This window comes from Bidens hawaiensis, unplaced genomic scaffold (assembly GCF_021521415.1).
Source record: "Bidens hawaiensis isolate Kalapana, Puna unplaced genomic scaffold, B.hawaiensis_p1.1 tig00005976_1, whole genome shotgun sequence".
NCBI classification, from domain to species: domain Eukaryota; kingdom Viridiplantae; phylum Streptophyta; class Magnoliopsida; order Asterales; family Asteraceae; genus Bidens; species Bidens hawaiensis.
The window spans coordinates 829,390-901,478 of record NW_027491395.1 but is presented as its reverse complement, the minus strand read 5'-3'; the positions used below and the strand labels follow the sequence as shown (position 1 = coordinate 901,478).

Sequence of the window (72,089 nt, the reverse complement as noted above, 5' to 3'; positions counted from 1 at the left end):
TATGTCACACCCCCATCTAAGGCCTAGGAGTGAGACCAACAAGTTGGTATCGTGTTTGTAAATAATTCAGAGTTGCGCAATTGTGCGGAAGACTTATAAAACTTTAAAGATCGAAAGTGTAATTTATATATATATTCAAAAGACGGGAATTATAAAATACCCGTTTAGAGTTGTTAACAAAAGATTACTTGTTTATGTTTACAAACCACCATATTAAACTTATACAAAAGAAATCCGAGCCATCGGATATTAGTACTTCGTCATTTCCAAGCTCTAACTTTGTTCACCTGCAAAATGTAATAAAATACGTCAGCAACGAATGCTGGTGAACACGCTGACGCAAAAATATTTCTTTTACTTTATTACCCCTCGAGACTACGCCTGCCTCGGCCCAACGTGGCTTAGGAATAACAAAGTCAAATAACACATTATAAATATGAGCCTCTACGCAAGGTCACCTCAGCAAATACCGCAGCGTTCGACTTAGTTAAGTACCCGTAAATATACACAACGGTCGTACTCCCTGCAAGAAAGCATCCTACGACCAAGGGTGGTGCGATCATGCCCATACATCTCATAGTACCACCTATGTAAGGATCCAGACATACATATACCACAGCCTGAGGGCTAGGTTTATACCCTTATTTATAACGGTTTTAGGAACACATAGTTCCTTGTAAACAATTTCACAAAACAAGTTGACTCATTTTAAAATAAGTAAAAGTTTGGGGGCGTATTCACCTTCTCGCTTTAGGATCGGCTTCACTCACCGTCCAAGGGTCTTTCCCTTTCTTTATCTCGCACCTATAGTATGAGTATAAATATTTGTTAGTCGGATACACGATCCGGCTTAAGACCTTTAGTCTTATATCTCAATCCTCGATGAACCTTTAGTTCATTTTCTTTTACTTGAAAACCTTTAGTTTAAAAGTAAATTATAAACCTTTAGTTTATATTCAAAACCTGACGTTTCTTCTTTTCCAAGAAACGTAATCATTTTCTTTTATTATTTAAGAATACTCTTTATTCATTGAATAATATTTTCATAACAAATAATATATACATATATACTTACACAAATATATATTATCACAATATTCAATATTCATTCTTTTATTCATTTCTTTGTTATGTTATCTTTCTTTTCTTTTATCGAGGTATCGAGTATATCCTCGACTTAAGGCTTAAGCCTTTAATATAATATTGAATTATATTGAATTCATTATTACGCCTAACCTTAGTGGCGTATAGAAACCCTAGGGACTCGAGCAGCACTCCAACGCCGCTTCTTTCTCGAACAAATCAACGAACGCCAATCTTCAACACACAATGGCACGCTTATCGAGACTCATCGCCATAACGACAAACACCTCCTTGGTATGTGGGTGGAGGGTGGCACAAACTTCAAGGAAAATTCGTTCACAAATGAAGGTTCGGGACACGCTTTACGAGGGAATATGGCATGTTAATCGAGGTGGATCGAGTATACGATTGTCGGGATGTAGTGAGATGTTAGAGAGAGGAATGAGAGCTGAGTTTTGGTGTGCAAAATGTGAAACCCGGACCTTGCTATTTATGGACTTGAAATTGGTCCCCATCGCGATACGCGATGGGTCCCTGGGCAGACCTATCGCGTATCGCGATATAGGTCTGCTGACTCACTGCGTAGACCTGCCACGTGTCGACACGTGGCAGGCACCACTTCACGTGGCAGCAGTGTTGCCACGTGGTGATAACTAGTGCCACCGTGTGCCACGTGGCACACGTGTCAATATGTGTCAGGTACCCCATCGCGGTACGCGATGAGGCTCTCCTCTGACTCATCGCGTAGCGCGATGGGTCAGGAAATCAGAATTTTCAATTTAAACCCTGGGGTTTGGAATTTGGAAGTTTTAGTCCCTAGAATTTGGAAAGTGGATACTTTGAACTCGAAATTTTCACGTTGTTACATCCTCCCCACCTTGAAACCAATCTCGTCCTCGAGATTGCTTTACTAGAACATGTGGGGGTATTTCTTTCTCATTTCCGATTCGATTTCCTAAGTATATTCGGGCCCTCTACGCGAGTCCCATTTTACTTTCACTATTTTCAATGTTCTTTTCTTTAACTTCTTTGTTTTCGAATCCTCAATTTGAATTGGACGTTCTACGAATTTTAAGTTCTCATTTATTTCAACGTCTTTTAATGGCATAGCCAACGATTCATCGGTCAAACACTTACACAGATTTGAAACATGGAATACATCGTGTATCCCTTGCATTTCCTCAGGCAGTCGCAACCGGTATACAACAGTGCCGATTCGTTCGAGTACCTCAAAAGGTCCAACGAATCAAGGACTCAATTTTCCTTTCTTACCGAAGCGAACAACGCCTTTCCAAGGCGAGACTTTCAATAACACTTTGTCGCCGACATTGAACTCTAATGGCTTACGACGGACATCGGCCTAACTCTTTTGGCGATCACATGCCGTCTTAAGTCGTTCTCGGATTTGAATAACTTTGTCGGTAGTTTCTTGGACTATCTCGGGTCCAGATAACTGATTGTCTCCAGTTTCAGACTAACACACGGGCGTTCTACACTTTCTTCCATATAATGCCTCAAATGGTGCGGTTTGAATACTTGCGTGATAGCTATTATTGTACGAAAATTCCATTAAGGGCAAGTGGTCATCCCAACTTCCACCTAGCACACAAGCGCGGAGCGTATCTTCCAACGTTTGAATCGTCTTTCGCTTTGCCCATCGGTTTTTGGATGATAGGCGGTGCTAAGGTTCAACTTTGTACCAAGAGCTTGTTGGAAGCTTTTCCAGAAATGAGACGTAAAATGACTGTCTCGATCTGATATTATAGACAGATTGATTTGTTCGAAAAGGTCAATTTGAAGTTCAAGACGTAGCGCTCGAACTCTTTTTGGTTTTACGTGCTCTTTACGACTTAAGGCATCGACCACAACGTTGGTCTTGCCTTCATGATAGACAATCTCGCAATCATAGTCATTGAGCGTTTCCATCCATCGCTGTTGGCGCATGTTGAGCTCTTTTTGATCGAAAATATATTTAAACTTTTATGATCAGTGTACACAGTAAATCTTACTCCGTAGAGATAGTGCCTCCAAATCTTAAGTGCAAAGATTATGGCGCCTAACTCTAGATCGTGGGTCGTGTAGTTCTTTTCGTGTACTTTCAGTTGACGAGAGGCGTAAGCAATTACCTTCTTGCGTTGCATTAGTACACATCCCAAACCCGAATGGGACGCGTCACTAAAGACTACAAAATCCTCAGTACCTTCTGGCAAAGCCAAGATAGGTGCTTGGGTGAGTTTTTGTTTGAGTATATCGAACGCCTCTTGTTGCTTCGTTCCCCATTCATACTTGATATTCTTTCGAGTTAAGGAAGTTAAGGGAACGGCGATACGAGAGAAGTTTTCGATGAACCTACGGTAGTAACCGGCCAAACCTAAGAAACTTCGGATCTCAGTTGGCGACTTCGGAATCTCCCACTTAGAGATAACTTCAATCTTTGCGGGGTCCACTTGACATTAATGATATGACCAAGAAATTGCACCTCGTGCAACCAGAAACTCGCATTTCGAGAACTTGGCGTACAACTTCTCGGCTCTAAGAATTTCAAGCAAAGTACGAAGGTGGAATTCATGATCGGCCTTTGACTTAGAATAAATAAGTATGTCGTCAATGAATACGATAACAAATTTATCTAAGTAAGGTTTGCAAATACGGTTCATCATATCCATAAATGCGGCCGGAGCATTAGTAAGTCCAAACGGCATAACCGTGAACTCATAATGTCCATACCTTGTTCGGAAAGCAGTCTTTGGAATATCTTCGGATTGGACCTTGAGTTGGTGATAGCCGGAACGAAGATCTATTTTTGAAAAGAAGCTAGCACCTTGAAGTTGATCGAAAAGGTCATCAATACGAGGGGGTGGATATCGGTTTTTGATTGTGACTTTGTTCAACGCACGATAATCGATACGCATTCGCATGGAGCCATCTTTCTTCTTGACGAATAGAATTGGTGCTCCCCAAGGCGACGAACTCGGCCGAATGAAACCTTTTTCAAGAAGCTCATCGAGTTGTTTCTTTAACTCCTTCATCTCGGTTGGCGCTAAGCGGTACGGAGCTTTGGCGATCGGAGTAGTACCGGGAACCAGATCGATCCGAAACTCTACTTCTCGATCGGGAGGAATACCAGGGAGTTCAACAGGAAAAACGTCAGAAAAGTTGGAAACGATAGGAACGTATTTGATTTCTTTTGGCTTAGACTCTTCAGTGACATAGGCCATGAATGCGAGGCATCCTTGATTCAAACATTTGTTAGCCCTAATCATTGAGATTATGCTAACTTGGCCAGCGTCTTTGTCACCTTCAATTTGAATCGTTCGTTTATCGGGGGCTTGAAGTTCAACAGTTTTGCTATTGCAGATGATACGGGCATGATTATCGGATAACCAATCCATACCAAGTACAATATCAAAACCAGCCAGACTCATGGGTAACAAACAAATAAGTAATAAATAACCGGCTAAAAGGATTTTTCCGTTTTCAAGGGCTTCGGAGATCTTAACGATTTCACCGCTAGCAGTCTCGACGCTTAGAGTTTTATCTAATTTTGTTAATGGTTCGTTTAATAGACTACAGAAACTATAATCTATAAAACTCAAATTGGCACCTGAATCAAATAAAACTCTCGCATAGGTGTCGTTGACTAGAAACGTACCGGTGATGGTTTCTGGCACGTCAGCGGCCCTTTTTGTGTCGAGTACAAAGACTCGAGCGTTTCCCTTTTTATCCTTGCCACTACCATCCACACCACCAGCAGCAGGTTTGTTCTTTGGGCACTCGAAACTCAGATGGCCCATCTCCTTGCAATTGTAGCAAGTCATCTTTTTCTTCCAACAATCAACAGCATCGTGACCTGTTCGATTGCATGATTCACAAACTTTAGAAGGCGGGGCGAAATTGCATCGTCCCTTGTGATACTTCCTACTAATCTTGCATTGCGTGGAGTTTGAATTAAATCGGCTTTGGTTCACGCCCTTACCTTTGAATCGATTGTTTCCTCCGCTCGTCCTTCCTTGAGTTGTAGTTGTCGTAACCTTCTTGTCTTCTTCTTTGTTACAAACCATGCCGCCCATCAGATAACCGGCCAACTCCATTGCAGAGTCAGCGGTTTGGGGTAAGTGTGACCTTACCATATCGCGGATTTCCCGCGGAAGTCCCCAAATATCGAGTGACTTTGCTGGACTCAGGGTTAACCAGCTGGGGAACAAGGCGACAATACTCATGGAATTTGGTATTGTATTCTCGGAGGTTTGTCCCAACGACCTTGAGATTCAGAAATTTCGTTTGAATCTGGTCAGTCTCGTGCATGGGACAGAACTTGGCCATCAACAAAGCTTTAAACTCTTCCCAACTCAAACCATACATCACATCTCTCCCTTTGCTCATCAACAGAGTGTTCCACCACTCCAACACTTCTCCTTTGAACATTAAAGCGGAGTACTGAATCTTATCTACATCGGAACATTTACTTGTAATCACAATTGTTTCCATCTCCTCAAGCCATCTCATGGTTGAAATGGTACCTTTGTCACCATGGAACTCTTTTGGTCCATAGTACTTGAAGTCTTTAAAAGAACATCCACTGATTTTTAATTTCTGGAACTCATTTCTAACCCTACCATCGGCGTTAGACTCGTGCACACTCTCTTCGACTCGAGAGGGATTAGGACGGGATTTAATGGGTTTAGAAGGATTAACAGATTGAGAATTTCTAGATTGTCTAGAGTGAGATCTATTCATATATTCTTCCCTCACAGCATCTTTTATCATCTTTTGAATTTTGTTCATGTATTTTTCAGGAATTTCTTCCTCTCGCTCGTTCTCGGGGCCTTTCCCCTTGTCTTTCATTTCTTTTTCTTTACGAGCATTCTCGTTATTATTGCTTTGTTCAGACATTTTCTTTTATCTTTTTCAATTTAGTCTGAAAATTTTAACAACGTTTCTTTTATTAAACACACATTTTATTTATTACACATTCATATATATATATATATATATATATATATATATATATATATATATATATATATCCCAAGGATATATATATATTTTACAATACATATACATATATATATCGTTCCCACGGTATATATATAGCTGGTCCTATCATTACATAAGAACGTTTCAAACGTTCTTTATTTATTCACATAGCATACAAAACTATTTTACACACATCACATCACCACCGTCTTTAGTCTTTCATAAACTTCTTCACAACTTTCGTGAGTTTGTTGCATTTATGAAGAAGTTTCTCTCCCATGCTTTTTTTCTTCTTCTTTTCCTCATCTACCTTTCTTCTCCAGTCGCCGGTCTCATGCAATGCACGATCCAGATGTTCCTCATACGACTGCGGGACTATGTTGGGGTATCCGTAATGCGGAGGTGGGTCGCGATAACCCAGTGTTACCATCTCGTAATGGTTTCTCGGCTCAGGATACGGAACATAAGTCTGGTCAGATGCAAGGTAGAGGTATGTCTTGGCGGCTTGATTTTGCTCGCGAATTTCATTGGCTTGTTCTTGAATTGAAGGAATTCTCCCTTGGAATGGCGGGAAGATTGACGAAGCTTGGTTCCTTAGTTGTTCCAAATATTGAACATACGGATCGACGGAACCGTAGCTTGGATTTCGGGAAGTGAGTGATCCATTCATTGAGCTTGACATCTCGTTAGAGTTCTCAGGATGCTATTCTTCCATTTCTTCCTCGGACTCCTCCACAGGGTCCTCATCTTCTTTGGGATCTTCTTTTTCATCGAGATCCTCCTCTTCATTGGGTTCTTCTTCCTCTGGTTCATCTTCATCTTACTCCATTGGTTGTGCAGTTTCGTTCTCTATTGGGGGCATCTTGAAACTTTCGTAGAGCATCATTACCCTCATTTTGGGCTTGCGGGACGACCCTTCATTATTCTTTGGTTGGGAGCTAACATCATTGAAAGTAGAGCTTCCGGTAAACCATCGGCATGGGTCGGAATGGCACTTCATCCAATCGGAGGATGGGCTTTGTGGTTCTTCCTTTATGGGTCGGTTTGATAGGAAAGTATAGGATGGGTGTGCATTTGGGAAATATCCAGTGGGATAGTTTTGTGGTTCTTGTGATGGTTGATACATCGGTATGGTTGGTGGATGATAGCTGGAGTGTCTTGGTGGTTCAACACTTGGCTTTGGTGGACTATCGGGTACGTCTATCGGGTAATGCCTATTTCCGGGGTAGTATAAGGGTTTGGACAAATCTCGTTCCACGTCTTGATCAAAGAACGCTTCATAATATCCATCGCTCATGTTATCCTCGGGGTAAGGTTCGGCTATACCGGCTTCCTTGGCCTTGCGAATAAAATTCTCCATAAGAGCTTTGAATAACATCTAACAATTTGGGTGGTTTTAGAATGTAGAGAGGGATAGAGAGGTTACTAGCCTATCTTATCTTTAAAACAAATAATCAAATAATTTCCTATACTTGGATCGAAGCTTGGGTATTGTTTTATGATCCCCAATTCTCTAAGACCGATGTCTCTGATACTAACCTGTCACACCCCCATCTAAGGCCTAGGAGTGCGAGCAACAAGTTGGTATCGTGTTTGTCAATAATTCAGAGTTGCGTAATTTTGCAGAAGACTTATAAAACTTTAAGGATCGAAAGTGTAATTTATATATATATATTCAAAAGACGGGAATTATAAAATACCCGTTTAGAGTTGTTAACAAAAGATTACTTGTTTATGTTTACAAACCACCATATTAAACTTATACAAAAGAAATCCGAGCCATCGGATATTAGTACTTCGTCATTTCCAAGCTCTAACTTTGTTCACCTGTAAAATGTAATAAAATACGTCAGCAACGAATGCTGGTGAACACGCTGACGCAAAAATATATTTTTTACTTTATTACCCATCAAGACTACGCCTGCCTCGGCCCAACGTGGCTTAGGAATAACAAAGTCAACTAACACATTATAAATATGAGCCTCTACGCTAGGTCACTTCAGCAAACTCCGCAGCGTTCGACTTAGTTAAGTACCCGTAAATATACACAACGGTCGTACTCCCTGCAGGAGAGCATCCTACGACCAAGGGTGGTGCGATCATGCCCATACATCGCATAGTACCACCTATGTAAGGATCTAGACATACGTATACCACAGCCTGAGGGCTAGGTTTATACCCTTATTTATAACGGTTTTAGAAACACATAGTTCCTTGTAAACAATTTCACAAAACAAGTTGATTCATTTTAAAATAAGTAAAAGTTTGGGGGCGTATTCACCTTCTCGCTTTAGGATCGGCTTCACTCACCGTCCAAGGTTCTTTCCCTTTCTTTATCTCGCACCTATAGTACGAGTATAAATATTTGTTAGTCGGATACACGATCCGGCTTAAGACCTTTAGTCTTATATCTCAATCCTCGATGATCCTTTAGTTCATTTTCTTTTATTTGAAAACCTTTAGTTTAAAAGTAAATTATAAACCTTTAGTTTATATTCAAAACCCGACGTTTCTTCTTCTCCAAGTAATGTAATAATTTTCTTTTATTATTTAAGAATACTCTTTATTCATTAAATAATATTTTCATAACAAAGAATATATACATATATACTTACACACATATATATTATCACAATATTCAATATTCATTCTTTTATTCATTTCTTTGTTATGTTATCTTTCTTTTCTTTAATCGAGGTATCGAGTATATCCTTGACTTAAGGCTTAAGCCTTTAATATAATATTGAATTATATTGAATTCATTATTACGCCTAACCTTAGTGGCGTATAGAAACCCTAGGGACTCGAGCAGCACTCCAACGCCGCTTCTTTCTCGAACAAATCAACGAACGCCAATCTTCAACACACAATGGCACGCTTATCGAGACTCATCGCCATAACGACAAACACCTCCTTGGTATGTGGGTGGAGGGTGGCACAAACTTCAAGGAAACGTCGGTACACAAATAAAGGTTCGGGACACGTTTTACGAGGGAATATGGCACGTTAATCGAGGTGGATCGAGTATACGATTGTCGGGATGTGGTGAGATGTTAGAGAGAGAGAGAGGAATGAGAGCTGAGTTTTGGTGTGCAAAATGTGAAACCCGGACCTTGCTATTAATAGACTTGAAATTGGTCCCCATCGCGATACGCGATGGGTCCCTGGGCAGACCTATCGCGTATCGCGATATAGTTATGCTGACTCATTGCGTATACCTACCACATGTCGACACGTGGCAGGCACCGCTCCACGTGGCAACACGTGACAGCAGTGTTGCCACGTGGTGACACGTGGCGATAACCAGTGCCACCGTGTGCCACGTGGCACACGTGTCAATATGTGTCAGGTACCCCATCACGGTACACGATGGGGCTCTCCTCTGACTCATCGCGTAGCGCGATGGGTCAGGAAATCAAAATTTTCAATTTAAACCCTCGGGTTTGGAATTTGGCAATTTTAGTCCCTACACTTTGGAAAGTTGATACTTTGAACTCGAAATTTTCACGTTGTTACCCGATAATTTATAAGATAAGCAATTACTTGTGGTTCTTACCTTGTGGAGCTTAATATTTTTATGTGTGGACCTTGAATGGTGTTCAAGTGTTCGTTCGATTGGTGTGGTAAGGAATTCATTGGTTTGCTATCATGCAAAACGGTTTGATAAGGTGATCCACAATATCATACGATATCAAAATGTTTTTATGGTGTTATACAGTGTTGCAATGTGTTATACGATGTGGTAAAAAGTCGCACGATTTCCAAACATGTAGGAAACCTTAGCTCATTAACTTAAGAAGTTGGCTTATCAAATGAGTTTCTAGACCCCTTTCTATGTTTGTGTTTTTGGGTGGTTTGCACACATGAAATGTTTTAAATAGAAGTAATAGTTTTGGGCTTCTAGAATATGTTTCAAAGAATTAATTTGTAAGCATTAATGAATGGTAATGTTTTATGATAAGTGAAAGATAAAGTGATTAAGTAAATGTATGTAACGATTATGGAATTAGTATGTAGAAATATGTGTGAATATAGGGAAGGCCGACAAACCTTGTACGTGTAACATAGGTGTAACACCCCGGCTTTAAGCGGAATACTCCCGGGTGTAACGTACAGATCACTCATAGCTCGTAACACTATTTAAAGCGGCAATAATTATATCATTTCATTTTGTAACGTAACAAGTACACAATTATTCATAATTAAAAATAAAAAAAAAACACTTCATTAAAACAATAAATAAGTTCTTTATTCAAATATCCTAAGGTATACTAATGATCTTCATCCTTAGCATGCCATTGATTCAACCTGTAGCACGCTGAAAATAATATATTTTGTCAACAATTAAGTTGATGAGTTTTCATAAGTTTTTTTGAGTATACATATATAAAAAAACCACGATTCAACATTCGTAATGTAATAAATATTCAAGCGTAAAGTAAATGAAATCAATTAATGTCGTCCTCCCGTTCCTTTAGCCGAGGCCGTAGTAATAGGGGAAATGAGAACCACCTTACGAACAACCGAAGTCATAACGTTAGACGGCGTGGGTACGTCCCGTCGGACCCTCCCACCATAAGAATAGTAAACACGTTGCAAGCAAGTTCACGTATAATCATAAACAATATGCAAGAATAATATTAACATGTACGCTAATTGTGAATCGGTTTATAAATAAGCACATAACTAATGAATAAAACTTGTGACATGCTACACCCCAAAAATGTTAAAAGCGTTAAAACGGGGTTATGAAGAACTCACTTGGAATAGGGAATGTGGTAACGAGGAGATGGTAACGGTTAAAGCATCTAGGTGGTTTCACGAGAAGTCCCAATAATTTGTCCTAGTTATATAATATAAACAAAATAAATATCTAAAGTGGAAAGAATGAACTAAACATGAACACATAACAAAATAGGTTTATAATAGATTTGGGGATCGTTAGTTTGTTACGTATATTTAAAACGGGTTTTCAAAAGTGTAATTAAAACTTTTATTAGTTTATGTATTCTTATAAATCGTGTTGGAATATTAAACGAAACTATAAGTTTAACCATTTAAAATATATATTCCGAATTATATATATCTATATATCTATATATATATACGAAAACATTAAATAAACTTTATTTTAAAGGTTCAATGGGGTTCGGTTTAGTTAAACGAGTGTAAATAATATTTATTTTAATATAGTAAAGTATTTTAATAATTAAAAGGTTTAAAAACAATTAATATTAAAAATATTAACAAAAACCGGGCCTGGGGGACTTGAACCCACGGCCCAGGCCGGTTCAAGGTTTTTATCCACCATGCACTGGCCATCTGGACCAGCCTTTAGTTTGTTTAGAACATAAGAACCAGTAATAAAATATGACAGTTCTGGTTATTCCCCAAATTCATGATAAACCCAAATCGAATTGATCTCAATTGAGGATTATATACCCTCTGTAGATTAAGATTGACAGAGGGGTTTTATTAGATGCTTAAATCCGAACCCAACCCATATATTAATTACCTAATATGATGAAGGATTGAAGGAGAACCAAAAGCTAGGGTTTTGGCTTGAAGATGGATTCAAACGAGGTCAAGAACTGTTATTGGCTGCAATTATCTTTAGGGTTTTGTTTCGTGCTTGCGAGATGATGGTGTGGAGCAATTTAATTGAGTTTTGGACTCGTATTTATAGGCTAACGAGGTCGATTTCAGCCCGCGTTCATTATTAACAAAAACGATCCGTAATTGATTCATTCCAGCTGTTAATTACGCGTTTAACTATAATAGGAAGGAGCGTGTATGATAATAATCATTCTAATTAATCCAAAACCCGTGATTTATGGGTCAAACGAAATCAAAAACGGAAAGGGGGAGGGGGCTGCTGTCGGTGACGGGAAAGGAAAAGGGAATGAGAGGGTTTGAATAATATTTGCAAACTAGTCCCTTGGGTATTGCTTGGTGATCACAAGTTGCTAAAATACACATATTTTACATTAAACGAATAGGTTACGAGCCACGTGTAATTACGATAAAGATAAAACCGAAAACATAGTTAATAATTCAACGCTTTTTATTAAATAGAAAGATCCGATTACAAACGGGTCATAAAACGAGTACAAATACTAGTTTGAATTTGACGAATGTCACAATAGGGAAGGCCAACGAACCTTGCACGTACATGTGGGTATAGGGAAGGTCGACGAGCCTTGTACATACTGTAAGGATGGGTATAGGGAAAGCCGACGAGCCTTGTATGTGTTCATCATTATTGTGAGTATAGGAATGACTGACGAGCCATCCACGTGCTCACAAGAATGACAAGAGTGTCATGATCCTGTGAACATTATATGTGTCGCATGGTTATGGGATGCTATGTTTTGTTACACTTGGTGTTATGCCAAGTTACATTAAGATGAGCTACGTTAAAGTACGTGTTATGATGATCTTATGTTTAATGATAAACTAGAACTCACTCAACGTAGCAAACTTTTAGTACGCATTCAAGTACTTGCATGCTAGGAAGGAGAGCATTGGTAGGCTATCGAGACTAGAAGCAGACATTCCTGTTATGTTATTTATGTTCATGTTGTAAGGACAATAATTAGCTATATATGTTTTATGTAAGAGTTGAATGTTTAAATTGCATTTTGAATGAAATGAAATCTGTGGTTTGAGAACTCTGTTGATTCAACCATTGTGAGGTTCCCGGACTTGGGGCCTTAGATTGAGTTAAATTGGGATGAGTAAGCTTTCCAGCTAGGAAGGCATCATATATGGCTGCTAAGGAAAGCTATTAACAAGGCAAAGTGTTGTTCTAAGATCTTGAAATTCTAACATGTCAGAATTGTTGAGTGAGCTGTTAAAGTAGGTTGTTAAGTTGGGGCTACAATGCAATGTTCACTTTGATAGTAAGTAAGTTACTATCAGGCATGCATTGATATGATGCTAGTGACTATACAACTATGAAATGGTATGCACTTCATGTTACTCCATGATGCTAGTGTCTGTTTAACGAACTAACATCGTTTGCCATTCATTTAAGGTAATTGTGTACATGCCCTTAGTTTTTTTATATGGATGTACCACAACGCTTTCAGTAGCTTTTTGTTCACTTGTCCACTCTCCTTCTCAACTCCACTACATCTTTTTTTCATCGATTTACACTTAGCAGATTGTGATTCAATTGCTCCACCAGATTGACATCATCAAACGTAAAGATCCTATTTGACACACTTCCTTGTTTTGTTGTCACACCCCCATCTTAGGCCTAGGCGTGTGACTCAATAGTTGGTACCACATTTGTAAATATATCAGTGTTACGATTGTTAGCGGAAGACTTTATAAAATATAAGGATTAAAGTTGTAAAATATTTACATTACAAAAGTCGAGACAAAAGTCCCGATTGGATTTACTTGTTTATAAGTTTTAACAAAAACATCATATTATAGATTTAAACAAAATTTATCCGAGCCATCGGATTCTTGAGCCTTCGTCCTTTAGCTCTAATCTTGGTTACCTGCAAAATATTATAAAAATACGTCAGCAACGAATGCTGGTGAATATGCTGACGCGCAAACATTTTCTTTTACTTTGTTACCCCTCGACGGTTACGCATGCCTCGGCCCATCTTGGCTTAGGAATAACAAAGTTAAAACAGTATCATTATAAACTCGAGCCTCTACCTAGGTCACCCCAGCAAGACACCGCAGCGTCCCGACATACTTAGGTACCATAAATATACACAAGGTCATTCTCACTCGAACATACTTTGGTTCGGCCCATCGTGGCTGGAGGTCGTGACCAGGCGTGGTGCGATGTGCCCACCGCATTTTACCACATATGTAAGGATCCAGACAAACGTATACTACAGCCTGAGGGCTAGGCTTTTACACTTATTCATAATGTGTTTAGAGACACTTAGTCTCATGTAAAGTTTTACACATAACACGTTTATTTATTTGAAAACAAGTTTGTAAAAGTGGGGCGTATTCACCTTTGATCGGGATCGGTTTCCAACACCGTTCTTGCGTTCTCTTTCTTGCTATCTCGCACATATAGTACGAGTATAACTTTTATTAGTCGGATATACAATCCGGCTTAAGACCTTTAGTCTTATTTATCTCGATGAACCTTTAGTTCAATAATCTTTTACTTTAAAACCTTTAGTTATAAAAGCCATATTTATAAACATTTAGTTAATTATAAAAACCCGACGTTTCTTCTTTTCTATGAAACGTATTCTTTTTCTTTTATTATTTAAGAATACCCTTATTACTTAAATAATGTTCACAACAAAGAATTATATATATATATAATCACACACACATATATATACCTACACTTTTATATTTCTTTCTTTTCTTTTCTTTGTTGTATAATTTCTTTTTCATAAGCATCGAGTATAATTTCGACTTAGGGCATTAAGCCTTTATAATATTTTATTACTATTTTAGTCGGGTAGTAAGCCTTACCTTTTCTCGGCTTATAATTCCCTAGATACTCGAACAACACTTCTACGCCGCTTAGTCCTTCCAACACTCGCCTTGATCGCCACTTCACTTCGGCACGCAAATCGAGACTCCCAATCTTCTCGGCACGCACTTCGAGGTGATCGTCGGGTTGTAAAAACAGCACCACCTTCGTGTTCGGAACGTCTTCGGGGAGTGGTACGAATATCGAGGTATGTAACGTTTATCGAGGAATCGGGCACGGTTTTCGAGGTGGATCGTTGGCACGAATTTCGAGGCTTAGAGAGAGAGTAGAGAGATGATTCTAAGCTGTGTTTTGATGTGAGTTATGAAGACCCCAGACCTGCTATTTATAGGCAAAAATTTGGGTCCCATCGCGGTACGCGCCCGGCTCCTTGGCACCCATCGCGTACCGCGACGTAGCCTTGATGAGTCGCAACGTAGGTCTGCCATGTGTGGCCACGTGTCGGGACACGTGGAGACCGGTGTGCCACGTTTGGACACGTGGTGAAAAGGTGTCAGGCGTGTCAGGCCACGTCATCGCCGTACGCGATGACGTAGGCTCTACGGCGATCGCGTATCGCCGTTGACTTCTTCTAGAATGTTTGACCAGGCCCCATCGCGGTACGCGATGGGCTTGTCCTTTGTCCCGTCGCGTAGCGCGAGAGGACACGAAATCATATTTTTCACTTTAGCCCTTAGAGTTTGGAAATTGACGGAATTAATCCCTTAAATTTGGAAATTTGTCATTTTTGGCCCAAAATTCCCGTGATGTTACATTTGTGATGTTACCACCCACGTATTCAGCAAAAGAAACGTGTCCACTGTTAAATGGTTTAACGTCGAACAGTTTGGACTCGTCTCCTATCATGTGTCGGGTGCAGCCACTATCTAGGTACCAAACACTGTAGACAGACCCTACACACATTTGCAAACTAATTATACATGGTTTCCCGAGACTTAATTATCTCGGGAAGGTCGACCACAGAATCACCATCTTTTATTTTCGTGTAATCAATTATGAAGCTTTGGGATGTGTCAGAATCAGAAGAACAGTTCTTTGGAATCCATGCACGTGCAGGTTTCAAGGTTTTGGAAGATTTTCTAGACTGTCTTCTTCTTTGTTTTAAAACAAAATCCTTAGATCTTCCAATCTTTGGACTCATTTTCTTGTTTCTTTTTGGTAAATTCTTTGACTTTTAGTCTTAGAATTCCTTTTTGCTCTCTCCTTTTTGGTTATCCAAAAATGTGGTTTACTGTTTTTCATATTTTTGGATCTCATATCCATTTCACTGGCAGCACTATCAGATCGATCATTTCTTGTTCTTGAGCTTAGTGTAGCTCTGAAACGGAATTGATTAAACTGAATGTTCTTTACTCTTTACCTTCTATGCTAGGTCTTGCAATGACTTGCAAGGTGAGATGGGTTACCAAAAACATAACAAAGTCTTTTTCTATTATCTCTGTAGAACTAGTCAGAACTATGATATATTGGTTGTGGTGAATAAGGTGATGCTTGGAAAGGAACAGACAGGTTATCTGATCTATAACCACGATCATCAAAAAATTTGAATAGAATGAATTAACATAATCTTGTGGATGTCAACCATACAATTATTGCCAAAATGATTGTATAGTTGAGGATGATAAAATTGATTTGTTGATTAATAAAAATTGTTTTTATGTGGTGGTACATATTTACTCGAGGTACTTGGTTTTTCATTTTCAAAACAGTTTTCTGTAACTTTATCTCCCTCTACTTTACAATCACTTGATGAACGACTAGGTATGTTTGTCTCAACAGACACCTTTTCTTGCACATTTATGTTATAAACAATCTCATCAAAACAGTTTCATAATCACTATCAGAAGTGGAAACATCATTTTCATTCACATAATTAAGAGAAGTGCGAACATCAACACTCTCACAAATTACATGATTGTTCAAAATATTTTTCAAAGAGTTATTATTACAAACCGGGTTATCAACAAATGGTTTTAGATTCACACTTGAATCAAAAAGTGAATTTAAAATCTTTTTATCTCCATAACCCTTCTTAGTTTACACACAATCACTTTATTCTACACAACCTACCGAATAAGATGAACTACCATTAGGACTAATTAATGGAATAATTGGATCAACAGTCTTGGGAAGAACAGGAGTTAATGTCTTTGATTTTGGCACGTGTCCAATATCATAGACCATTTCATCATCAGGTGGGGAATTGAAACTAATGTGAGGAAGGCTAGTATAATTCTCATTAAAAGGATGTGGAACATCAGTATTATCATAGCCTATTCCAGTCTTTTGTCTCACCCCAATCTGTGCCCCAATTATCCCATTAAGCTTATCAGAAGCTAACTCAAATTTGTCAACGGCTATTTTCCTTTGAGCTAAATTTAACTCTAATTTGTCAATTTTAGCATTTAACTTAACAACACGTCTTTCGTGATGCTCAGCTAGTTTTTTAGCTTGAAAAAGTTTTACATTAAGCTTAGCCATATTATTACTATGAGTTTTAATCCGAGTGGCGTAGATCTTTTCAGCTTTCCTAAGATCATCATTCTGACATTCAATGCTAAGATTTTCATCTATAAGGGCAACATTTTGAGTTCTATAGTGCATAACTTTATCAATACAAGCTTGTGAGTAAAGTTTGTTTACCTCGGGAATAACAGAGGTAGATGCAGGTGTTTCAGCAGCATGTCTTAATGAGGTGCTTGCTTGATCAGTGAAGGTCATTCCAGTGAAGGTCATATGATTCTTCAGCTCTTCAAATTGGTCGTCCTCCCAATATGGTTGAGTTGCTTCAGTTGTTCTTGTAATCATGGACTTTGAGCTCGACTCGAAGTTTCCCTTGGATGTATTTCCCTGAAAAATTCTTGGGACTCTTGACTTTGAGGAGTAACTTGGAACGGGCTTCTTGTCATGTCTTTTAGCACCCTCATTATCAGATATCTCGGTGATCTTGATGTTATTAATAGCTATTGGTTGATTGGTGCATTCTCTTGCAAACTGACCTGATCCATTGTAGTTGTAGCAACGCAACTTGTCTTTCTCAAACCCAATGCTCTTTCCGTCAGAATCTCTAATACTGTTCTTCCCATACTTTTTCATGAAGTTAGAAGCTCGGTGAACAGTCATGGCCATCTGGTACTTGATGTCCATTTTGTTGAGATCCTTATTGTTGATCTTAGGAAGGTCTCCTTGCTCAAAGGAAGGAGAAGCAACTTTCCTTGTAACAACTCCTCCCGACTTGCCATAAAGGCATGGAACAATGCCACATTGGAGTCGTCCGGTGAAATGGTTTGAGGTGCCAAATGAGTTTGACTGCTTGCAGGTTTCTTGATCCCATGAGCTCTTAAGGCTTGTGCAACAGCTTTGTCAATTGCATCTTGAAATGAGCTTGAACTTGATAGTGCTTGAGGTGTAGCAGATGTCTTGAAGGCAGGACTAGTAGTGTGAACAGCAGGGTGTGCTTGACTCATAAATGTTTTGCTTATAACTGATCCAGTGGATACCCTAGCTTGATTGAGAGAACTGATATGATTGCCCATCTTCAATTTGTCATCCATCTCAAATGACTTGATAATGGAAGTCAAGTCAGCAAGGGTGGTAATTTGAAGGTTAGTGGTTCTCTTGATTGTGATCACACTTCTGTTCCAGGCATATGGAAGATAGTTAAGCAACTTGTCATTGATTTCAATCTGGTCATAGTCAATTCCAGCACTTTTGATCTTAGTAATCAGTGTTTCAAATCTATGAATAAGGTTAGCAACTGATTCTCCTTGTACATGATTGAACATGTTGAATTCACCCTTCAACAATCCCTTTTTGCTATTCTTCATTTTAGTGTTTCCTTCAAACTTGCTAACCAAGGCATCCCAAAGACCCTTGGCAGTAGTGTAATCTCTCAAGGTTTGAGAAATTTCATGTGAGAGGCAAACACTAAGAACACCAAAAGCTTTTTGATCATCACTAAAGTGCTTCCTATCAATATCATCATAAGAAGTTACGGGTTTAGGAACTGGGCCATCAATAGTAGTAGTCATGGGTATGGCTTGTTCAAGAGGTAAGAAGATTGTAGTCAATAATTCTAATGTAGTTCTTAAACCGCCATTTGAACTCTTCAAAGTCATTGTCCCAATTCATTAACTTTGGAGACTTATTAGTAGTTCCGGCCTCGTTCTCAGAAATCAAGTAACTTCTTGCAACTTCATTTATAACATCTTCACTTGTATTAGCCATTTATTAACAAACTCAAGTTCAAACACAAACACAACAGATTCTGCTTGAAAATACACAAGTACAAAGTAATTGAATGGGAAGTAATCAAATACAATTTAATCAAATGGGGAGCAGCTTATGTGAAAATAGTTAAGTATAAAGTAATTGAACAGCTTACTAATCTAATCGAATGGATGAGTCTAATCGAATAAGATTCTAATCTAATCGAATGGTCTAATCTAATAGAATGGTGATTCGATTCGATTAGGTTGTGATTCGATTAGAATGGAATTTGACTTTGATTCGATTACTTATGTTATTCGATTAGATCACTTTAGATTCGATTAGAACAAGCAACTCGATTAGATCAGTTTGAACTCGATTAGATTTCTAATCCACACTCGATTCGAATAGGTGATTCGATTCGAATAGAACCTATTCGATTCGATTACACTGTAGTTGTGGAAAGTACAGAATATTCCCTCCTATCACCTTTTTCCAAGATTTCCCTGTTAAGGTTTCCACCTCAATCACTTTGACCCTTTATCGATCTAAGTATTATCCATATTTTAACACCTTTTAAACACCAAATCTTGAAGTTTTTGAAGCTTTAACACGTGAATCTTCAACAAACAACACACAAACTTTTAACCCGAAGCTTGAACACAGAAAATTATGAACTTATGAACACCTTTTGTGGCCTTTGAACAATCCGTAACCCACAAAACTTCTTGAAAATCCGTCTTCAACACAAACAAGACCAAAATCCAAGGTTATGACCCAAGATCTACAACTAGTAGAGCCCGAAAGCTCTGATACCAATTGTAGGTCCCTTAAACAGATCTAACATCACTATTACTAGTCTACTTAGATCAACCTCTACACTATTTAGCAGAAATCACTAGTGAGGACCGAGATCTCGGATCTTGTTTGGTTATACGTTATTACCGTGAGGGTTTAGAGAAGGGAGAGAAGATAGAGTTTGTAAGTAGGTAAAATTAATATAAAGTGGCAAAGGTTGTATTAGCATGTGCATGCTTCACCTTAAATACGTGAAGCAATGTCATGCTATCTTCTATTATTAACGGCCCAATAGGCTTCACTGCACGTGGCCTCGGGCCAAACATACAAATAAACATAACCGACTAGCTAACATACATAGACGATTAAGTACAAACAAATACAATAGACTAAACCAAAATGGGCCTAACAGGAACCAGACCCTCTATACCCGAAAATGGTACTTTCGGGTCCATACCTAAATCGAATTTTTCCAGACCTGAACCTGGTATTACCAATACCTGATATATAAATCTATATTTTTATGTTTTTGTAAATCTTATATCTTTTTAATACTTTTTCTTAATAAAATACATGCACTTTTATCTTATTTGTTTATGTTTATATATACCATTTTGATTTTGAAGTTTTTAGGCCAAAAAAAATATATACTCAGAACAATAAAAAACCGCAACCGATTAAAACCCCCTAAAAACTACATTAAAATAGGGTATTAAAATACCCGGGTATAGGGTACGTAGTTCCCTACCCTACCCAGAAACGGTGATAAAAGGTATGGTTTTTGAAACTAATACCCGGTTTCACACCCGACCTAATGTCACACCCCGTTAAGCGTATTGCGGAAGCGTAAAACGGAAATGCAACAGATACAACTGGTATCAAATACATTGTTCATAAAGAAACATTACTAACTAGTTTACAATATATTATATCGTTCTAACAACTTTTACAAACTAGGTGATACTATCAAACCGGTTCTTCAATTACTTTACTTCTAACTCAAATGCCCATGACAGCAACCACCAATCAGACACGTAACGCACAGAAAATTACTTCTCATATCTGATTACCTGAAAAGCATGTTAAAATAGGTCAACTACGAATAGTTGGTGAGTTTCATAAGTTTAACGAAATCAGTTCTGCGTACCACACAGTCATAATTTGTATGTACGCGCGTATGTAAAAATATGCATTTTACGTTTGTATAAATATATGCAGCCATATCCTTGTGTGTGCATATGCACACATGTAAGTTTATAATATAAATTCGAAATTTCAGTAAAATCGTGATTGTTTGTTCGTACTACCTGTTTCCAATTTCCGTGTTTAACCAACCACTGTGGATCCCCTTCCTCCCAAAACGGTTCCACATGAACTCAACCACTGTGGTCCCCCTTCCACCCACAATGATTCTATGTAAACTCAAACATTATATAGTGTACACGCAAATAATTAATATATTCTACACATAGTATTTCCCTACGGCTAATCACGTAGCATGTATATAGACACATATGCACATATAGTATTTATCACGTATCACCAATTACTGTGACTCCCCATCCGCCCTCAATACGCATAATCACATTATCTTCTTAATATTCATGTCATAATCAAGTTAGTTCGTTTAATAAGTTGCAGCAGAACTTGGCTCATAGGCCATACTCAACTTTAGTTTATAAGTTGCAGCAGAACTTGGCTCATAGGCCATACTCAACTTTAGTTTAGTAAGTTGCAGCAGAACTTGGCTCATAGGCCATACTCAACTTTAGTTTAGTAAGTTGCAGCAGAACTTGGCTCATAGGCCATACTCAACTTTAGTTTGTTACTATTGTGGCCACCCTTCCGCCCACAATAGCCCCATAAACATCATAGACCACGTTATCCCCATGGCCATTACAGACCATGTTGTTTCTCAAATTAGTTATGTTTAACATTACACAACGTGTTTGTATAAACCTGCTGTTACGTGTAATTTCATTATGTTTTGCAAATTCGTATTATCTTCAATTAATGATAATAATCATCGTTCATCAGCACGTAGTCAATCATTATGTTTGTAGGGACTTTTCATATATAATTGTTCAGATATTCTATGTCCCGAATCGTTTTCAGATCGATAACGTGTATAAACATGCTTTCCACCCCAAAAGTTCGTAAAACAGTTTAGAAAGTGGGGGTCGTGAAACTCACCTTATTGTAGTTCGCACAGAAATTACGTATCGATAAGTTAGATGCCTCGTTTATAACCTGATTCCTATAAACGGTATTGTATCGTTAATACTAGTACAGTGTTCAAGCTAAGTCGGGCTGTATAGATAATCTGGGTATAGCTGTTAGGCCCAGAACATGACCATAGTCTTAGATTGTGACGTTGTATACTATGAAATGTTTAAAACTGGATTTGGCTCAGTTTCACCGTTTTCCGAGCCTAGCTCAGTTGATCGTTTATACGTTTTGGGATTAGGTAAGATCATATAAAACTTAAGTAAATATATTGACTGATAAAATGATTTGATTTATGAAAGAATTTTAAGGTTTCGATGTCTGGTTTGATTGCAGGGTTCATTTCCGTTTTCTTACGGGTTTGATTATACAAAACGCGTACAATCCACCCGAATTGTCCGGAATTCTCGTAAAAAGTTTGTTTTTATCAATATCATTCAAAAATATGATATTTGACCACTTTTGAAATTTTGACATACCAGTCAGTCCGTTAAACACAAAACTGCCGGTTTCGTTAAAACAATTATAATTTAAATCTTTGATAAATCATAACTAAATATGTAATTATATATAAATTATGTAAATTTTTGTAAAAATACATTAAGTCATGGAGAATTTTATAAAAATATTTCCAGAAATTTTATGATCATTTATTTATTTATAAAAATTCATTTAATAGGTTATAATCAAGTAATAAATGGCCCGTTTATATCAAACGACCTCCGAAAAATCCAATAATTTTTACCAATGGCCTCAATGTCATTACATAGCCCCTGCAAAATTTCCAGAACCTAACTCTTTTGACAAAATGCCTTTTTGTGCGTTTTTCGGCTGTTAAAATTCGGTTAAACCATGATTGCACAAACCATACTTAGGCATTTCCAATGATTCCCAAACTTTACCAGTGATCTTACCATCCCATATCAAACTTCAAAACCAAGTTTCAGAATTTTTCAATATGTTTAGCTATTTTTCCCAAATAAACGCTCATAAACGGAAATAAATTCACCAAATATTCTCCGTTTATCGAAAAATTACCAAATTTGAACAGGGACTCATTTATATGATCCCTAATGTCCCTGCAAGTTTTCACAAGCTAACAACAAGCACGTCACAACCTAATACTAAACAGCCCCTAAACAAGTGTTACGGGTTTACCTTGTCGGTTTTTGATGAATTTTGCTAGCTTAAACGACTTTCCGGGTCTCGGGTTGCAAACTCAGTATATCTACATATCATATAACATCAAACCAAGCATAAATCATCCATGTAACAGCCTTGATAATTAGGGTTTCGGTTTTGGGTTCAAACCGAACTTTCTAACCGTAAAAACGTTGTATTCATGTTCTAATCCGCGTTTTTGACCAAAAAAGTATATGTTCCTGGTTTGTAAACATGTTTAACATCAAAACATGGTTTCACTTGATTTTTAGGGTTTTTGGATGGTTAAACATGTTTAAAACTAACTAAAACATGTTTATATGTTAATTATAAGCATCAAACTTGGTTAAATCTTTATGAACTTTGATCTTACCTTAGGGTTTTGGGCAGGGGTTTGGAAGAGCAGAACTAGAGCTGCTTGGACTTCAAAATATGTTGAAAGTTGAAATGAATAATAAAGCTTCAAGTATAAGCTTTATATAAAAAACAAAAGTGGGGTAAGGGGCTGGCGATCGGAACCTCTTAGGGGCCCTTAATGGGCTGTTTTGGCCCATTAAATTATACATACAAGCCCAAACATGAAAAGCCCACTTCAAATTTAGTTCGGGTCCGGTTTTTCGCAAGAAAATTAATTCGGGTGTAAGAGATAGCGTAAAAAACGAGTGTTTTTCAGCTTATTTTTGTAAAATAAGAAAAACGTACCGACTCATTGTAAAATTCCAAAATATTTTCACGGATTGCTTAGAACATGTCATATAAGTGTTTTATAAATCTTTTTCGGCTTAACGGATGCTACAATGCTTGTTTTGATATTAACGATTGCGTTTAAGCTTATAGCGTATCGATAAACGAAACATTTTTCGTTTAAAGAGTTTTAAACGTACCGAGGCCTAAATATCAATATGTTAGCCTCTATAACATATATATAACTCGTATATGACCCCTCAGTATGTATACGAGTCATAGTTAGTGTCGGTCGGTTACTCGTTTAAGCACTACGAATTAACCGATTTATCGTTTACTTGTTACGTAATGAATATAGTGTCCCTCGTTTTGTCATGAATGTCACACCTAATTATGGCCAATACCTAATTTCTCCATAACCAATCATTCTACGCTTCGGTAGTCCACCCTTTTTCAGTTTATTGTAGTGTGAACCTCCTATTACTTGACGCTACCTCGATCTCTGTATAAATTGATGAAAATGATCAAGTAAAGCACATGAAAAGCATATAAAAAACTAGATCATGTTTTGCACCATGGATTTTGAAAGCGATCAGTCAGTGTCTTGTAGATATAAAATAGCAAATTAGATAGTGGGATGTTGCCAGGTGTTTGGATACTAATAGAACTTTTGCAAATATATAAACACAACCCATCTCTCTTATCATTCGCACATATCTCTCTTTCTCACTCTCCCTAGCTTCTAGATACGTAACAATATAATACAAGGAACTAAAGAGAACTTTATTTCCATAAATGGAAAGTAACAATCATCTTAAACAAGGTGGAGCAATGGAGGCGTTAACCGCGAAACCGTCTAGATTTAATCGGATTTGTGTCTTCTGTGGAAGCAGCTCCGGCAATAATCCAATCCACCATCATGCTGCCGTCGAACTAGGAAACCAGTTGGTACGTCTTTATATGTCTCTACTTCCATGGTTAGATAAAAGTGTTAAAAGAAATAAACAAAATGCACACATAAAAGTGAAGACTCAAGAGCATGTAAAGCTCTTTGTTTAGAATATATAGTGGATGCTTAGTAAAATGATTACTATCGGATTGAAATACATTTTATTGTACTCTTGAAGATTCAGTCAAAATAAATTGAAGAAAAATGACAAATATGTTAATGTTCTATTGTATAAAAAAGTATCATAAATGGAACAAAAACTTATCTTTTAGTAGTAACTTAGTTACAACTAATGAGCAATTCCCGCTTAGTTGAGTTTGGGGTGGCCTATTTGAGTTTGAAGATGGCGTAGAAATATCAAACCTCTTATGTGTGACACTATTTCTTTTCAAATCATTATGTTCTGAGTTATCTTATATTTTCAATATCATTATTATAAATTAAAAAAAATTAAAAATATAGATCAAATTTATACTTTTTTGTTCTTTTAGATTTTGTTTGATAAGCTACTTCATATCATATTAATACGAAAACATAATACTTGCATTCTTATTGTCCTCTAACTTAAATACTTTCCATAAATTAATTCTCTACTGAAATGATTATAACGATTCTTTACAAACAATCTTACAATACTAATAAAAGAAAATGTTGAAGCTTTGGTGTCAACTCTACATTTCTTATAATTTCTAATCTCTCTTCTTATTCATTCTAGATATCCATGAGTCATGGGTCAAAATCATTTTGTTAATTGGGTTATAACATAGTGTGGATTTTATTCATCATTGAGTTAAGTGCCTTTTCATACTCGGGGTTTGACCAACTATGCAATTTTACCACTTTTTTTAAATTTCATGCAAACAAATACCTGACGTTTCCGAAATCATGATATTTTAGTACTTTTTGCTAACCTTTTTGTTTTTTTTTTCCATTACTGATAAAATAGTTTTTGTTTCTCTCATTTTATTAACCATTTGGTCAAAAATAAATGAGCCAAACTATTTTAATAAAAACACAAACGGAATCACTTTTTTTTAACAAAAAGAGGCGAACCGAACCACTTTTAACAAAAAAAAATAAACTTACTGAACTACCTTTTTAACAAAACTAAACGAATTGAACTACTTGAAAATGCAAACAAACCGAACCACTTTTTTTTGACAAAAATAAATGACCCGAGCCATATTTTAAGCAAAACTAAACGAACCAATTCACTTTTGTTAAAAAAAATAAATAAACAAACAATGACACTTAACTCTTCATTGTTTAAAGATTTGTAAATTTCACATTTATAATCACCTTTCAAAACAATTGATGCTAAATATAATCAATTATTGGATTGGTGTTTGTTTTTCAACACTATAGAATATATATATATATATATATATATATATATATATATATATATATATATATATATATTTAAGTTTGCATTTATATTGTTTAATGACATTATGATCTAGATTATTGTCTATACACATTAATTATTATCTTTTAAATATTGTTACACGAGAAATTACATTAAGTTCAAATTTTCGATCATGTGTAGTACACGGGATGAAATATGGTAAAGATACATTTCATAAATCGTGAACTGAAAAAATAATAATTCATAATTTACTTCGTACATTAAATTAATTCATAAATATTTTGAGAATCACAATTAAAATAACGACCTTATTATTTTTATCGCTTGACAAATCCCGTGTAGTATACGGGTTCAAAAGCTAGTAAAATATAAACACGTGATTAAAATTTGCCCTGGCCTGAATTTGGCTAACATTTCATGGTTGTAGATATCATTCCTCAAGTTATATTTGTAAACTTTTTTTGATGCTATTTCTTTTTATCTTTTCAAGGAAAACATGCATTACACTTGTTATAATATATATATACTAGTTTTTATCCTCCGTATTATGGGGTCTGTTTTACATTACTCGTTTTTAATATTTATATATTTTTTGGGTTTAATTTTATTTATTGTAATGAAATTTATAATATACTTAGAGTTTGATGATAAAAATGTTTCACAAATAACTAAGATGTTATAACCTGGTTTAAAAGTAATCTGGGTTTGGTAAGACCCAAGACTCGCTTATTTTTTTTACTATAAAATTGTTTCTTAATTATAAATAACATTTAAAAAAAATGATATAATAATTTTTAGTATATCCTATTTTATAGGATTTTCACATCAATAATTTGGTGAGAATAATTTTTAATTTAATGACGTATTACGGGGGTTGTTTTATATTGTTTGTTCTAATATTTATTTATTTTTTATTGTATGAAAGTTAATAATATACTTATGGTTTGATAAAAAATTGTTTCATAAATAAATGAGATGTTATAACCCGGTTTAAAAGCTATATGGTTTTGATGAGACACAAGACCCATTTATTTTTTTTACTATGAAATTGGCTTTTTAATTATAAATAATATTTATGAAAGTTAATAATATACTTATGATTTGATAAGACCCAAGACCCGTTTATTTTTTTTTACTATCATATTGGTTTTTTAATTTAAATAATATATATATATATCTTTTTTAAAATAAATAAGATAGTATTTTTTTATTATATCATATTTTATAGGATTTTTACATAAATAATTTGGTGAGAATAATTTTTAATTTAATGAGATGTTATAACCCGTTTAAAAAATAACTGGGTTTGGTAAGACCCATATCCATGAATTCGGGTCAAATGCATGAGAAGCCTCTATTTAAAAATCAGGCAAATCTGGTGACTCCAAAAAAAGGGGATTTTTTTTACTATCATATTGGTTTTTTAATTTAAATAATATATATATATTCTTTTTTAAAATAAATAAGATATTATTTTTTATTATATCCTATTTAAAGGATTTTTACATAAATAATTTGGTGAGAATAATTTTTAATTTAATGAGATGTTATAACCCGTTTAAAAAATATCTGGGTTTGGTAAGAATCATACCCATAAATTCGAGTCAAATGCATGAGAAGTCTCCATTTAAAAATCAGTCAAATCTGGTGACTTCAAAAAAAGAGGGAGCGACCACATCGTAACACGTAAAATTTTTATGTCTTCATTTATATATATTATAGATAGATAGATATGTTTGGTTAGTTCAGATTTCAATCTTTCGAGTCTAAACTAACTATACAAGCTAATATAGGTCCTCTTTTAACTTTTATTTCTTTCTCTAGAAATCTTTTTTCTGTGTATATATATATATGAGAAATTTCACATAAAAGTAACAAACTTTTATATATTATACCAATTTGGTTACTCTAACTTTTTAAATCTAAATTAGGTTACTAATAAATTTTTTGTTTATCAATTACGTTATCACTAACTTTTTTGTCTCGTTTAAATAACTCAACTTTCATTTATGTACTAACCAATTTTTTTTACAGTTTTGGTAGCTTATTATGCAAACAGTTTTGGTAGCTTATTATGCAAACGTGACATTTTAATTCACATTATTATTCTGTTTTTTTATGTTTATTTTATAATTTGACTAAATTAATATTTGATGACTTTCATATTGTTTTTAGAATTTTAGCTACACGCGTGTATCTTAAAACTTAAATGATTAAAAAATAATAATTGGCTGAAATTTCTGAAAATTGATTTTTTTAATAACAAAAAAAATTGAATACTAGTGCTTTTAGAGAAAAGAAACTATTTTTTTTGAAATTATAATTATTTAAAATGTTTTTTTATTATTATTTTGAATTTATTTATTAACAAAATCAATGTCACTAATTTTAATTCCCTATCATCAGTCCACATCATCATTAACAATTTCTTAAAAAGAAAAAAAACTTAAATGAGTAGATAGATGAAACTTGAGTGATCTATATGAGACAAAAAAAAGTTTGTGAGTAACTAAATTGAGAAAAATAAAAGTTTGACTAACCAAATTGGTACAATCATTAAAGTTGGTTATTATTCACTAAATTTTTTTTTTTTGAAATACCAAATTTTATAAAAGAAAACATGCAACTAGAAGCCCTAAAATAGATATGATAGAAAATACTCTAGTATATAATATTGTTATTTATTTATTTATGTAAATGTAACTAATTATATAAGTAGCAACATATACACACAATATTTACTTGCATTAATTTTATATACACCCTTACAAACATTACATATATCAAGTATACTCAAGTAAACTTAAAATATCATATATACCCTTACAAAATAACTAAATATCATATATGCCCTTATAAACACAATTAATGTATCATATATACCCCTATTAATTAATAATATTTTAATAAATGACCATTTTTACGTTATTTTTCAAAAATTTTAACTTTCATATATGTCCATTTTAACGAATAGAATGTTCTACCCCTTTATATTACATAATGCGTGTATACCCTATGTTATTATTTTAATTTATATTGACGTTTTTACATTTAACGACAACCAAATTGTCTATCGTCACTTCTTCTAAATTGCAAACCATTCGAAGATTTATCATATCGAATAGTCTACACTGTAAAACCTTATATCGCATCTAATCAAACAAGAGTAATATGGTCATTTTTTTAAAATTTTTTTAACGAATTGTGTATATATGATATATTAATAACTTTGTAAGAGCATATACGATATTTTTAGTTTTGCATGGGTATATATGATATTTTTAATATTTGTAAGAGTATATATAAAATTGCCCATATTTACTTTGTATTGTAATTAATACATGCTAGTTTGTAATCACACACACAATGATAAGTTATTGCCTTAGCGGTGTATGAATTATACAAAAGTTATTGTTATTATTATTATTATTTATTTATTTATTTATTGATTGATTAGCGATTAAAGTACTAGTGAGTTAGTAGGAATGTAGGATAACTCGTCAACCAAGTTGCTAAGATTTCAAGTGTTGATTAGAGTAAAGAAAATTTAAAAACAAAATTTAAGAGGGTTGTGCCGCAGCTTGTTGCCCGTTTACCTGTAACTTCATTGTAAATCGTTTGGATGTTTCTATGAAATATAAAAGGAGCCAATTCTTTTAACTTCCTAAAAAAACAAAATTAGACATAAACAAGTTTCTTTTATTAAAAAAACGTGAAAACTAAATGTTGGTTTTAAATATTTTGAATAATATGTTAGAAATTGGGTTGTAACTTCTAGTATGAAATATAAGTATATGTGTATATACCTAGCTTAAAACGTCGTGTATTATACGTGGTAAAGTTGAAATCAATCTTCTTTAGCTTTGTAAACTACAAATTGAATAAGTGAAAGATGAAACAAGAGAATCAAGAAAATGTAAGTTGGGTCAAAAAAATTGTAAGTTATTTTTAGTTATAATTAGTTATAGATCTTGTAAAGAAAAAAAGGTAAAAAAAGAAAAAAAAAATTCACTTAGAAATAAATTAATATCTAGCCGTGTTGGTCATGCGCCGACATGGTGCACCATCAAGTTGTGTTAAATTAGTTTTTCTAAATTATTTCTTAAATTATATATCTGATCCAAAATAAATTACTATAAAATAATACATCATAATTGTAATTAGCTCATCCTAGACACGTAAGTAATTCTATGTTCACATCTTCTTCTCTTTTAATTAATAACAAAGAAACGAACTTGATTGGTTACCTCAGTCAACAAAGCTAAAGGCTTGTTTATTAATTAACTATATATATTATATATATAAACAAAAAGAAAAGCCCAATATATATATTTAATTTCGTCGGGTAATCAAATCTTATGTTTGTCGTAGTTAAGAAAATGCTGTCCTCATAACATACATCTTAAATACTACATGTTACTAGGAGTATAGGTATAAATGAAAGTGTAAAAAATAATTAAAGAATTGCAGGTTGAAAAGAAGATTGATCTGGTGTATGGAGGAGGAAGCATCGGATTAATGGGCATTGTTTCCAAAGCCGTATTTGATGGTGGTTGCCATGTCTTAGGGTAATGAAAGTTTATTAAACTTATTTTATTTGATAGTATCTTACACTAGTGACATGTCACAAATTGTCATAGGATATGACCATCACTTGTTGTTATGGCAGGGTGATACCTAAAGTGCTTATGTCAAAGGAGGCAAGTAACCTGGTCAATAAAATTCCTTTCATTTGAATATCATTAAAAAAACTTTTATGTTGAAATTTTTCAGATCATCGGGGAAACTGTTGGTGATGTAAAACTAGTGTTAAATATGCATCAAAGGAAAGCCGAGATGGCACGTCAGGCTGACGCCTTTATAGCTTTGCCTGGTATTATTATTGTCTGAATTATTATTTGATAGAAACTATGAAAGTTGTGTTTTCATGCATATTATTCAAACTACTGTTACTTCAAGATGACGTGATGTGACAATGACTGAAATATAGTCCAATCTTCTTTTGAACTTATATGAAAAAACAAACACACACGCTATATATATACTAGCCGAGTGCCCGCGCAATGCAGTGGGGTGTGCACGCAACTCGAAATTGAACGTATAGTATGTGTCAGTACATACGTCATCTGATGACAGTGTGCATGTAGCCCGAAATTTGACACGTAACTCATTCAAAGCCAGTTGCCTGTAATCGAAGATTGAACACGTGTAACCGGCCCGGAATGCACTTACTAACATTAAAACATGCTTAACCAACACCACGCGTGTAATTCATAACGATTACCGGTGCAGGGCGCTATGTTGAGCGCTTCCCAAGATTCGGTTATGTGCGTTACGTGGTGCTGAACACGCGTTTATTGGCCACGGTACATGTAAACAACGATATCTGCGTAACCGGTAATGAAATTCAAGAAGCAAACCCGAAATATAGAGTAATTTCAAATAAATCACTTTTGTAAACCAACCCGTCTTTGGCCCTAAACACGTTCCGACTCGGCATCGGTCTGACCTGGCCCCTATCTACTCGAACTCGAACCAAATTAACCTTTTTTCTTGTATCGACTTGTTCTGACCCTAATCCACTTTTACAAATGACCCAAGCTCACCCGACTCGACCTGTTACCAGTTCTACACGGTAATCGCGTAACATGTTAATTTTTTAAAACTAAAAAACTATAGCAACATACTCAAATTAAAGAGAATAAAATACTCGTTTTTATGATATAGTTATTTCAAGAAAAATCTTAACGTGTGAAAAGATATGGCCGTTAAAAAGTCGAGGGGGTAGTTGGTTTTGAATTAGGGGGCATATGTGTAACTATTATCTAAATTTACAAAAAAAAATAAAGTTGAGAGACCAAAGTTATAAGAATATTTTAAAGGAATGAAAAGACTTAATTACCCTTAATTTTTATATTTTTGATGCATTGTGTGTTGTGCATAAAGCATTAAGTTTGGTACCTCTTAAAATTTAAGAGGTCCCTCACTCATGCTTTATATATATATATATATATATGTGTGTCATGTATTGTATATCGGTCATTATTAATTATGATTTACCTTTGAAAAATCTATAGGTGGCTATGGAACACTCGAGGAACTTCTTGAAGTGATTACATGGGCACAACTAGGGATTCACCAAAAACCGGTAGATAAAATGGCAAAAAGTACATTTGTATTTGTTTTGAGTAATAGAAGAGTGTCATAATCATACTACTTGTACCAAATCATATAGGGTTTACTACATGGTTTCCATAAACACGCGTATGTTATTATGTTAAAATATAATATACCATAAATCATACGCATACTCAGTGTTATTTGGTCATTGATCTATATTTTAGACCAACACTCGGTTCAATTAGTTCTATTAAAACATGGTTTCATAAACAAAATTAATCACTTTTAAGAGCTTGAATAATTATAGGTAGGATTGTTGAACGTGGATGGATGCTACAACGCATTACTATCCTTCATAGACAATGCCGTTGACGAAGGCTTTATCACCACTGATGCTCGTAGGATTATCGTCTCCGCCCAAACCACCAGAGAACTCTTGTCCAAGCTTGAGGTAATAAACCAACTTCCTATATTTTGTTCCTTCTAAAAATGTTAACTTGACTTTTAAACAAAATTGGAAAATTCCAAATCACTTGATTCTAGTGGGAAGTGGGAACCTACCTTTTAAAAATAAGGCCACAACATGACGGGTTGATTTTGATAGTTGGGCCCATGAACAAATCATTAACATAAATGATGATTATGATGTGACCAGGAATTCGAACCGAAAAGTTGGACTGGAGTTAAGTCGAGTTGGGAAACCGAGCAGCAGTTGGGTATTTTTTTCAAAGTCAGAGTGTAGGTTCCCAGCCGGATCTACACGGAAATATCTCGTATTACGTATGCGCGGAATCCCTACGTAAGACGATACGAGTGTTAGACGCGATATACGTTAAACCCAAGTACAAAGACACGTTACAATACTCAATAGACACGTTGTATTGCAACTCCTTTAACACGTGATAGCCAAATCACAATTACACGTACTGAACCACTCCCCTTACAAAAAAAGCCGTAGCCAAACATATATACCTTTCGACAACTTCGCCTAACATGCTAGGCGAAGTTGTCAATAACTTCGCTTGTTCCACAAGTTCGCTTATAACAGGCGAACTTGTGGGACAACCTTTACAAACCAAAACCAAAACAAACTAACACGATTACAGACGCTAGATACTGAACTACTGACATCATGTACCAACAGACTCCCCCTTGGCAGTAGCTTCATATCTCTAACTTCAATCACGTGTCTTGTAATCCCAAAACTTAAGTTACCCGTCTTCAAGCATGAACTCCTTCTCTGACACAAACGGAAACTACTCTCTGATATTTCTTGCTTTCTTCTTTCCATGCCGGAATATAGAATATATTTTTCTCGTTCAGCACCTGCAAGTCAGCTTGAGACAAATTCACCAAGTGCATTGGATCATACACTCTCAGCAACTCTTGTTCATCTTCATCCTCCATCACCGCTTCAGCTGTTTCACTATCAACATACCACCATTTCAGTTCCTTTAAGACATCCTTGGGCATTTGTTTCATCGGCACTTCTTTTAAACACCGGATCGGCTTATACTTCATTATCATCCAAGGTTTGCCATCAGCTCTCATACCTCTGTCTTTATCTTCAACGAGCTTTCCTTTCTGCGGCTTTAATAACTCGAACTTTTTATCTTTTATACTTTCTTTCCAAACGATCTTCCCAATAATCCTAGCCATATTATCATCACTCCTGTTTATCAACCCCAACTTGGCTAAGTCCTTCACCTCACACTCCGGCAAGGTATTCAAAGATCTCAACAATCTCTTGAAATACTGAACTCCGTCAAAATGTTTAATCACAAACAGCCTCAACTGCTCATCATATAACCAGCATATAATCCCCTTCTTCGATTCAGCATATCCTTTGATGTTGTAACTCTTCTTGAACATAGTAGGAACCGCCGGTTTCTTTGTCTTTACGAACCATTGAGCGTAGCCTTCTTTCCATCTCGGCTGCTCTTCCCATTCAGTCTCATCGCTTCCCATATCTTGGCCCATGTCTGACTTATCAACTTCGGGAATTTCATGCTCAACGTTTTCTTCCACAATCTCTCCCTCTTCAATCTCACTATCAATTACAATATCAGCCCCTATCTTTTCAATCTCTTCAATCGGACATCGTCGTCACCTGCAATATCAACATCCACCATCTCCTCATCATCTACTACCACCACGTCATCACCGCCCGATTCACCAGTTGCACCAGTAGACTCCCCCTGAGATGTGGAAGTCCCAAGAGCTTGTTCAGTTCTTGGCAACTCACCACCTGCACCTTTCGATGCATTGGGATCATCGTCTCGATCATTCCTCTTCTTCGTCCTCAACTCGTCGCCTTTGCAGCTCGTCTCCCCCTGAGATGCCAAGAACTGTTTCAAGGCATCAAAAAGTTTACCGTGCTCAATCAGGAGGGACGACTGAATCTGATTCTCTGCAACAAGGCGCTGAATAGCGTGAGTCTGGATCAGATTTATTCTCGACTGTTCCGCCATGACCCTTTCAAGAGCTGCTATTCTGTCCGAGTCAGATAAGGTTGCATCAAAATCAAAACTCATATGAGAGGTGTCTTGAGCATACGGTGAAGGGATCCCCAAAGTAGCCGGGACATCAGAAACAGGTTGAAACGTAACCGCAGGTGGTATTGTAACAGATAACCCTGCGGTGGCAACCAGCGTCGACTCAACGAATCTTGCAACAACCTCCGATGGAGTAAGTGTAGGAGGTGGCAAGGACACAATTTCTAGAGTCGAAAGCCGAAATGTGGTAGGTGGAATGCCAAAAGAAGATGATGTTGTCAAAACGGGGGCACCTGAGGTGATCGGTCCTGTCACAGGCAACGATGCAGGGACCATAGTCATACCAGATAGAGCAGGTGGAGAGAAACGAACCACCCTCGAGCTTTCACCAGCTCCCGATCCTTCACCCGTTCTTGACCTTTTAGATCGACGAATCAACCGACCTAACTCCTCCTCAAAATCAGATTCACTGTCATCAGTATCTTTCTTTCTTTTTCCATGAATCCTCTCTTGAGCGACCAGTATCTGTCTTGCTTCAGCAACCTCATCAGCTGAGGAGTCAGAATCGGTTCTTTCAGAATCAGCTACCGACGTAGCTACCAACGGCACATCCATACTAGAAACCTGTGCAACTGAAACCTGAACCTCTTCCTCAGGATCGACTCGTTCCATATAAAAAAATCCTTGGCCACCAAAAGCAGCTTCAAGGTCTACGTGTTCCTCCGGTGCCACAACAGGAGCAGCAGGTAGTGCTTGATGTACCACAGGTGGTGGTTGAGAAACAACAGCCTGTTGCGGTGCCGGATCCCGAAACTCGTCTCCACTAGGAGCAACATACGCTGGGTTTATCAAATACCCAAATAGCGGAGTATGTCGAGGACGAAGCTCTGGTTTACTTCGAGCACTCGACGCTCTGCACTGTGCGAAAATCCTCTTGCTGACACTCTCTACATAACGAATCGGACGGCGCTGAGGTAGCGTAGGAGCCACGTGATTCAAGATCATTTGTAAGAATCTTGGATACATCAAGAATCTTTCACGAGCCACCGCTCGTCTCTGACGGTCTATCTCATAAAACACCATCTGACTGAAACTGTAACGCTTGTTGTAAGTCAGTGCTGTCATTGCCGACTGCATCGTCGCACCCATCCCGTCCATACCAGCCTTTCTACCCGACATGCACACGATCATCACGTGCATGAGAAAGCGCCATTGATCCAACAAAAAACCCTTGCGCCTCTGAGTGTCACCCAATGGACCAGAATAGCCCATTCTTAAAAATGCACCATCTCTGAATGGAGCAACAAAGTCTGTAGGATCATCTCTCGTTTCGTTCCCGAACTGCAAGGCAACCCTTATCTGCTCAGAAGAGAACTGCACCACCTGATTGTTAACGGTGGCGCGCATTACTTGGGGCTCGACTCTGCAATCATACTCAACCGTCTGCCAGAAGTCTTCTATGTTCGGCAGAGAAATGGGCAGAGTTGTAGTAATAGCACGGAAGATACGCGAGCGAATCAGAAAAATGATGATCTCGCGATAATCATCAACACCGCTAGCATCTGGGTCCAGTGTTATGTACATATTGTGCCCCGGAAAGAATTGGCGGTTGTTATCACCACCTTCGTCACCACCGGCACCACCGGCTCCTGCTACAGTTGCCATATCTGCACCACAAACGGTCTAAGTTAGAGAATCGTCAAGGCAGATCATAACTTCGCTTATTACCATGAACGAAGTTAAGATAAACATTAGTGTGCTAGCGAAGTTAGACATAGGGCGAAGTTGAGCACAACTTCGCCTATACAATAACTTCGCCTGACAACAGATTAACTTTTAAATAATATTTAAAGCATCAGGCGAAGTTAAGCCTAAGGCGAAGTTAAGGATAACTTCGCCTAATCATAACTTCGCCCCTTGAACAACTTCGCCCCTGATTAATTTAAAATTTAAAGTAACAGGCGAAGTTAAGCCTTAGGCGAAGTTGAGAACAACTTCGCCTAAACTATAACTTCGCCTGAACTGAAACGGCAAAGGTTTAGACGGCCAAACGATGTGAATTTGGTGAATTTGGTGATTGTGGACAATAAAGACATGATACTAAAGAGATCTAGACGATCACATTAGTTACGAACACGTTAAAATAAGTTTGAAAAGTGGGTGTTTAAAAGTTTGCAAGAACGAGATCTCGAATCGGACCGAAACGACATCTTATTAACGTGATTAACATTGATTATACATTATCCCGACCCTACACAACTTTAATACGGATTGAAATTGAGAAAAAAATAACAGGTGTTGATTCGAGTAAACAAGTTCGCTGAGGATAATGATAAGTTCGCCTGAATTTTGAGAATATGAAAGGTTTGACTAAGTTGACCCTTATATAGGATTTAAATTATACAGGCGAAGTTAGGGTTAACTTCGCTTACCCCTTAACTTCGCCTGTTATCAACTTCGCTTAGTTTTAGAATTTACACAACAGTCCTTATAAATTTGAACATTATTCAATTGTCCTTTAAAAACTTCCTTTAAAGAGTTAAATGTTACGATCAAAAACCAAGTAACCAAGTTTTCAACCATAAAGCAAAATATGCAATGAAAATTTTAGAAGTAAAATACACGGGATCAAATTTCAGTCTTGACAGGGACTAACATGTTTTAGAAAAGATCCGAACAGGAATCATACTAATTAGATGGCTGTCACATAGATCCATGTTCAGCTGTATTATGACATAAAGAAACAGGTTGTAAGCAGGTAAACAACTTAGTATGGTTTTCATCGCTTCTGTGATACGGGTTAGGTTCAATTAAGCTCAAAATATAAATGGACACCACATCAGAGATTGTGATGCCTCCTATCTATTCTCAACGCGTATTTGGCTTTCCCCAAGTCACCCCGAGTTGACCTCGACCCGTAGTGTCTGATTAAGATGTAAATACATCTTGATCTTTTAGAGTCTTCGTCTCGTTCTCGTTCTTGCCTCTTGATTGATAAGTATAACATAATAGACTTCAGAAGGCTTAATACATTTTTTTTAATAACGATTTACATAGCTTCAAACAGTAGACTACTGCAAGTCCTGAATCTGGATCACTGCAGTCTCTTGACACACTATCTTCTCGGGAATCAGAACACTCACGGGCTCGTGTATGACTGGGTAATCACTTTTCTGCCTATCATTCGGAAAGATATATATGGAGACATACACAACTCTTAATGAGTTGTCCCTTTAAATCGAGAAGATTTAGTTAGTATCACTTCTACTTTTACGCACCATAAAAAGCTACCACAACATACAATGACTGTTCTAGAGTTTTTTAGGCCTAATAACTTCACTAGTTAAGCACACAGAAATAGTTTGTGAATCATTTTCCAAGGTTGGATCAATTTTCTTGTAAACATAGTATTGAAACTTCTTACGAAGTTATAGACTTGAAAAATTATTTCATCTCCCATAAAAAATTCAAATTCTATCGCCCCGATCAAGTCAAAGTCATCAGGTAAACGGCTATCCTGAAGATCCAATGGATCAGCTGGACCGACTACATACGAATATGCGCCCTTTTAACTAAGCATGAACGACTACTTTTCAACAAAAGAATAAAAACACATCATAAACCGCCCCAGTCGCTTTCAGTCATCTGGTTAATGGCTATCCTCATAATCTACTGGTAGAAGTGAGGACCAAACACATCCGAAGATATGTCCTTCAAACTGAAGCAACCGACATAATTCTAAGCGATAGTGACGGTTTTTTTTTTTTTTTTTTTTTTTTTTTTTTTAAGTAAAAACTAAAAATACGGTTACTCGGGATTGATCATCCCATTAAACTCAACCAGGTTTAGAAAACGAGTTCTGTCAAACGCTTTAGTAAAAAGATTAGCGAAATTATCTAACGAATCAACCTTTTCGAGTACTATTAATTTCTTCTCAGCACAATCCCGTATAAATGATGACGAATGTCAATGTGTTTAGTTCTGCTGTGCTTTACGGGATTGTTAGTTACTGAGATCGCTGCAGTGTTATCAATGCAAATAGGAGTTTGAGTGAAATTCAGACCGTAATCGCGCAATTGTTGTTGTATCCATAGAACCTGGGAGCAGCAGTTTGATGCTGCCATGTACTCTGCTTCACAGGTAGAAATGGCTACAGAGGTCTGCTTCTTGCACTGCCATGACACCAATCTACCTCCCAGAAACTGACATCCACCGGTCGTCGACTTCCTGTTCTGATTGCAACCTCCATAGTCAGAATCTGTATAAGCGACCAAATCCAAGTCTCCCCCTTTCGTGTACCACAATCCCAGCTTAGGCTTGCCTTTGAGATACCGCAGTATTCTCTTCACTCCCTTCTTGTGAGATTCCTTTGGGCTTGCATGAAATCGAGCACAGAGACAAACTGCAAACATAATGTCAGGTCTAGATGCAGTTAAATACATTAAAGAACCTATGATTGCTCGATATTGGGTGGGGTCCACATCTGCGTGTCACACCCTCAAAATCCACTAACGGAGTTTTACCATCAGAGGGTGTGAACTAACAGGATCGGATTCATTAGTTATAATCAAACCATAAAACAAAGTTTTCAAACCACGAAAACGTTTACGAGTAATTAAATGCGGAAGCGTGAAAACCATGAAATAAATGTTGCGTCACGCAGGATGACTTAAACCAAATGGTAACAGTTTAAAAAATAGTTTGCATAACAAAAGCGTTTCAAGCAATGCATGATCGTATACCGCGCGCCCGCCTCGGCTACCTGAGAATAACATACTAAAAGTGTCAACACGAGGTTGGTGAGTTCACAAGTTTATATAAAATAAAGCGTTTAGCGTTTTGCGTTCAGCGTTCAGCTCTTCGCGTTTAGCGTTTTGCGTTACCAGATAGTGTTAAATCAATTATATATCGATAGGTAGCTAGCCTATACAACAAGTATTACTAAGTGTTCGACACCGAAGCTGACTGTTTATCAAGTGCCTTGCCACCAGGTCATCCAGACCATGGTAATGTGTTAGCCAAAATTTTACCCACTCGACCTCCAGTCGAGTTTAGCGTTGGGTGGGGTTTGTCAAACCCAGTATACTCAACAGTGACTCGCTATTATCCAAATATTAACCGGTTCGATGTGTAGGACTTCAATTGTTTCGTTTGCCACTTAGCCTTTACAAGTGATATATAATTTACTAACAAAATCTTAAATGCGTTTTTCGGAGTATGTTATCTCCCCCAAGTGAAAAGCGTTTAAAACAGTTTAAATGGGTAAGTGAAACTCACTGTTTGCGAAGAATTCCCAAAAATAAATCACCAAGTGATGCGCGTCACAGAAAACTTTCTCTAGCGTTCTAAAACAACAAAGAGATTTTCTAAGTGTCGGAACTATTATCGAGTCTCTAGACTCGGCACATAACACCTATGCACAAATTACGTTTCGTATTTGGTTTGTGAATCGTGTGTGACTTAACAAGTACATTTGTGATACAATACATGTGTGAACAATTATTTACGTGTCATGTATTAATAACGAACATCACTAGCAACTATTCCCCGCAGGGGCAATTTGGTCAAAATACCACACTTATTTAGCAAGTATTCCCCGCAGGGGCAATTTGGTCAAAACATAACAATTAACCATCAAATATCATGTTTCATGCATTTTCACAAAAATTCAGCAGCTAGTTTCACCGAGACAGAAATTCTACTTGAAAGATTGTACTATTCCACCGATCATAGCATCTCAATTAATTTACCAAAAATCATCACAAAAGCATACATGAATTAGATTTCCAGAACATATTTTATTTTATTTTTATTCCACATAGGTTTCTCACAATGATCAAAACATTACAGCAAACTCATAACAATCAAATTCATGCGCAACAGGATGTTATTTGAAATTCCCGTTAAATGAAAAATCCAAAAGATGCAAGACCAATTGGGTTAGGTTCTTAACTCAACAAGTTAACTTTCAGAAGTGGAACCAACCCATTTGGTGTTGAAGTTCATGAGATATAATATTTACAAGACAACCTAACAGCAGGTCTCACGATTCAGATTTTCACAACGATTTTGTAAAATCATAAAAGTTAACTTTTACACGTTCAAAAATTGCAAATTTATATTCTTTAGAAACTAGACTCAACCTAGTTTACTGTAGTATCAATTATCTCGACCAATTTTCACATTCACACCCCGTTACAGTCAATTGAACATCAATAACACAATCTGTCCAGAAACTGTTTGCATCGAAACTCAACATATCAACTATCTGTGGACCATAATTCGTTCATATGACCTTCTAGACACCATAACCACTAACCATGCACATCAAATACACACCACATACATGATTAGGATTTTACTTGAACTTAAAAATCAAAGAAACAAGCAATTAACATGCAATAACATCCATTCTAGTTATCAAATCAACAATCAATACATAATTAACCATCATCTAATCAAAACAAGTCATATGAACATCATGTATATAATTTCCAGATTCTAGGGTTTATAATTATACATTCCAAAGCACAAAAATAAGCAAGGGGAAGGTAGAAGATGACCAGAATCGGGTGTAGGATGCTTCAATTGCGAAAGACAAGATCAAAAATCAAAGGATATGTGTGTGTATGTGAGCCGATCGCATGGGAGACAGGGAGGGGGCTGCCGTCGATTTGGGAGGAGAGAAAGAGAGAGTTAGGGTTTAGGATTATTATTATTTAATAACAATCATGTTACATCTAGGTCCCTCCACTTCAAATTATTAGTTTACTAGCCCAAAGTAATTAGTTTGCATCTTGAGTTAACTTCTTAAACAATGTTATCACATAACACATAAGCCTAACACATAATTATTGTTTTAATGTTTCTCGTTTATTCACCAATGATTAGCGTCAACTCGTTTTTCATTTCGGTGCAAATTCCCGAAAGACTACACATGTAGTAATTGTCAAGCGTCATTTAAACCCTAGTTTAAATGTAATGAGGTGTGCGTTATAGATTCAATTATCTTTAAGTTTGAATTGACGGAGTTGAGTTGACGGAGTTAACCTGAAATTGACGAATGTCACATCATTCCCATGTTAAAGAATTTTCGTCCCGAAAATTTGAGTCAAGTCGTGATGAGTGTCTGAAAAAGTAAGAAAAATTTTCAGTTTGTCATATCATCCCCTAGTAGAAAGAAATTTCGTCCCGAAATTTAATTCATACCTCTGGTGATTTCTGACGGTTTGTCGGGTTTCGCGGTTTTCTGTGTTTGGTCAGCCCTTCAAAAAGGTGAGGATACTTTTTCATCATTTGATCCTCGCGTTCCCACGTGAACTCCGGTCCACGTCTCGAGTTCCAACGAACCTTAACAATTGGAATTTTACTGTGCTTGAGTGTTTTGGTTTCCCAATCCAAAACTTCGACTGGTTCTTCAATGAAGCGTAATTGTTCATCAACTTGCAGTTCATCCAAAGGGACTACTTGGGTTTCATCAGATAGGCATTTCTTCAAATTGGATACGTGGAATACATTGTGTACGCCACTAAGTTCCGTTGGTAGGTCCAGTCGGTACGCCACCGGACCAATGCGCTCAGTTATTCGATAAGGGCCAACATATCGTGGGTTGAGTTTGTTTCACATCCCAAAGCGAACCACACCTTTCCAAGGTGAGACTTTGAGTAATACTTGGTCGTTCACTTGAAATTCGAGAGGTTTTCGGCGCTTGTCGGCGTAACTCTTTTGGCGATCTCGTGCTGCTGCCATGCGATTTCGGATTTGAACAATCTTTTCCGAAGTTTCGAGTACCAGTTCTGGACCAGTGATTTGGCTGTCACCCACCTCTGCCCAGCAGAGAGGTGATCGACACTTCCAGCCGTACAGTGCTTCAAACGGCGCTGCTTTAATACTTGCGTGGTAGCTGTTATTATACGAAAACTCTACCAAAGGTAAGTGAGGTTCCCAACTTTTTCCGAAATCCAACACACATGCACGCAACATGTCCTCTAAGGTCTGAATAGTTCGTTCACTTTGCCCATCCGTCTGAGGATGGTATGCTGTGCTCATATCAAGACGGGTGCCTAGTGCGCTCTGTAGTGACTTCCAAAAGTGTGAAGTGAAACGTGAATCTCGATCAGAAATGATTGAGACAGGCACTCCGTGTCTAGACACCACTTCTTTCATGTGGACGCGAGTCAGTCTTTCCATTTTGTCCGATTCCTTAATCGCTAAAAAGTGCGCAGACTTAGTCAACCGGTCAACGATCACCCAGATGGTATCGCATCCCGTCGGTGTTTTAGGTAATCCCGTGATGAAGTCCATTGAGATGTGTTCCCATTTCCACATTGGAAGTTCCGGTTGTTGTAGTAGGCCAGATGGTTTCTGGTATTCTATTTTGACTCTGGCACAAGTCAAGCATTTGCTCACGTAGGTGGCAATGTCGGCTTTCATGTTCGGCCACCAGTAAAGTGCCTTTAAGTCACGGTACATTTTATCCGAGCCGGGGTGGATAGAATATCGGGACTTGTGAGCTTCGTCTATCACCAGAGTTCTCAACTCTCCGTATCGTGGAACTCAAATCCGGTTCTCAAAATATCGGACCCCGTCTGATTTGGTTTCAAGTTGCTTGTTCATGCCCCGCATGAGTTCTGATGGAAGATTATCATCTTTCAAAGCTTCGAGTTGCGCCTCGCGAATCTGATCGGGTAAGTTGGCATGAATCGTGAGTTGCAATGCTCGCACCCGCCTGGGTTTATCGGTTTATTTTCTGCTGAGAGCGTCGGCCACTACATTGGCCTTGCCAGGGTGGTACTTGATGGCACAATCATAATCCTTAAGCAGCTCGACCCAACGACGCTGTCGCATGTTCAGCTCCTTCTAATCGTAGATATGTTGGAGACTCTTGTGGTCGGTGTAAATGGTAAAGTTGGTACCGTACAAGTAATGCCTCCATATCTTAAGTGCAAACACCACAGCTCCAAGTTCCAAGTCATGGGTCGTGTAGTTTTTCTCGTGAATCCGTAGTTGTCGAGAGGCATAGGCTATAACCTTCTCGAGTTGCATCAGCACACAACCGAGACCTTGTATCGATGCGTCACAATGTACCTCAAAATTCTCTGTTCCCTCGGGGAGGGCTAAAATAGGGGCGCTACAGAGTTTGGTTTTCAATAGTTGGAAAGCGGATTCTTGCGCGTCACCCTAATTGTGCTTAGTACCCTTGTGAGTCAAAGCGGTGAGGGGTTGAGCAATCTTTGAAAATCCCTCGATGAAACGCCGGTAGTAGCCGGCCAGTCCTTGGAATTACCGCACCTTAGTCGGAGTCTTAGGTGCTTCCCAATTTTTGATGGCCTCTACCTTGCCGGGATCGACATGGATACCATTCTCATTGATCACATGTCCTAAAAAGTGAACCTCGCGAAGCCAAAATTCGCATTTCGAGAGTTTAGCGTACAGTTGTTCCTTCTTCAATAATTCCAGAATTAATCTCAAGTGTTCTTCGTGGACAACCTCGTCCTTGGAGTGGACGAGAATATCATCAATGAAAACAATCACAAACTTGTCGAGGTACGCCTTGCATACTCGATTCATGAGATCCATGAATACGGCTGGTGCGTTGGTTAAGCCAAAAGGCATAACTGAAAACTCGTAGTGACCATACCGTGTTCTGAAAGCCGTCTTTGAGATATCTTCTTCGCGCACTCTTAATTTATGGTAACCAGACCACAGATCGATCTTCGAATAGTAACTCGATCCTTGGAGCTGGTCAAACAGATCATCAATTCGGGGTAAAGGATAACGGTTCTTAACCGTCACCTTGTTCAACTCCCAGTAGTCGATGCACATGCGGAAAGTCCCGTCCTTCTTTCTGACAAATAAGACAGGGGCTCCCCATGGCGATGAGCTAGGTCGGATAAAACCCTTATCCAACAAATCTTGTAGCTGAGTGGACAGTTCCTGAAGCTCCGCCGGTGCGAGCCGATACGGGGCTCGTGCTATGGGTGCTGCACCGGGTGTTAACTCTATTTGGAATTCGACTTTTCGTATAGGAGGGAGTCCAGGCAAATCCTCCGGGAAAACTTCCGGAAAATCTCGCACAATCGGTATATCTTCAATTCGCTTCTCCTCCGTGGGTTTCTCAACAATCTGAGCCAAAATTGCCGGATGATCCTTTCGTAGATACTTCTGCGCCTTCATGAGGGTGATGACGCTGGTGGTCATGCCGCTTCTCTCACCCCGGATCGAAATGATCTCGCCGGAAGGGGTAGAAATGTGGACTATCTTGTCATGACATATAATCTCCGCTCGGTTCTAGGATAACCAGTCCATGCCGACAACGACATCGAAACTACCAAGCGTAAAAGGTATGAGGTCGATATCAAAAATATGACCTGACAGTTTTAACTTACATCCCGCAAGTACATGAGTCGTTACTATAGTCTTACCGTCAGCTAATTCAACAGGAAACTTAGCATCTAACGGGGTTGGAGTTAAGTCTAAGAGTTGACTAAAGGCTTTTGATACAAAACTCCTATCAGCTCCAATGTCAAACAAAACAGAAGCAAAACAGTCATTCACAGGAAACTTACCAGTCACCACGTACGGATCATTGCGGGCTTGACCCGACCCAATAACGAAAGCTCTTCTTTTACCATTGTTTCCACCACCACTGCCACTTCCATTACTTCCATTGTTCTCGTTCTTTTTCAGCTTGGGGCAATCTTTCCTGAAATGACCCTCCTGACCACATTCGAAACATCCCTTAGTCGTCATAGGTGGTTTAGGAGCACCCTTTGCCGCAAGGTCTCCTCTACATTCCTTTGCCTGGTGACCCATCTTTCCGCATCTCAGACACTTGACACGGTCACACGGGCCAGCATGATGATAGTTGCACCTGTTGCACTTCGGATATTTCCCCGCATATCCGCTCGAACCCTGCCCGCCACCGTTGTTATTGTTATTGTTATTGTGACCCTGATTGTTGAAGCCCCGAGTGAGTTCGGGCTTACGGTAGGGTTATTGTTGTGGAGGGTTCGAGGATGAGGATCTGGTGTTGTCAAACTTTCTCTTTCCATTGGTCGGGTTATTGTTGCTGTTGTCAATGCTCGGGTTGTCGCGGGCATTAGTGGTTGAACCCCTAGGTGGTAGCGCACCTTGGGTCACTGCTTGATCCGTCAGTTTGTGAGCTAACCGGATCGCTTGTTGAATCGTGGCTGGTCTGGAAGACGTCACCATGCCCTGAATTTGCGGTGCTAACCCATCAATATACATTTCAATCCTCTTACTCGGCGGGTCTACCATCCGTGGACACATCACAGGTAACTCGTGAGAACGGGTGGTGTAGACTTCGATTTCTGAACCCACCATCTTCAATGACCAAAACTCTGATTCCAACTTCGCAATCTCATCTCTCGGACAGTACTCTTCTCGCATCATGTTTTTGAACTCCTCCCAGTTCATAGCGTTAGCCAGTTCCAATCCAAGGATCTGCACGTTTGAATTCCACCAAGTGAGGGCAGAATCTTCAAGTGTTCCAGCAGCAAATTTGACCCTACTGGCAGGGGGACAATTACACATCTCAAACGCCGATTCGGCCTTCTCAGCCCAACGCAGGAAGCCTATAGCTCCCTCAGTGCCCTTAAACGTACTGGGCTTGCAGTCAAGGTAATTCTTGAAGGTACACGTTCCAAACAAGAAACAACAGCTGCGAGCACACGCTCTACAGGTTCGGTTATGGGTGGTAGGGTGTTGGGGTAAGCAGGATGGCTCGGGTGAGGTAGCGGGGGAACTTGTTCGCGATAGACCATACGCCTAATCATATTAGGGTACCAATCCCAGCTAACTTCGTTTTCGTACATGCCTCCGGATAAGCGATACCTCTTCGGTGCGGGAGCTTCGAGTTCCGGGACTACACGGGGTGGCGATGCGGTAGGTAGCTGCGGCTCCTTCCCATGAGCATGAGTCACCTGATCGGATGATGATGATGGTGGCGTCGACATCCCTACAGGTAAGCCGTGTATGCGCGCGTATGAGTGAAAGAGGTAAAGAGATAAGATAACAAAGACTACACAAACATATGCAGTGCGTATCATTATAACTAATGGGTCGTCGCGGTTATAGTCTAGTATGCATGCAGCTTCTAGTTCGCTATAACCAATGGCTTTGATACCAATCTGTCACACCCTCAAAATCCACTAACGGAGTTTTACCGTCAGAGGATGTGAACTAACAGGATCGGATTCATTAGTTATAATCAAACCATAAAACAAAGTTTTCAAACCACGAAAACGTTTACGAGTAATTAAATGCGGAAGCGTAAAAACCATGAAATAAATGTTGCGTCACGCAGGACGACTTAAACCAAATGATAACAGTTTTAAAAATAGTTTGCATAACAAAAGCGTTTCAAGCAATGCATGATCCTATACCGCGCGCCCGCCTCGGCTACCTGAGAATAACATACTAAAAGTGTCAACACGAGGTTGGTGAGTTCACAAGTTTATATAAAATAAAGCGTTTAGCGTTTTACGTTCAGCGTTCAGCTCTTCGCGTTTAGCGTTTTGCGTTACCAGATAGTGTTAAATCAATTATATATCGATAGGTAGCTAGCCTATACAACAAGTATTACTAAGTGTTCGACACCGAAGCTGACTGTTTATCAAGTGCCTTGCCACCAGGTCATCCAGACCATGGTAATGTGTTAGCCAAAATTTTACCCACTCGACCTCCAGTCGAGTTTAGCGTTGGGTGGGGTTTGTCAAACCCAGTAGTACTACTCAACAGTGAGTCGCTATTATCCAAACATTAACCAGTTCGATGTGTAGGACTTCAATTGTTTCGTTTGCCACTTAGCCTTTACAAGTGATATATAATTTACTAACAAAATCTTAAATGCGTTTTTCGGAGTATGTTATCTCCCCCAAGTGAAAAGCGTTTAAAACAGTTTAAAGGGGTAAGTGAAACTCACTGTTTGCGAAGAATTCCCAAAAATAAATCACCAAGTGATGCGCGTCACAGAAAACTCTCTCTAGCGTTCTAAAACAACAAAGAGATTTTCTAAGTGTCGGAACTATTATAGAGTCTCTAGACTTGGCACATAACACCTATGCACAAATTACAATTCGTATTTCGTTTGTGAATCGTGTGTGACTTAACAAGTACATTTGTGATACAATACATGTGTGAACAATTATTTACATGTCATGTATTAATAATGTACATCACTAGCAACTATTCCCCGCAGGGGCAATTTGGTCAAAATACCACACTTATTTAGCAAGTATTCCCCGCAGGGGCAATTTTGTCAAAACATAACAATTAACCATCAATTATCATGTTTCATGCATTTTCACAAAAATTCCGCAGCTAGTTTCACCTAGACAGAAATTCTACTTGAAAGATTGTACTATTCCATCGATCATAGCATCTCAATTAATTTACCAAAAATCATCACAAAAGCATAAATGAATTAGGTTTCCAGAACATATTTTATTTTATTTTTATTCCACATAGGTTTCTCACAATGATCAAAACATTACAGCAAACTCATAACAGTCAAATTCATGCGCAACAGGATGTTATTTGAAATTTCTGTTAAATGAAAAATCCAACAGATGCAAGACCAATTGGGTTAGGTTCTTAGCTCAACAAGTTAACTTCCAGAAGTGGAACCAACCCATTTGGTCTTGTAGTTCATGAGATATAATATTTACAAGACAACCTAACAGCAGGTCTCACGATTCAGATTTTTACAACGATTTTGTAAAATCATAAAAGTTAACTTTTACACGTTCAAAAATTGCAAATTTATATTCTTTAGAAACTAGACTCAACCTAGTTTACTGTAGTATCAATTATCTCGACCAATTTTCACATTCACACCCCGTTACAGTCAATTGAACATCAATAACACAATCTGTCCAGAAACTGTTTGCATCCAAACTCAACATATCAACTATCTATAGACCATAATCCGTTCATATGACCTTCTAGACACCATAACCACTAACCATGCACATCAAATACACACCACATACATGATTAGGGTTTTACTTGAACTCAAAAACCAAAGAAACAAGCAATTAACATGCAATAACATCCATTCTAGTTATCAAATCAACAATCAATACATAATTAACCATCATCAAATCAAAACAAGTCATATGAACATCATGTATATAATTTCCAGATTCCAGGGTTTATAATTATACATTCCAAAGCACAAAAATAAGCAAGGGGAAGGTAGAAGATGACCAGAATCGGGTGTAGGATGCTTCAATTGCGAAAGACAAGATCAAAAATCAAAGGATATGTGTGTGTATGTGAGCCGATCGCAAGGTAGACAGGGGGGGGGGGCTGCCGTCGATTTGGGAGGAGAGAAAGAGAGAGTAGGGTTTAGGATTATTATTATTTAATAATAATCATGTTACATCTAGGTCCCTCCACTTCAAATTATTAGTTTACTAGCCCAAAGTAATTAGTTTGCATCTTGAGTTAACTTCTTAAACAATGTTATCACTTAACACATAAGCCTAACACATAATTATTGTTTTAATGTTTCTCGTTTATTCACCAATGATTAGCGTCAACTCGTTTGCGTTTCGGTGCAAATTCCCGAAAGACTACACATGTAGTAATTGTCAAGCGTCATTTAAACCCCAGTTTAAATGTAATGAGGTGTGCGTTATAGATTCAATGATCTTTAAGTTTGAATTGACGGAGTTGAGTTGACGGAGTTAACCTGAAATTGACGAATGTCACACTGCGTCACTGTCTAAATCAGCGCCCATCTTGTGGTTGACGCAGACCGGAGTATCAAATGGAGTGCTGTCCTCCATATTGAAGCGTTTGAGAACGTCTTGGACATATTTAGTTTGATGGATGAACAACCCCTCCTTCTTCTGATCAACCTGCAATCCTAAAAAGAAGGTTAATTCACCCATTGCACTCATTTCAAACCTCCTTTTCATGACTTCCTCAAATTCCTGACACATGGAGACTTTTGAAGCAGCAAAGATGATGTCGTCCACGTAGACTTGAACTAGGAGAAAGTCTCCCCCCTTTTTCTTGACAAACAGCGTGCTGTCGATCTTTCCTCTTTCGAACCCATTTTCAAGTAAGTAATCAGACAAGGTTGCGTACCAGGCACGAGGGGCCTGATGTAGTCCATATAGCGCTTTACTTAACTTGTACACGTGATCAGGAAAGTCTGGGTCAGGAAAACCTGGAGGCTGCTCAACGTACACAATCTCATCGACTTTACCGTTAAGAAACGCACTTTTCACATCTAACTGGAACACCTTCATCTCATTGTGTGCAGCAAATGCCAAAAACAAACGAATCGCTTCCAATCTTGCCACAGGAGCAAACACTTCATTGTAGTCGATCCCTTCTTGCTGATTAAACCCTTTTACGACCAGCCTCGCCTTGTTCCTGATGATTATTCCTTTCTCATCTCTCTTACATTTGAAAACCCATTTGGTGCCAATCACATGCGCATTCTTCGGTTTTGCAACCAATTTCCATACCTCCATCTTCTCAAACTGGGCTAACTCTTCTTGCATGGCTTCGACCCACGAGCTGTCTTTTAGAGCCATTTGATAGTTCTTTGGTTCAATCTGGCTGATGAAGCAGGTGTACAAGCACTCGTTAATGATACCTGTTTCTTTAATGCTTGCGTAAACACAGGTGTGCTCATTCAAGCTTCGTCTTGTTTGTACACCGTCAGATAGATCACCTATTACATTCTCCAAAGGGTGATTTTTGTGAATTCCAGTAGTCGGAACCGAACTGACTTGCAGATTGTCTTCCAGGTTCGAAGAGAGTTCATCAATGGGCGATTGTTGTTGAGAGTGAAAAGGGTTGTAAAATTCTTCTTCAGTAGAGGCGGCAGGAGCATTAACGGCACTTGACGTGGAAGGTTGACTTTCGTCGTATCGTGGACGTTGCACAATATTTTCCTCCTCATCATACAAAATCTGTGATGCAATTTTCTCATCAACTTCTGCAAAATCCAAGTAAGGCATATTAAAGGATTTGAACAGTTTATCATAGTCAAAAACTTCAGCGGGTCCCGTGCTGGGCATTGGTGGTTTGTAACTCGTGATGTCGGTGTTACATACCACTTCAACCTTGTTATTCGATAAATTAAAGACTCTTCTGTTGGGTGTCCCAACAACATATCCGATTAAAATACCTTCGTCGGCTTTCTCACCAAATTTAGAGTTTGTCTTTATTATCGTACATGGGGACCCGAATGGTTCGAGACCATTCAAGTTTGGGTTTCGACCATGCATAAGTTCATAACAAGTTTTATTTAGCCTTTTAACAGTTAAAACACGATTAAGGATATAACAGGCTGTGGCAACTGCTTCAGCCCAGAACACCACGGGAGGTTTAGCATCAGCCAGCATGGTTCTGGCTCCTTCAATTAGCATCTTGTTCTTCCTCTCAGCCACCCCATTTTGTTGCGGAGTATACGGGGCACTGTACTGGTGGTCTATCCCTTTCTGTAAGCAGAACAGCTCCATCTGGTAGTTTTTGAACTCTGTCCCATTATCACTCCTGATATACTTAACCTTTCTCCCCACAATATTCTCAATCTTAGTAATCAAGTTAATTACCAACTGTACCGTCTCATCTTTTGTCTTCAGAAAATATACCCAAGAATATCGAGAGTAATCATCAGTTATTACCAAGCAGTACGATGTTCCCCCTAGACTCTTTACATTCACGGGACCGAAGAGATCCATGTGAAGTACTGACAATTGAATTAACCTTCTTGGTGTGATGAGGTTTCTTGTGTTGCTTTCCCTTCTTGCACGATAAGAATTGGTCTTCAAGTTGAAGTTCTTCAAGGGGACACCAATGACCAGCCCATTCTTGACAATGTAGTTCATTTTTCGAAGATGTATATGCCCCATTCTTCGATGCCATAATTCGGACTCCGATTCAGTTGCCTTTGACAGAAGACATGATTCTTCTGTTGCCATCTCAGTTGACCTCATATCCATGACGTATGTGTTCTTTTCTCTTGGAGCTTTCATCACCACCCATGCCTCTGGTATCTTGAAACCAGGATATAGAACAATTGCTTCATCTTTAGTAAAGTGCACTGTGTACTCTTTGTCACAAATCTGAGATACGCTCAACAAATTATGCTTCAACTCTTCTACAAAATTCACCTTCTCCAATTTCATTTTTCCATTTGTTACTGTTCCAATACCGGTGATTCTACCTCCGCTCTCCAGCGAAACTAACTCTTCCTCCTTGAACAGGTTTTAATTCATGTAACAAATTCTTGTTACCAGTCATGTGCCGGGAACAGCCACTATCCACAACCCACCGATTGTTTATAGTCCTGTTCTACTGTTCCTGCACGATTAAAGCAAATGATTAAAATCTGGGGACCCAAGACCTATTGGTCTTGGGTCGATTAAATCTGTTAAACGGCATCCCGTACTTTGGCTGTTCAAAGTCAGTTTGAGAATAATTTCTGTAAGTTCTATAAGGATACCTTCTTGAGAATTGACTATGAGGCCATCCAAACCTTAGTGGATTAACTGAATTATAATTGTTGGTTCGGTTGTTTACTGGGAAAAACTGAGATCGATTTCTTTGAAATCTTGGATTAGTCCAATGTCTGAATTTTGGAGAGTTAGCATTCTTACCATTATAGTAATTACTATTAGTTTTATTCTCAGTTTTCGGAGGCCTCATACCTCTGAATCTCTGATTTAGAGGGCAATTAGCAATTAGGTGTCCGATTTGATTGCATCTGAAACAACTCCTGTGTTCAACTTTCGTCTCAACAGTTGTTTCAGATGTCGAGGTTGCATTACTATTCGTTTGTCTAACATATGGTGGGACAAACGGGTTTAGGGGAGAAATTTTTCAGTTAGCTTATATTCCTCCCCACGTTTTAGTAATACTACCTCTTCTTTTATCTCACTAGATTCGGATGTCTTGTCCGAATTTGATGAGACAGAACTAGGAACAGAAATCTTAACATTCAAAACAGGCTTACTTGTTTCGCTTTGACTAACTTCAGGTTCTTTAATCGAAACTTTGACAGAAACTGTCTGACTAATCTCATCATCAACAGATTTCTGATTACTAGGATTATACGTATAGTTATGATTATATGGTGGTGGAACTTCAGAATATCCAATTCCCCCTTTTTTAACTGGGGAACGTTGAACACTTACGATGTGATCAAGCATTGCTGAGGAGTTTCTAAATTGTTCAATTTTTCTGTTTAATTCCACCACTTTTATCTGGTAATCAGCTATCTGTTTATCCCTGTCAGCAATTAGTTTGGTTTTTTCTTCTAACACTTCATAACTAAGATTAATTACTTGTATTTTTTAAGCTATACTTGCTTTAAGACTTCTGATATCTTTTTCACTAGCTTTTATTTTTACCGAGTAACTGTTTTCTCTAGTTTTAATGTAATGATGATCTTCTTTTAACGTTTTAAATTGAGCGTCCAAACTAACAAACTGATCAGTTATTGTCTTCTATTGTTCAGACAGATTTTCACATTGCATAGAAGGGAGTTCAGAACTTACCTCAGAAAGCTGATCGTTCACTTCTACCATGTAAGCTTGATTTTCTCCCGTCACTTTCTCACTTCCTGCAGCTTCGATGTTCACCAAATTTGCATGTTCGAAAACTTCCTCAACCTGTAGATTCCAGTTATACCTACTATTGTGTCTAGCTACCATAGCCTTATTTTCAGTATCTCCCTCATTCTGTTGTGCAGGCCTGTTCTGACTACGTTCGACTCTCTCATTGGTACATTCCTTGGCAAAGTGACCATTTTGTTGACAGTTGTAACATCTGACCTTTGATTTGTCAAACCCGGGTCTTTCTCCAACGAACTTTCTGCCTGTTTTCTTCATGAATCTCTTAACCCTTCTCACTATCATAGCCATCTGCCATTGCAGGTCCATCTCTTCTAGATCGTCAGCATCGATCTGATCATAGTCTTCATCTAAAGTTGCAGGGTCGACTATTATACCTTTGATGTAATTTTCGTAAGATGCAATGAAGGATGCATAGAGAGCAAACTGCTGTTCAGCTGATTTAACACTCATGGGCATCTGCGAGTAGTTGTTGGTCGGAACATTTGAGGAAAAACTACCACTTGTGGCTTGAGGTTTTGAAGAATTACTTCCTCCAGCTACAAAACATACATCACCGTCCATGTTGAGAGTCACATGACCATCATGATTTGAGTTTGAGCTTGAGTCTCCCTTTGAGTAGTAAGCAGATGATTCTGACCTTGAACTTGAACTTGAACTAACTTTTTCACCGTACATTCCCGGATCCTGAACCTGATCAGTTGGTGTCTCTTTCCGAACCATGTTAAGTTCAAAACTTCGTAATTTATTGACGGTTGTTTCCAAATCAAAATCGGCAAACTCTTTATCTTCTCTCATCAAAACTGTGTACATTTCCCATTTCGGTGGAAGAGCATCAAGGAGTATCTCTACTATCTCCTCTTCTTTGTATACAATGGAGTAATTGCTGAGTTCGGTCATTAGGTGATAATATCTTGTGATGATATCATCAAGTGATTCATTTTTCAAATATTTGAACACCGAGAATTGGGTTTTTAGTAGCTTAATTTTGGATGCACGTATCCCCACATTACCTTCATATCGATTTTCTAGCGCTTCCCATAGCTCTCTAGCGGTTTTGTATTTCCTGAAGGTGTGAAGAATCTCTTGTGGAAGAGCCATGGTGATCGCCACATGAGCTTTACTCTCTGCCTCATACATTTTTCTCTCCTCCTCATCCATCTTACTGTACTTCTTTATTTGATCACGACCCTCAAACAAGGCCGTTGGTGGAATGTATCCATCTTGTATGCACACCCACATCTTAGCATCTTGGTATTTAACATACTGCTCAAACCGATCTTTCCAAGTAACAAAATCGGTACCCTTAAGCATTTTCGGAGCCTTAGTAGCTGAACCTGCTTCCACCTCCATTTTCACCAGTTCCGTAATGTTTATAGAAGTCATCTTTGAAAATACGACTCGAAAACACAAAGAAACCCAAAAATAATATTTTATTATTCTGAACACCAGTTCCGTAATGTTTATAGAAGTCATCTTTGCACGTTGACTTAAGCTCATCCCTAGAATTCTCAACTCATGATCATTAATAACCGTTAGATTGGAAAGACGTCACACCTCTCTACAAGTCATATCACATTACTCTTTTCTCTTGTATATTCAGTCGTGCTGAGTGAATTGATGATAGAAATATAGATATAGAAGATATTAATGTGTCTTTTCAAACTTTTAATCTGTATTTGTAATAAAATAGCTAATAAGAAATTTAGGAGTTTTAGCGCCCCATTAGTATATGTGCTATTATTTTCGTATTTTGAAAATAGATATTCTTTTGGCATGATGGTTGTGTTGTTTACCAAATACTATGTTTCCAGTTTACCCACCCAGGTTCAAGTTGCTGATGTTGCAAAAGTTGGGTTTTCTTTTACGGTATTATTTTGGTGGGCCTATATCAGTTTGGAACTGGTTTTATCTTTAGACATATGCATGCCAAGTGGTTTAATGTGACATTATAAGTTGTATTTCTTTCATTTTTGTTACATGTGATTGTTGGCTATGTTCTATTCTCTTTCATTGTTATATATATTTCTATGACTTGAAAACTTGTCTTCGGCTCCTCTAACTTCATCGATTTCTATCACTAAGGGTTGACCGCTCTTAGCCGAAGTGGTCCAAGACGCAAAAAGAGGGAGTATGTGGGGCGTAAAGCATAGACTTCCCAGACAATTGTTTGGTCTTCAATTAAATATAAAATAATATATAAACCTTCAAATACTGATACAATGGTATACCAATGATTCCTTTCTAAGAGTGTTATAAGGTTCGAATCTTGTTTCACTAGTTTTCAAATATAACCTCATGAAAGTCGTCTACCCAGTGCAAGTTGTGGTTTGCCAAATCTCGTTGATTGGCGGAGTATTGGAGGGAAATTATGAGTTTTTGGTAACGGTTACTGTTGCTACAACGGGTAAAGCATCAATGAAAGTATGGCAGTCCAAGACTATGATAGTAACAGAGTTTCCTAACCTGCTAAGATCAAAGTACACAACCAGTTAGTCTCACAGCATGAGGGGGTCTTTGTGACCAGCTTCCGACGTGAGAATCTGTAGTGTGATACGATTTCGAGGTGGTAGTAAAGAATCACGAGAGAGTATAGAAAATGAGATGATTTATCGTTTTGTAGAAGTCTCCTTTTATAGGAAGTGCGGGAGCTTCTCTAGGGAAGCTGGAGCTTTTTAAGAGGTAAGGGTCCACTCCTCCTTTTAGCTAATTCGGACAAGTCTTTCTATTTTAGTGTAACTTACTGTATACTTTTGGTCTGTAATGCCGACAAGTTTACTTTACGGCACACTTTTATATTTATGTCACATCAGATATGACTTTTCTGAATATTACTGTAGCTGGAGCTTCCCAAGTCAACCAAGAACCTGTGATGGTGAAGCTTCAAGCTTCCCAGCTTTGAAGCTGAGGCTTGCTGCTTCTTGGCTTCTAGGCTTCGTTAGCTTATGGGTAGGTACGGCTACCCACGCCATCAATTCTCATGGTTAGAAATATAGATTATACGTATGTAAAGTTGCTATGGTGTGCTACACTGCTATGCATTCAAATTTTCTTACACGTATGCCCAAACCCAAGTGATTAGTATGTTTTGTTGCTTACACGATTATGCTTATAAGGATTCAATATAAGTATTTAGATACTGATGAAGTTGAAGTTAATCCGGAGAGAAGCCAAAAAAAATATCATAGAGGTTATATGTGAATAAAATGTATGACATTCTTGGTTGTCGCCCTAACAAGTGCACCGATCCTGATATAAAGATACTATTTTGTAAATCGTTGCCTTCCGTTTCTCATTCATGATATATAAGTATAATTATAATGTGATCTCCTAATATGAGATAAGATATTATGCATCAAGCTTCATTATAATTTACAATCTATATTAATTTTATCTATTACACCCTAGTAATTAAAGTGGGAGGTGAGCAGATGCTGAGACGGGACCAAAAATCTTTAAATAAGGCTCAAGGCAGTCCCTTGTTGAAGTTATCGGCAATTTGATAAGGAGATGGAACATGATGGTGAGAATCTAACGACACTGAATCTGTTCACGCTGATGATTAACAAGATTCTTTCACAGATATATGGCACTCACGTTCTCATGGTACACATGAATGGCACGAGATAAGGGTAGATGAAGTTCCAAAAGTGAATAGCAAAGCCAACAAATTTCAGCAATAACATTGGCTGCCCCTCGGTATTTAACTTTGGTATTGTAGCGGAATCTAACCGGCTAACACCTGGAGGAGCAATATATGAAATGGGACCTCTAATAAACAAAATATCCCAATGCATACAAACATTTATCCGGAAAACCTGCCCAGCTAGTAGTAGTATATGCAAGTTATGAAGGAGGAAGGACTTTATTGAGAGTGATGCTAAAGTTCACTGTTCCTTGAACATAACGTTACTACGTTTGAAATCATCCTAATGTGTGGACAGTGGTGCATGCATATTCATGCAAAACTGTTGTACTACATAACAAATATCAGGTCGAGAAAAAGTGAGCTAGTGTAACGCGCTAGCCATGCTTCTATAAACAGTCGGATCCTCAAAAGGGTTACCCGAATTGGTACTAAGTTTATCGTTTGTATCCATGGATGTGGGTATTCGTTTGTCAATTTTTGCATCCTGGCTCGCTCAATGATGTTACAATCATAGGAACTCTGGGAAAGAAACATGTTGTCACCGGTCCGGGTGACTAAAATTCCAAGGAAGAAACTGAGTTTTCGAGATATTTCATGGCATTAGCCAGGAAAGACATTAACTTCTGACGAAGATCTGTGGATGATGATGAAAGAAGAATATCATCGATATATAGTAGTAGATATGTGGTGTAAGATCCGTAGTGTAAGATAAACAAAGAACTATCACATTGACTTTGTTTAAATCCCAAATGAAAATCATAACTGATAAACCATTGATACCATGCTCGTGGCGCCGAGCCCATATAAATATTGTTTTAGTCTACACACATAATGTGGAGAGGTTTTACTACGAAATCCCATATGTTGATACGTGTAGACCGTTTTTGCGACATTCGTCAATTTCGGGCTATCTTGTATTTGTTTTTATGTTGTAAACCTACCCGATATATATCCCAAACATTTCAAATATATAAAATATTGGATTTTATGTTACTAAATCTTTCCCACTTGTTCAATTTGAAAAACCCTGTTACGGATTCGAAAACGCCTTTAAAACACTCAAATTACATCGAAAATGAACTTCCGGGACGCAAAACAAACCATGCAAGATGAGCTGGACCAACCCACCCCACCCCACCCCAGAACACGTCGTGCCACAAGGCCAAAGCAGGGGGGGTCTGGTCGCGTGGCGTGGAGACTCACTTGCAACAGCAACCTCAAAATCCTTGTTGTTTTGTGCTTTGCTTGCTTGTTTAACCAACCTATTTGCATGCAAACATGAAAGGTAACCTTAGAAAGAACCCTTTACCCTTACCCTATATATACAAGACCCTCTTCTTCAATTTACACCTGCTCATACTCCAAATTTTCTCCCAAAATTCAAAGATCTTAAGGTTGTTCTTCATGTTCTTGGCAATTTGACTTTCCAAAGTCAAATTGACCATAGTCTTTCATTTTTATCAACTTGTTAGCTCTTATTAATACTTGAAGCTTGTTATACAACATATATATAAATACACCCCTTGTTACCTTTGGTGGTCAGTTCTCCGGTCTCGGTCGGTGGAGTTTCGGGCCTCGTAAGGCAAGGCTTCATGGAGGACTCACGTGGTCCTTGATATATATATATATAATTATATAACTTGTTTATGCTTACTAACCATGCTTAACTTCTACTAATTTTATTTTGTATACCATATTTGTTGAGTTCCATGGTTATGGGTTTGTAGAGACTAGCCTCGGTTTAACCGTAAATAGCTCCAAACCGTAAACCGAACTTTGTTTACTAGTTTTGTTAAATAATTGTATAAACATGCTTTATGTTAGATCTAAGTTTCTAAAATCATTTTTATGAGTTCCATGGTTATGGGTTTGTAGAATCTAACCTCGGTCTTGACCCGAAACAAGATCCTAACCGACAACCAAACTTTCGTTTAAAGACTTTATTGTTGACTTTTTGGTTGTAAAACTTAAGTATCATCATTTATAAATTATTATTCAAGTCCTTTGATGTTTGGGCATGTGGTAACCATTCTTGACCTTATTTCAAGATAAAAACCGAACTAAACCGATTTCACTCGCTTAAAACACACAAGTGTGTTTCTAGCTATCAAGACTTGTATAATTCTTTAAAAATATTTTATAAACTGATTTTAATTATTTTCTTAAAGTACTTGGAATGTTGAATGTAACTGGATCTTATAACAAAGTTTGGACCAACGAAACCAAACACTCACTTAACGGACGTTGTTAGTTCTAAAACAATAGAACTACATACTTAGTTAAGTCTTCTTAGTTTTTATTGAGTTATCTCATAACATTTATTATTTGGAAAGTTGACTTTGGGTTTGGCAAGTACCAACACCCGAACCAACAACCCGGACACTCTTTAAGACCCGTTTTAGTACCTATATTACAAAGGGACTTGCATTCTTGCATTTTTTCCCACCTTATTACTTAACATATGTTGAGTAAAAATAAGGGCTAGATACTTTAACCCGGTTTCGAGCAAACTTATATTTTTAAAGGACTATCACTATAATTTCCTAAATATTTACATTTTAAACCTTAAACTTTAAATTGTTTGCATTTCTTATCATTTATTTTATTTAAAGGCTTCCTAGATAACCTTTCTAACACAAGATTTCCTTTCATCTAGGCTTTGTTCATTAAAGCTCATCCTTTCGGTTACTCATCATTTTACCAATCAAGTTTATTACTTGAACGTGAGTACTTTCATCCCCCTTTTTTCCATCTTTTGTTTTGGGGGTGATATTGCATACGTATTCAAATTAAATGTTTTATACTTGAGTCTTAAACCACAAACTTTATTATATACCTTACTTAAATAAATGCTCGATTTGGTGTTATATGCTTATGTGCTTAATTGCTAACATGTTTACCGCTTATGGTTGGTTGATTCATAAATTTGAGTATATTTGGCATCTCTTTATAGAAAGGTGCCGTTAATGTATTCTTATTAACAATTTCATAAAAACCCGAATCTATTTGGCATCCCTTATTTAAAGGTGTATTTAATGTATTCTTATTAACGATTTCATTATCTAAATTGTTGATATTATTTATTGTTTTGTATACAAGTTGTAGAATTTCCAATTATATACTTATTGTTCAAAACAATGAAATTGCTCACCAACCTTTGTGTTGACAAATTCTATTTTATGCAACGTTACAGGCTTGACTTGAGGTTGACTTGAGAAATTGAAGAAAAACGTTATCAAGCCTATTAGGATATTAGCAAAACGAACAATATATTATTTTCTATGATTGAATTCGGTTATTGTATGAACAAGTTATGTGACTCTTTATGATTTTATGAATTTAAATGAGTTGATTAAATATTGTCACTTTAATAGTGTCTTGTGTTCTTGAGCAATCCGTTGCACCCCGGCAAGTTCCGCCGCCTTTGGTCGGGGTGTGACAGATTGGTATCATAGCCATGATTATAGGATAGGTGGTTAGACGTAACGGCCTAGTAAAGTTTTGCTTTAGGGTCCTTATATGTCACACCCCCAAACCGGGCTTGGAAGTGTGACTACCCGTTGGTACCTGTTTTGTAAATATATCAGAGTATAAGGTTTGTTTTAACGGAAGACTTCTTTTAAATATAATAGTATTATATTCTTCTAACATAGTCCGGGAATAAACACCCCAAACTTACATTGTTTTACAAAACAAGTAATTTACATAACAAGGATTTAATTTATATTTATATATAAAAAACAGAGCCATTCTTATCACGAATCTTCTAACGGTATAACTCTATCTTTGCTTAGCACATCTTTTCCTTTCCTGAAATGTTAAGTAAACACGTCAGCGATATGCTGATGAAACGTATTGACTCAATAAAACAATTTTAATAATCATTATAATACATAGAAAGTTTTCTTATTACTTAGTAGAAACGTTCTTATTTCTGGGACCATTTCCACAGTAAAATACAACAAACTAACATGCCCTTGGGATCTTATGCCCATATTGAGGAGGTTAGTTCGACCAGCATGTAACAAACTATATAAATTCTCGGGACCCGCTGCCCATAACAGCATGCTTTGGCCTAATAGGTTCAATCACTCTCATTGAGTTTCTCCAGGTAAGTAAACTGATCCCTCGGTTGATTGGTATTTATACGAATTACTTTCTTTAGACAAGAAACCTGGTATACCGGCGATATCCCCCTTCCGTTTACTAAATGCCCGTCAAAATATAATTTTTTTATTTGGACATTACTTCATCTAGAAATAATATCCTTATGAAAACGTTTAATCGTATATCAAAACAAGGTTATAGACAATACCCTTGACTAGGGTTTAGCATCTATATAGAGATAACGTAGTACATAAGTCACCTTAGATAGGCTAGACAATTTGATAACCACTTGGACAGAGGTTCGATTATTTGTTTTGATTGCTTACGAACTTCCTGACTCGTAGGGCTTTCCTGTGCAGCGAACAATCAAGTGTTCGAAAGAGAGAAAGAAGTAATTTTGGTTTGAAATTCAGGTTGAACATGAAGTTGCTATTTATAGCCAAGCTGGCGACCCTTTAAACCGCCATTATGGGTCAAAATTTACAATTTTGGCCCTTAAGCTTTTGTTTTGATGTTTTCGAACGCTGTATTTTCTCGTTTCGCCATGTAAAAATACTAAGGCGGCCCTTAAGCAGCTCGCGGATATGCGAGCGTGCGAAGTGAAAAGTGCGCCATCAAAGCACCACATTGCGCTCATCGCCCGTGCCCGTGCGCGTTCGGGTGCTTCGCACCGTCCGCTAGGACCACTGGGTGCATAAGGGCATATAAGAATATTACTATGGAATTTCATCTCCTTATAAGGAGCTCAACATTTTTATCCACTTCCAATGTGGGATGGGATTTACACTCTTTATTTATACCCATGTGCAAGGATTTCACTTTTTTTCCTCCACCAATGTGGGATGCACCCATCTTTTCTTATTTTCCTTTTTCATATTTTACAAAGTTTATCCATAACTTTTTAGATTGAAAATTTTAGTCCAAAATATTTATATATTTTTATGGGATCTTACATCCTCCCCACCTTTGAATTAATCTCGTCCTCGAGATTATTGGAACAGATGAGGGTATTTCTTCTTTATTTTAGATTCGAGTTCCAAAGTGTATTCGGGTCCTCGACGCGAATCCCATCTTACTTTGACAATCTTAAGACGCTTCTTTTTGAGGAACTTAACCATATAATCTTCTATTTGAATTGGTTGTTCCACAAACTTAAGCTTGTCGTTGACTTGCACTTCTTTCAAAGGCACAACAAGCGTTTCATCGGCTAAACGTTTGCAAAGATTCGAATCATGAAATATGTTATGTATGCCTTTCATTTCTTCAGGGAGTTCGAGTTTATAAGCAACCGGTCCGATCCTTTCTAGGATTTTAAATGGTCCAACGAATCAGGGACTCAGTTTACCTTTCATACCAAAACGAACAACTCCTTTCCAAGGTGATACTTTCAATAAGACCTTATCACCTTCTTGAATTCTAACGGTCTGCGACGTATGTCAGCGTAGCTCTTTTGTCTATCCTGAGCCGCTTTTAGTCGATCCCTAATTAGTTGTATCTGGTCAATAGTCTTTTGAACTAGTTCGGGTCCAGACATTTGTTTGTCTCCGATTTCTTACCAACATACGGGCGTTCGTCACTTGCGAACGTATAAATCTTTGAATGGTGGCATCTGTATACTTGTGTGGTAACTATTGTTATAAGAAAACTCCATTAACGATAGATGGGTATCCCAGCTACCACCAAGATCGATCACGCATACACGAAGCATATCTTCCAATGTTTGAATCGTCCTTTCGCTTTGCCCATCTGTCTGCGAATAATAAGCAGTGCTTAAGTTCAGATGGGTGCCCATAGCTTTCTGGAAACTTCTCCAGAAGTTTGATGTAAACCGGCTATCTCGATCCGAGATGATTGATAGTGGTACACCATGCATTACTATGATTTTCTCTACATAGAGTTGGGCTAATTTGTCCATTGAAAATGATTCCCGAATTGGAATAAAATGTGCAGATTTTGTCAATCTGTCTATGATAACCCAAATGACATCGTTACCTCGAGTAGTCTTTGGTAACTTCAATATAAAGTCCATGGTTATCATATCCCATTTCCAGATAGGGATTTCGGGTTGCTGCAAGAGTCCTAGCGGTTTTTGGTGTTCCTCTTTGACTTTTGAGCAAGTTAGGCATTTGGCTACATATATAGTTATTTCTTTCTTCATGCCTATCCACCAGTAATCGTTCTTGATGTTGTGATACATTTTATCACTTCCCGGATGCATGATATACTTGGATTTATGAGCTTCCTCAAGAATCTTATTTCTTAGATTATTAGTCGCTGGTATCAATATTCTTTTGCCAAGGTGGAGAATTTCGTCATCCCCCTTAACCAGTTGATCAATGGTACCGTTCTCTTTTTCTTCTTTAAGTTTCCCTTTTTCCAGAGCTAACTTTTGTGCTTCACGAATTTGACTAGTTAAGTCAACCTTAAGTTCTAGTCGAAGGGCTCGAACACGTTTACGTATCTTGTTTTCTTTTCTACTCAACGAATCAGCTACCACGTTTCCTTTGCCTTCGTGGTATTCAATTTCACAATCATAATCACTAAGCGTTTCCATCCATATTCTTTGTCTCATATTTAATTCCTTTTGGTTAAATATATGTTTGAGACTCTTATGATCAGTGAAGACGGTGAACTTGACACCATAAAGATAATGTCGCCATAATTTCAAAGCAAAAATTATAGCTCCCAGTTCAAGATCATGAGTGGTGTAGTTTTTCTCAAGAGTTTTTAACTGACGTGAGGCATAGGCTATTACCTTGTCTCATTGCATTAATATGCTACCCATTCCTGTGTGCGAGGCATCACAGTATATGGTAAAGCCATCTAGTCCTTCAGGTAGGGCTAGTATGGGTGCATTTGTCAGTTTTTGTTTTAGAGTTTCAAAGGCTTCTTCCTGCTTAGGTCCCCTTTCGAATTTAACCTACTTTCTGGTAAGTGAGGTTAAAGGGACAACAATATGGGAGACGTCTTGAATAAATCTCCGATAATATCCCGCTAAACCAAGAAAACTCCTAACTTGGGTTGGATTTTTTGGTTCCTCCCATTTGGTTAGGGCCTTGATTTTTGCTGGATCCACCTAGATTCCTTTGGAACTTACGACATGACCTAGGAATTGAACTTCTGAAAGCCAAAACTCACACTTTGAATACTTAGCGTATAATTTCTCGGTTCTAAGTACTTCGAGTATGGTTTTCAAATGGAATTGATAATCAGATTTAGACTTTGAATTGATAAGAATATCATCAATGAATACGATAACAAATCGATCCATGTATGGTTTACAGATTCAATTCATCATATCCATAAATGCAGCTGGTGCATTCGTTAAGCCGAACGGCATAACAGTGAATTCAAAATGACCGTATCGGGTTCTAAAAGCTGTTTTAGGAATATCATCATCCTGAACATTCAATTGCTGATACCCGGATCTAAGGTTGACTTTTGAAAAGTAACTGGCTCCTTGTAGTTGGTCGAACAGATCGTCAATACGTGGCAAAGGATATCGGTTCTTGATTGTTACTTTGTTCAGCTCACGATAGTCAATGCACATCCGCATCGATCCATCTTTCTTCTTGACAAATAACACTGGTTCTCCCCAAGGAGAAGAGCTTGGTCTGATAAAGCCTTTCTCCAATAGTTCGTTTAACTTCTTCCTTAGTTCTTTCATCTCGGTCGGGCCAGACGATAGGGCGCTTCTGTTATCGGGTTAGTTCCTGGTAGTAATTTGATTTTGAATTCCACCTCCCTGTCAGGCGGGATACCTGGCAATTCATCGGGAAGCACGTCTTGGAATTCAGATACTACCGGAACTTCATTTATTTTCTTGAGTTCAGATTCCTTGATTACGTAAACCATGAATGCAAGACATCATTTTCCCAAGCATTGGTTGGCTTTGATTCTGGAAATAATACTTATTTGACCAGCATTTTGATCTCCAGCGATTCTTACGGTTTTATTATTGGGTGTCCGGATATCGATTGATTTTTGTTCACACTTGATGTGAGCTTGGTTGGCTGATAACCAGTCCATTCCAATCACAATATCGAAACCGGCTAAAGACATTGGTAAAAGTCTAATAGGTATATCATACACGGCTAAGGATATTTTACCTTTATTAAAGACTTTCATTATTTTAATCATGTGTCCACTAGCCGTTTCTATATCGTAATATATGTCTAACTTATCTAAAGGTTCGTTTATTACTTCACATAATTTGTGGTTTATAAAACTCTAGTTTGCACCTGAGTCGAATAAAACCCGAGCATAAACATTATTTACGGGAAACGTACCGGTAATTACGTCCGGTACATCTGCAGCCTCTTGTGTGTTTAGATAGAAGGCCCGAGCGTTCCCTTTCTTGGGTTCGTACTTATTAATATTGCTCGGTCCTGCTGCTGCGGGTGTGGTGGTGATCTTTTTCTTTGTACATTAATAATTGAAATGTCCTATTTCCCCACAATTATAACACACAATCTATTTCCGTCGAGAATTGGCCTCGACATGGCCTGGTTTCTTGCAGTAGTTGCAAGTATTATTGTTTCCTCCTCGGAAGTTGCTGTTTGGGTTACAACTCCCGGTATGACGTCGGTTACATTTCTTACAGAATGGCTGATTCATCAGTCTTGGTCCATTCTTCTTCTTTTCTCCAGCGGGCTCCTTCTTCTCATCCTTCCCTTTCTTTTCCGTTCTGTTACGGATTATATCGCTTATCAAATAACCAGCTAACTCCATAGCTGATTCAATCGTCCTGGGCATACGAGCTCTCACGAGATCACGGATTTCGATAGGCAATCCGTAAATATAATGAGTGATCTTGTTGCATTCCCTGAGTAACAAGATGGGGTACTAATCGACAGTACTCCATAAATTTTATGTTGTACTCCTTTAGGTTAGTCCCGATCATGTGATGGTTCCAGAGCTTGGTCTGGATTTGATCCATTTTGTGAATCGGACAGAATTCTGGATGACCAAATTTTTGAATGTCTTCCAGGTGATATTATAAAGGTTTTCTCTTCCTTTAACTTCGATCAAAGCGTTCCACCATTCAAGTGCTTCTCCTTTAAACATATGAGAAGTATACTGCACCTTCTCTTCTTCAGTGCACTTGCTGATGATAACTATAGACTCCATCTCCTCAAGCCATCTCAACGTAACTATGGCTCCCTTATCTCCCGTAAAATCTTTCGGAGAATAAACTTTGAAAACTTTAAAGTCACACCCTTTATGATTTGTTTTTATTTTCTTTGTTAGAGGTGTCTCCTTAACATTTGAACTACCAAAACTTTCCTCTCTTTCATTCTCGTTATCATTTTTGGGTAATGATTGAGCTGAATCGTTTTTATTTCTTTTAAGTCTGTGAGATGTAGCATGATTGTTGTTTCCCGGTTGTTGATTCTTTATCATTTCAACTAGTGGATTAACCGCTTCTTTAATCATGATTTGAATACCAGTAATGTATTCAGGTGGTATAGCTCTCATGCTTTCCTGATTTTCGGGTGGATCTTGATTTATAATTTGATTTGACATACTCAAATGAAATAACACGAAGTTCAACCATTGTTTTATACATTAGACGATCTTAACATTGAGTACATAAAGAAATATCTTACACATAGATATTTTATAAGTAAAAAAGAAATATCTTACACAAATATATTTTACAATCACAAAGAAATATCTTACATAAAGATATTTTACAAACACAGTGAAATATCTTACACAAAGATATTTTACAAACAACACAGTGAACATGTTGAAACGAGTTCATATTTTTCCTAATCCTTTATGTATCTCTTGATCATCTTTTTTATCTTACTACATTTATGTAGTAATTTATTTCCTACCTTCTTCTTTTCACTGTCACCCAATGCCACCTTTTTCCTTAGATCATCCGTCTCGTGCAAAGCATGGTCAAGATGTTCATCTTGTGACTGAGGTATCATGTTTGGATACCCATACTGTGGTGGCAAGTCACGATATTCCATCATTATCATGTCATAATGAGTTTTTGGATATGGAGATGAAGGCTTTACGAGTGGTAGGTTATATAGAGCCTCGGCGGTAGCCGCATTCTCCCTTATTTCATTTGCCTGTCCCGAGATCGTAGACACTGCACCATGAAAATATGGAAAATTGGGCGGACTTCTAACCCTATAACCATGAAGGAACTCAACATATGGATCCCTGGAATCATATCAGGGTCTCATATGGAAAAACGGGTGGCGACAGATCTTGTCGGGTGGATAATTATACGAACGACAATCAGAACCATCATAAGTGTGAGAATCAGTGGGATTTTGGATCGGTGATTTGAAATGCCAATTGCTTTCATCTGTGTTGCATTGCATCCCATTTCTAGTGTTGGATTCCACTTCTGTGGCCATTTCTACTTCATTCTTATTGAGGTCTAGGGTTATTTTTTCCTGAGGTGGGATGATTCTCACCCTAGGTCTCCTAGACGATTCTGCAATAGAATTTGTTTTGGGTTCTATAGGTTTGCAAGGAGGGATTTTAAAATACCATTTATTTTTGTCGATTATAAAACTATTATTATTATATTCTTTATTTCCATGATTTTCTTGAACAGGCTGGGTTTTGGTTGAGAATTCCTCTTCATCTGGGGCTGGCCAATACGAACTTCCAGGGTCAAAACAATGACAGTCTGTGCCCGGTGGATGAGGACAACCGTTAGCAACCCTATCTGCTGCTTCGTTTGCTTCGTTATATTCGGATGGGTCGGAATTCGTAGATCCCCAAGTACCGATTGTACTGAATATTGGTCATGACTTACTAACATATTAGTATATCCAGTAGTACTATAGTTGTTGTAACTGGATTCCTTAATTGAATTTTCTTGGTTCCGTTGGCCTAACCGGGAATGATTACTCATTCCATCAGACAAACTTGATAGCACAATTAGTTGGGATTGAGTACCAAAGAATGGTACGGGTTCAGGGCCGTTCTTTTCCTGACGTTTGTAGGTTTACAAACGAGAACTGGAAGACATGTATTGGAAAAATAAATTTAATGAAGAATAGGAAGTTTACCAATCCCATCTTATCCCTAGTGTAAATATGATATACAAGTAATGGTCAAAGCCTAGGTACTAACAATTAATACCTAATTTGCTGAAACCAATAGCTCTGATACCAACCTGTCACACCCCAAACCGGGCTTGGAAGTGTGACTACCCGTTGGTACCTGTTTTGTAAATATGTCATAGTATAAGGTTTGTTTTAGCGGAAGACTTCTTTTAAGTATAATAGTATTATATTCATCTAACTTAGTTCGGGAATAAACACCCCAAACTTACATTGTTTTACAAAACAAGTAATTTACATAACAAGGATTTCATTTATATTTATATATCAAAAACTGAGCCATTCTTATCACGAATCTTCTAACGGTATGACTCTATCCTTGCTTAGCACATATTTTCCTTTCCTGAAATGTTAAGTAAACAAGTCGGCGATATGCTGGTGAAACGTATTGACTCAATAAAACAATTTTAATAATCATTATAATACATAGAAAGTTTTCTTATTACTTAGCAGAAACGTTCTTATTTCTGGGACCATTTCCACAGTAAAATACAACAAACTTACATGCCCTCGGGATCTTATGCCCATATTGAGGAGGTTAGTTCGACTAGCATGTAACAAACTATATAAATTCTCGGGACCCGCTGCCCATAATGAGAAACTAGTTTAATCTACATGCAACAGTATGTTTGACCATCATGTAAAAAATTATATAAGTACTTTATTATCTAACATGTATCATAACGTTTTAGAGATCCTAACATCTCATGTAAACATTCAACAAACTTAGGGATCACGTAATCCCTTTACTTTGAAAGACTTGTCAAGTCAAACCCAATGTCTAACTTGCCAAGTTTCCATTAAAAGGTTGTACGTATTCGCCTTTCAAAATCGAGCTTTAACTTCTTCCGTTTAAGCTGGATGAACGGGATTGATCAGACCTATAGTTTGATAACAACCACGTATTAATACTTGATCACATAATCTGGTCCCAGATCTTGCATCTGGTTTAACCTTGTAAATCTTTTTGAATAAAACTCTTTTGTTTATTCTAGGGTGACGTTTGATATAGCATGCTTTGGCCTAATAGGTTCAATCACTCTCATTGAGTTTCTCCATGTAAGTAAACGGATCTCTTGGTTGATTGAGATTTATACGAATTACTTTCCTTACACAAGAAACCTGGTATACCGACGATATCCCCCTTCCAGTTACTACATGCCCGTCAAAATAATATTTTTTAATTTGGACATTACTTCATCTAGAAATAATATCCTTATGAAAACGTTTAATCGTATATCAAAACAAGGTTATAGACAATACCCTTGACTAGGGTTTAGCATATATATAGAGATAACTTAGTACATAAGTCACCTTAGATAGGCTAGACAATTTGATAACAACTTGGAAAGAGGTTCGATTCTTTGTTTTAATTGCTTACGAACTTCCTGACTCGCAGGGCTTTGCCGTAACACTTAGCAGCGAACAATCAAGTGTTCGAAAGAGAGAAAGAAGTAATTTTGGTGTGAAATTCAGGTTGAACATGAGGCTGCTATTTATAGCCAAGCTGGTGACCCTTTAAACCACCATTATGGGTCAAAATTTACAATTTTGGCCCTTAAGCTTTTGTTTTGATGTTTTAGAACCTTGTATTTTCTCGTTTCACCATGCAAAAATACTAAGGAGGCGCTTAAGCAGCTCGCAGCGATGCGAGCATGCGAAGTACAAAGTGCGTCATTAAAGCGCCACATTGCGCCCATCGCCCGAGCCCGTGCGCGTTCGGGTGCTTCGCACCCTCCACTACGACCAATCGGTGCATAAGGGCATATAAGAATATTACTATGGAATTTCATATCCTTATAAGGAGCTCAACATTTTTATCCACTTCCAATGTGGGATGGGATTTACACTCCTTATTTATACCCATGTGCAAGGATTCCACTTTCTTTCCTCCACCAATATGGGATGCACCCATCTTTTCTTATTTTCCTTTTTCATATTTTACAAAGTTTATCCATAACTTTTTATATTGAAAATTTTAGTCCAAAATATTTATAGATTTTTATGGGATCTTACATTATACGTGTTGCTTATACGTGTTACCCTACTTAATTGTTCATTACACTAGTATATTTAATTGCTTGTTTACTTCATTTTATCTTCAAAAAAAATATAGACATGTACACACTCTCATAGTATTCCAAGGTATCCTTACATTAAACGCAAAAACATTAGTTTTTATATTGTGTTTTATGGATCACAAACTTAATTTGGATCCCGTTATTTAAGATCCCTTAGAGGTTGCAATTATATCGGGTTTGTAGCCATCATAGAGAGCGAAACACTATGAAACGACCATTTAACAAAAAGATCGAAGGTGATTCACTTACATGGGATGGTTGAATTGTAGTGTTCATTTTCTAGGCCAACGAACCGTGTTATACATGTCAATACTTTAAGTTGTCGAATGTGAGCGTTCCGATCGCCAACCAAATTTTGGTGTTGAAACATGAAAGCCCCGGTGGTACGTAGACTAGTGTTTTGACATCACGTTATATCCCGATTTATTATTTTGTCATTATTGTTATTGAGTCGAAAACATGAAAAAGACGCGGTGGTACGTGCACATGTTTAGACTCCAACATGGTATTTTGTAAAAAAAAAAAATTAGTGTCGGAATATCAAATCATGGTGGTTCATGTACGATTTCCCGACTCTACAAATCTCAAAATCTAAAAAATTTTCAAGCTACAACCTCTCAAAATCATTTACGTTTTGTTTACGAATTGTTATTTATATAAAAAGTTTTATATTTTTAACACTAACATCTCCTCCTCACTAACTCTAGGAATTCACAATCAACTTGAAATTTTAGTTTATTTTCATACACCCTCATATTCATTTCTATTTACCTCAAACTTATTTCATTTCTTTATAATTTATAGAATACCTCCACTAAGACGCCAAGCGCGCAAGAACTCCAACCGACGCATGGCTGCTTTCGTCGTCAAACAAATGGCCGCGGTGATTCCCGAACTTTTAACCCATATGCAACCTACTCAACCTCCACCCGTTGTTGCACCCGTTGAAACCAAACCCGCATCCTACTCTTATAAACAATTTACCAGTGCTAACCCAAATGAGTTCATTGGTACAAACTGTGCAACTACTTTGTTGCAATGGTTTGAAAATATGGAGAGTGTGTTTCGACACAGCGAGTGCCCCGATGCAAAAAAGACAAATTTCTCTTCGAGCATGTTTAAGAAAACTGCTCTTACATGGTGGGGTAGTGTTATGCACCTTCAAGGGACGGAAATGGCTATGGCGCTGATGTGCTTAAAGTAGTCAAATAATTATTAACTAAAAATAAACTAATCTAGACACTAAGTAATTCTCTAGACCCTTAAACTTAACTTAAACTACTAACCGGTAAGTGAACCGGTCGACTCTAGTACAACTAAGTAAGTCCGGATATCGAACCCACGAGACTCTGTTAATTACGTAAACTAGCTAAATTAGACTCAACTACAAGACACGACTATTTATTAATAATATTTGAGGGGGATTAAACCTAATTAATTAAAACTCTAATATTAACTAATGATTACTTTAATTAAACTATTAATAAACTAATTAATATAATAATAAACCCTAAACCTAATTATTATAATAATAATAAAACATAATCATTATTTAAACTTAATTAATTAATTAAACTTAACCTAATTTAATTTATCTAATAAACAATTTAGAAAACTTGGATTAATTCAGATGATTAGATTAACTACCCAGGCCGGAATCCCCAAAGCTACGGTTATTAATTTAAATGGAAAAACGCAAGCTATGGAACCGGGATCATAAGATAGACCCTTGACAGAAAACCCGAACAGGACCCTTGAACTTCAAGAAGACGCCTATGGGTTTCTAACAAGTTTTAAGACTCACCAGTTTTATATTAAACTTCCTTATGGTTCTTTAATCGATTATGTCTAAGTATCTTTTATGACGAAAACCTACCTTACAGCGTGGAATTCAAAGATAGTCAAGCAGATTCAATTAACTTAATAGACTAAGTTGACAATCAAACCTAGACGGACTCCTTACGAAGAAC

At 37.5% G+C, this 72,089-nt stretch overlaps 1 protein-coding gene across 1 annotated transcript; it reads left to right on the top strand.

The window, feature by feature from the left end:
- The first annotated feature begins 24,421 nt into the window (after positions 1–24,421).
- LOC143631240 (putative cytokinin riboside 5'-monophosphate phosphoribohydrolase LOGL10) lies at positions 24,422–32,806 on the top strand. The gene is made up of 7 exons (XM_077100061.1): positions 24,422–24,574; positions 30,415–30,512; positions 30,614–30,644; positions 30,718–30,817; positions 32,022–32,092; positions 32,372–32,515; positions 32,720–32,806. Exons 1-7 carry the CDS (start codon positions 24,422–24,424, stop codon positions 32,804–32,806), a joined length of 684 nt encoding a protein of 227 aa, XP_076956176.1.
- Positions 32,807–72,089: the final 39,283 nt, after the last annotated feature.

Bases quoted from the DNA above. Each gene is read 5' to 3' on its own strand.
- LOC143631240 (XM_077100061.1), top strand. From the start codon at position 24,422: ATGGAAAGTAACAATCATCTTAAACAAGGTGGAGCAATGGAGGCGTTA. The intron at 24,575-30,414 runs GTACGTCTTTAT...AAAGAATTGCAG, and splicing joins TCGAACTAGGAAACCAGTTG to GTTGAAAAGAAGATTGATCT. The intron at 30,645-30,717 runs GCAAGTAACCTG...GAAATTTTTCAG, and splicing joins AAGTGCTTATGTCAAAGGAG to ATCATCGGGGAAACTGTTGG.